Below are 72089 nucleotides of genomic sequence, written 5' to 3'. Positions count from 1 at the left end.
GAATTTTTAAGTAAACAAATATTTTGGGATAACAAAAAAAACAATAAAATTAGAACAGAGAGAGGGAATACGAATCATTTAATAAAATTGTCGTCCAACAATCAATCATCCTTATGACAAAGTTCTCTTAATATCATTACTAAATATGATTTATATATATATATATGTGTGTGTGTGTCTCGGAAAGACTTGGGAAAATGTGTTGAACTTGCTGAATCACATTTATTTATTTTTATTTATTTTTTATTTTTATGTATGTGCTGAATCACTTTGTGTGCGTGTATAATATTGGTCTTCTTTTTGGTACACTGATGAATTAGAGACGAGAATATTTGTGGATTCTGGTGGATCTCACGCCATGCTTATAGTCAATTTGAAATGTGTAAAGGTAAATAGTGTAAGCACAATGGTCAATCGGCCTTGTTTTCAAAATCATGGTAATTTGTCAACATCTTGTGAAGAACATGTGGGGTTATGATTCAAAATCTTTTTAACATTTTGCAATAATTTGAAATCCTAAATTCATAAGTATTGGTAATCAATGTTTATAGTTTATTAATATTTTTTCTACTGTCAAAGTGAAAGAGATGATTCCAATCACTCTAAAAGCAAAGTGGTATTCACAAGATCTCACTATCCACCCAACTTAATTGGATTCAATTATCCACCTTAAAGAAAGCAACCATCTTGAACGATAAAGTAACCTCTCAATAAAATTAAGGGTTATTTTGCGAGTCTGTTTGGCGTTGTTGTGATGGTAAAATTGTTTTTATTAGTAAAATTATCATAAAAGTATTATCCGTAAAAACACATGTTAGGCATCTAATATACATTATATAAAATATTTTGTATACTTATGCACTTTTAAATTTGTTTGGTAACAATATTAGTAATTTTATTATATTACCTATGTAGTAATAAATGTGTGCATTACCCAAACTTTATTTCATTCCCTTAAATAAATAACTCAAAAAATATTATTTATTAAACTATTAAATTTGCACTTTTATGGAGGATTTTTAACCAAATAATAATAATAATAATAATGCACAAAATATTTAGAATCTAAAATATTATAAGCTAATGGTAGAAAATGTAAAATTGGAATATAAATATTTACAGGGATTGGACAAGAAACCAAGCTAGCAATGTGAGACAAATGAGGGATTATATTATTAAAAAATTATTAGATACCAACATCTACCCAAACCATGGTTCGCTGAAGCCGACCGGTTACGCGTCAGTTCGGATCCGTTTTTGGAGGACTCGATTTTGCTACAGCCAGGTATACCGCTGGGTGCATTGATTCACAGGTGAATCGGCTTGTTCAGTACGAATCGGTCGGTTCTTTGACGAACCACCCGTCTTTTAGTATTGGAATGAACCCGAACCAATCCAATTCAAGAAGTGTGTTTTTAAATAAAACAAATAATGCCACTTGAAAATGGTTTTTGGAGGCTGTACTACCGGGAACAAAATCCTCTCCATTTACTCTCTCACTCGATTGGTCCATTAAGGGATAAAAAAATTGACTTAGCACTTGAGTAGAATTCGTATTTACCAGTGTGGAGGGAAAAATCCCCCACCCAATAAAAACCAACCACGTCAGCAAATGAATTACAACCCATTTCTTTTGGGCTACATGACTTTCAAAGCCCAATTTGATGAGCCCAAAAGAGTCATCATCAGCCTATCACAAGATCAGCCTAATTTGTTCTCGGTCAAACAAACAGCCTGGATAAATATAATTCATAATCCGAATCAATTAGTCACAAGATTAAAGGAGTCTCACATAAAAGGAGCTATATGAAGAAAGAGCCATGTATAGAAAAAAGCCTTATATAGAACAAAATGTGGAAGGATAATGGTGAACAAATCGTGGGCTCACGGGTGATCAAGTCCGAACACAGATCTGAGGGATACCAAATAATTAAGTATATAAACAAACATGAGTACAAAAGAAATAAAGAATAAATAATTAAGCTGATAAGAATCTAAATAATAATCCTTGAAAAACTAATTAAATAATCCAATAAATCCAAAACCTCCAATATTTATTACAACTCGGGAATCCATCTAGTGGACCCCTAATAATATCCCAACTGTAATTAAATAACTGAATTGAAAGAAAATCCAAAACTAAAACATGAAGAAAAGTCCTACGTAGTCGGAAGAGTGAGTGACTGTCTCTGCTCAACACGAACAAACTCTAAGCTTGGAACTGTCGAACACCTGAAAAATAATAGTGGGTCAAGCCCACGAACAAGTTCTACTCTACTACAATCCAAACAGAGACCCAATACGTAGATACATCCTAGACAACTCAACAATAGCTATCTAGTCCATAAATATATATATACACACTAAGGGACTCTCACTGGATTACAAGACGGTCTCAACCTAATTAATAGGCAATATACAAAACGCACCTGAAGTGAGCATGAGTACTTAGACCTAATAGGGTACACCACTAACCATCATAGCCAGCTATGCATCCCACTTCATATACGCTTCCTAACCATCGATCCTGAGACTCAAGCTCATATCGTGGTACCATAATCATATATATATATAAATCCATCGAAAACCAAGGTAATGTCATTAACTGTTCGTTGACCTGACATAAATATAAGTAAGACTTAACTTTTATAGTTAATCCATTCCTTTATTCCAGAATAGGTATGACTTAATATTTTGAACTAATCTATCCCTAATATGCCATCGTCCCATACCGGCGCATATAATCCACAAAACAGTCCAATAATTGATAAAACAGAAATAAGTAGTTCATCAATTATAATCCAGAGAATGATATAATGTAAAATCAGATAACTAATTGAGCACATTATATTAAATTATACAAGAGTATAATCATACTAATCTGTTTAACTTGCTAGAACATCAACAAGCAATTAAATATTCCACTTCCATTGACAGCACGCAAATAAGTATTTAAATTTCATGATATCCAATATTTTAGCATAAAAGTATAGACTAACAATCCTGGGATTTTAACATGTTTATTTAAATCATTTAAAACCCCTCATTAAAGTCTATAATTTTATTTTAGCCCTTAAAGTTCCAAAAATCTTAAAATTACACCCGTAGGTGCACTGCCAGCAGGGGAGCCACCTCTCCCAAAGAGGGAGCCGGTTCCTCCTTTTGTGGAGCCGGCTCTCCCCCATGGAGAGCAGGCTCTCGCTCTCTTAGAGCCGGCTCTCCCTCATGGAGAGCAATCTCTCTCTCTCCTAGAGCCGGTTCTCTCTATCCCAGGAGCCGTAACCTAAACCCTTTCATCTTCTTCGCCTCCAGCAAGGCTAACACGCCTCTGTAACTCTTTGTAAAGGTTCCTAGGAGTTCAATCTATGTCCCGAATTTATCCCTAAAATTCATAAAAACACAGTATGCATCATTAACAACAATTTAAAATACATAATATGAAACAATTGATACGATACATCAATTTTCAATTAACAACACATAATACAGTTAAAACTCTAAATTAATATGCATACAAGATCAGTTTTAATGTCCAATTAAATCCTGAAGATTATCTAGGCATACACAGAACACAAGTTTAGGGGAAGGAGTAAGAGAAAGAACTTATCTTTGAGATTTCGGACTAAAATCTCAATGTCGTATTCCTAGATTTTCGGCAATTCCTTCGAGACGTGGAAGGGATTCTAAAGCCCAATGTGAAACTTCCGTTCAGTTGAGAGCTATGAAAGAATCCCGCGATTTTTTGGAATGAAGAAGACTTCCCATCTTAAAGCAGCTCGACTGTTCTCAACTCCTCTACTGCTCCTGGTTCAACCCACAAGCAGTCTTCTTCTTTCCTCCTTGGTCCAACCTTTAATCTGTGGCCAAAACTCTAACTTGTTCTCTCAGTTTTCTCTCAAACCTCTCTGTATATCACTCAGCCTCTACGTGTACTTGAATAGGGTTTTCAACCCTTGGCAGACATATAATGACATATATATATAAACTTAAAAACCTAATTCTAATTATACTTAGAGAATGAAAAGAAAATAAAATAAAAATAACTAAGTCGACTAACCCACCATGTGATTTCATAAAAATATATAAAACCCTAAAACTATATTATACATATATAATGAATAATGATACTAATTTAATCATTAATAATAATTAATAATTAAACTAACCCTATATACATATATACCCATATATATATGTATAACCATCCATGGGTATTAACTGTATCCATTAACCTCCTATTCAAGTAATCCATGTAAATAAATATGTAATCACATAATTTAATTAACCAATTTATTCATTTATTCAAATCAAACAATTATTTCAATTTCCACATAAGCATACAATGTAAATAAAAATAAATAATTAAATTAAACAATTAAACAAGAAAACAATTAAATATATAATCAAATCATCAATTAATCAATTAAATAAATAAAAATGTAAATAAAAGAATTAAAAGAAATACAGAGATTATCCTTTTAAAATTAAAGGTATTACATTCTTCTCCCCTAACAAAAGGAATTCCGTCCTCGGAATTCGCTCTTACCTTCTTCCAATATATCAGGAAATTGCGAGCGAATGACATCCTCCCGTTCCCAAGTAGACTCAGCCTTATTATAGTGATTCTACTGAACACGCACTAAAGGTATAACCTTATTTTGAAGAATCTGATCCCGACGGTCTATAATACGACACGGTGGCTCCATATATGTTGCATCTAGTTGCAACTCAATCTTACCAACATCGATATGCTAATACCGATCTTTATCTCGCAGAAATTTCCGCAACATGGAAACATGAAACACATTATGCACACGATCCAAATGATCTGGAAGTGCTAACGATAAGCCACAGCTCTGACTCGATCCGTAATCATGAATGGACCCACAAACCGCGGTGACAACTTCTATTTCTTCCTAAAGCGCATTACTCCTTTCATAGGAGACACTTTGAGTAGAACCTGATCCCCAACCCGAAATTCCAATGCACGAGTAAGACGATCGGCATAACTCATCTGCGTACTCTGAGCAGTACGCATGCGATTCCTAATAAGAGCGATATTCTTAGAAGTATCCTTAACGAACTCAGGACCCAAAAATCTGCTCTCTCCAACCTCCATTCAACAAATAGGAGATTGGCATGGTCGGCCATACAATGCCTCAAATGGTGCCATACCAATAGTCTTCTGGAAGCTATTATTATACGCAAACTCCACGAGTGGCAAATAATTCTCCCAATGACCCTTAAAATCAAGAACACAAGAACGAAGCATATCCTCCATGATCTGATTAACCCTCTTGGTCTGCCCATTAGTCTGAGGATGATAAGTAGTGCTAAGATATAACTTTGTACCCAAAGCTTGCTAAAAACTCTTCCAAAATCCTGACACAAAGCTCAAATCCCTATCCGATATAATAGATAACGGAATGCCATGTAACTTAACAACCTCTGTAATGTAAAGTCTCGCTAACTGCTCCGAAGTGAAGTCAGTGTGAATAGGCAAAAAATGAGCTGATTTAGTCAACCTATCAACGATGACCCAAATGGAATTGTGATCCTTGAATGAATTAGGCAATCCCTCCATAAAATCCATAGAAATGCTCTCCCACTTCCACTCTAGTATAGGTAGTGGCTGTAGAGATCCTGGCAGCCTCTGATGATTGATCTTAACCATTTGACAAGTACTACACTGAAGGACAAAAATAGTAATATTTTTCTTCATACCTGCCCACCAAAACTGTCGCTTCATATCCTGATACATTTTGTCTCCTCCTGGATGAACAGAAAACTCATAATAATGAGTTTCAGTCATCACATTCTTCCTCAAATCATCAGTAGAAGGTACTACTAAACCCCCTTTTGTACCTCAAACCTCCATCAGTCCCAACATAGTAAAATGGAATGTCCCCAAAAGCTATCTCTATAACTTTGTCAATGCACTGCTAATCCGTGAGTTGTGCCTTTAAGACCTTGTGAATGATAGAAGGTGTAACTACCATGTAAGCCATAAAAGCATCGGACAACTCTTCAACAATCTTTAAATCATTCCACTCAGTGGTGAATAAAGCAGAAAGACTCGCATAGGGTCGGCGATTAAGTACATCTGCCACCACATTTGCTTTCCCTCGATGATACTGTATAGAAAAATGATAGTCTTTCACAAACTCTAACCATCGGCGCTGTCTCATATTCAACTCCCGCTGAGTGAACAAATACTGCAGACTTTTGTGATCACTAAATAATCTGAAGGACTCTCCCAACAGATAATGCCTCCAAATGCGTAAGGCTAAGACTACAGCTGCCAACTCCAAATCATATGTTGGATAATGAAGCTCATGAGGCTTAAGTTTCCGAGATCCATACGAAATTGGTCGTTCCTCCTACATTAAAACACATCCAAGACCTTATATAGAAGCATCTGTGTAAAAAAAATACTATATCCCGCTCTGTAGAGTAGATAGAACTGGTGCAGAAGTCAACTTGCTCTTTAGCTCATCAAAAGCTTTTTGACAGTGTTCATCCCAAATGAACCGGACACCCTTCTTAGTCAAATGAGTAAATGATCCTGCTATCTTTGAGAACCCCTGAATGAACCTACGATAATATCCTGCCAGTTTGAGGAAACTTCGAATCTCGGTAGGTGAAGCAGGCTGTCCCTACTCTACCACTGCTGAAACTTTGGCTGGATCTACTGCTATCCCCCTTTTTAACATTACGTGACCTAGAAACTTAACTTCCCGCTGCCAAAATTCACACTTCTTGAAGTTGGCATAAAAACTGGTATTCACGAAGCTTCCGCAACACTGTGCGAAGATGTCTAGCATGATCGTCCTCTAAGTTAGAATAAATCAAAATATTATCAACGAAGACGATGACAAATTGATCTAAGTAAGCCCTGAAGACTCTGTTCATTAAATCCATGAAGACTGCTGGTACGTTAGTCAACTCGAAAGGCATGACACGAAACTTATAAGAACCATATCTAGTGAGAAACGTTGTCCTAGGAACATCTTGCTCCCTAACCCGAAGTTAATGATATCCAGAACGCAAATCAATCTTAGAGAAAAATGTAGCTTTATTCAACTGGCCAAAAAGATCATCAATCCTAGGTAAATGATACTTGTTATGAATAGTAACCTTGTTTAACTACCTGTAATCTATACACAGGCGAAGTGAAACATCCTTCTTCTTCACAAACAAAACTGGTGCTCTCTAAGGTGAAGTACTTATACGAATAAAACTCTGACTGAGCAATTGCTGAATCTGATCCCTCAGCTCTCGCATCTCCATTGGTGCCATCCTGTATAGTGCTCTAGCAATAGGCGTAGTACCTGGAGCTAAGTCAATCACAAAGTCTATCTCTTGACTAGGTGGCAACCCTAGAATCTCTTGAAAAACATCCGTAAATTCTTGTACAATTGGTATGCTATCTAGTGACACAGTAATCTCCTCCTCCACATAGAACAAATAAGTGCTAGAAACTCCGTTAGAACGGGGCATAGTGACAACATACATATCCTGACCAGGCATAGTAAAAATAATAGACTTATCACAACAATTGACTTGGGCAAGGTAGTGAGATAACCAATCCATCTCAAGTATCACATCATAAGTGTGCATGTCCGGGACCAATAGATTGGCTAGAAATCTGAGTCTACCAATATCTAGTGTCACAGGCCCATCACTCTCATGTAGAATGGTAATATTGCCTAAAGGGGTAGAGATATCATGAGGTATATCACATACTCGTGTCGTCATCCCAGATAATGTAACAAAAGATTTAGATACAATTGAGTGTGTAGCACCCGTATCAAATAAAACATGACCCTGTGTACCATGAATAGGAAACATACCCTCAACAGCCTGAGGTGCCTAAACATCCTATGGCATGGGGTTGAACACCCTGCCATAATGCAACTACTATGGTTCCTGTCCCTGAGGCTGTGGCGGTGCTGGTAAAGCCGAATATGTCTATCCCTGAATCTGTGGAGTGGGTAAAGGTAATAGTGCCCTTTGTCCTTGCTGCACATATTATCCCTGTCCCTGTCCTGCTTTAGGACACTGTCTGGAAGTGTGACAAAACTCTCCACAAGTGTAGCAACTACCCTGGAAAATGTCAAACGGCTTCCTCTGTCGGTTAGCCTGTGGCTGACCTTGTCCTGCCTGTGAACAGGTGCCTCTGAACAGGTGCCTCATTCGTGTGAGCATCTGAACCACCCTTGTGCTTCTTCCAAGATTGTTGTCCCTGGAATTTGCCCTTATCATTGTGTCAGTGTCCATTACCATCTCTTTTCAGCTGATTGATTAGCAGAGTCTCTGTCATCTTGCGCTGATTAGCAGCGTCTACCACTTGAGCATAAGTAGTGTAGGCTAGAATACCTGTAATAGCTCGCTTAATAGACCACATAAGTCCCTTAACGAAACTATTATGTTTCTTCTCCTCTGTATCCACCTCCTCTGGAGTAAAAAGAGTTAAGCGTGTGAACTGTTGCTCATACTCTGCCACTGTCATGTTCCCCTGATCTAGATTAAGGAACTCTATCTTTATAGCTGTCCTGACTACATATGGAAAGTATTTCTCATTGAAGTGAGTAGTGAACTGATCATAAGTCAATGAAGTCCTCTCCTCTGCGATGGTAACTGACTCCCATCATTGTAGTGCATCTTTGACAAGCTTGAAAACAGCAAGTATCTGCTTCTAAACCTCCGTGCACTGAACCATTCAAAGATGTTGCTTGACGTCCTTCTTCAACTGGTGAGCTACTTTCGCATTGGTGGAGCCTGAAAACTCAGGTGGGCTCCCCTTTTGTGAAAAAAACTCCTAGCCTTTTCCCAAGGATCAGTCTGAACCACTGGTGCTGGTATAGGTGCCTGAACCTGTGGATGATCCCGAAGTGCAGCTGTTACACCTGCTTCTATAGCTCGGGCGATGAGGTTATTGAGATGAGGAGGATATTCTGGATCTTTTCCCTGATCCTGAGTCTGCTGAACTTCCTCCTATTCTACATGCAACTGACCACCATTTTCCTGAAACCCAGGCAATTGATGTTCTTCCTCCATTAGCTAACGCTGTAAGAGATCTTGCTGCCTATGTGCCGCTTCCCTTTGCTGCCTATTATTCCGTCTGGTTCTAGCATTAACCATTTTATTAACATAGAAAGACAGACATCAGCAAGATTTTAAACGAACCGTAAAGGAATACAACGAATCCTAACTTAATCTCTAAACAAGAGAATACGCAGCGCAGAAGTCTTGTTACGAAATAACCCTAGAGATACTTAAACCTGGAGTTCTCTGATACCAACTGTGATACCCCTCGATTCTAGAGTCACGGTTGATCAAGTCCGAGCATAGATCCGAGGGATACCAAACAATTAAGTATATAAACAAACATGAGTACAAAAGAAATAATAATAAATAATTAAGCTAATAAGAATCTAAATAATAATCCTTGAAAAACTAATTAAATAATCCAATAAATCCAAAACCTCCAATATTTATTTCAACTCGGGAATCCATCTAGTGGACCCCTAATAATATCCCAACTGCAATTAAATAACTGAACTGAAAGAAAATCCAAAACTAAAACATGAAGAAAAGTCCTACGTAATCGAAAGAGTGAGTGACTGTTTCAGCTCAGCACAAACAAACTCTAAGCCTGGAACTGTCGAACACTTGAAAAATAATAGTGAGTTAGGCCCACGAATAAGTTTTACTCTACTACAATCCAAATAGAGACCCGATACACAAATACATCCTAGACAACTCAACAATAGCTATCTAGTCCATAAATATATATATACACACTAAGGGACTCTAATTGGACTACAAGGCGGTCTCAACCTGATTAGTAGGCAACATACAAAATGCACCTGAAGTGGGCATGAGTACCTAAACCTAACAGGGTACACCACTAACCATCATAGCCAGCTATGCATCCCACTGCATATACGCTCCCTAACCATCGATCCTGAGACTCAAGCTCATATCCTGGTACCATAATCATATATATATATATAAATCCATCCAAAACCAAGGTAATGTCATTCAACTGTTCGTTGACTTGACATAAGTATAAGTAGGACTTAGCTTTTATAGTTAATCCATTCCCTTATTCCAGAATAGGTAGGACTTAGTGTTTTGAACTACTCTATCCCTAATATGCCATCGTCCCATACCGGTGCATATAATCCACAAAACAGTCCAATAATTGATAAAACAAAAATAAGTAGTTCTCAGTTATAATCCAGAGAATGATATAATGTAAATCAGATAACTAACTGAGCACATTATATTAAATTATACAAGAGTATAATCATACTAATCCATTTAACTTGCTAGAACATCAACAAGCAACTAAATCTTCCACTTCCATTGACAGCATGCAAATAAGTATTTAAATTTCAAGCATAGCCTAACAATCCTAGGATTTTAGCATGTTGATTTAATCATTTAAAACCCCCCATTAAAGTCCAGAATTTTATTTTAGCCCCTAAAGTTCCAAAAATCTCAAAATTACACCCGTAGGTGCACTGCTAGCAAGGGAGCTGCCTCTCCCAAAGAGGGAGCCGGCTCTACTCCTTGTGGAGCCGGCTCTCCCTCATGGAGAGTCGGCTCTCTCTCTCCTAGAGCTGACTCTCTCTATCCCAAAGAGCCGTAATCTGAACCCCTTTATCTTCTTTGCCTCCAGCGATGCTAACACACCTCTGTAACTCTTTGTTAAGGTTCCTAGGAGTTCAATCTATGTCCCGAATTTATCCCAGAAATTCATAAAAACATAGTATGTATCATTAACAACAATTTAAAATACATAATATGAAACAATTGATACAATACATTAATTTTCAATTAATAACACATAATACAGTTAAAACTCTAAATTTATATGCATAAAAGATCAGTTTTAATGTCCGATTAAATCCTAGAGATTATCTAGGCATGCACAGAACACAAGTCTAAGGGAAGGAGTAAGAGAAAGAACTTGCCTTTGAGATTTCGGACTAAAATCTCAACGTTGTATTCCTAAATTTTTGGCAATTCCTTGACTGTTCTTAACTCCTCTACTGCTCCTGGTTCAACCCACAAGCAGTCTTCTTCCTTCCTCCTTGGTCCAACCTTTAATCTATGACCGAAACCCTAACTTGTTCTCTCACTTTTCTCTCAAACCTCTCTGTATATCACTCAGCCTCTGTATGTACTTAAATAGGGTTTTTAACCCTTGGCAGACATATAATGACATATATATATAGGTTTAAAAACCTAATTCTAATTATACTTAGAGAAGGAAAATAAAATAAAATAAAAATAACTAAGTCGGCTAACCCACCACGTGATTTCATAAAAATATATAAAACCCTAAAACTATATTATACATATATAATGAATAATGATACTAATTTAATCATTAATAATAATTAATAATTAAACTAACCCTATATACATATATATTCATATATATGTATAACCATCAATGGGTATTAACTGTACCCATTAACCTCATATCCATGTAATCCATACTATCCTAGCCCAACTCCTTAAAATAAAATAAACATGTAATTACATAATTTAATTATCCAATTTATTCATTTATTCAAATTAAACAATTATTCAATTTCCACATAAGTATACAATGTAAATGAAAATAAATAATTAAATTAAACAATTAAATAATTAAATAAGTAAACAATTAAACATATAATCAAACCATCAATTAATCAATTAAATAAATAAAAATGTAAATAAAAGAATTAAAAGAAATACCAAGGCTATCCTTTTAATAGTAGGGGTATTACAGGGGCAAGTTAGGCAAGTCTTACCATAATTTTACCATCAAATCTTGTATAAATAGAGGCATGAGCCTGCAATGAAATACATCAAAAAATTCTTAATCCCTATTGTGCATTGTCTTTATTATTCTCATTGAGTGTGTTTTTTTATTCTTTGACTCATCAGAGTTAACGAATTTTTGCACTTACACTTTGGCGCCGTCTCTGGGAAACATATAAAAATATACCCCCATGAGTGATTACTTGTTTGTTTATGCGACTACGTTTCGGGATGTCAACTGGAGGTGCCGCAGCCAATCAACAGGCGAAACTAATACAGAAGATGCATGAAGAGTTCTTATAACAATTTGAGACACTCTGACAAGCAAATGAAGCAAGCACGGCTCAGATCGCATTGCTCCAGCAACGGAATAATGCTCTCCAGGTAGCCATGGAGCATATAACAGTACAATTACCGCCACACAACGCCACTCTGCCAAACGGAGCCCAAGGAGTCCCTCTCCACCACGCTGTACCTTCAGCGCCTGAAGCCAAAGAAAGTCGGCAAGCACAGAGGTTGAGACTCGAGGCTCTAGTCAATGAAAGTCGACAAGAGTAGAGGATGAGAACCGAAACCAGAGCTTAAGAGAACTACCCCCACCAGCGTGCATGGGACGAACAGATCGAGTCCAGTCACAGACCCACAGTATGGTCAAACAGAGTCCCAGAGGCCTTCGATGAAAAGAGGCTCCTGAGGATTCAGACGTTAGCAGAGATGGCTAAAGAACACAAGGCCTCTCTAATGAAGACTCCACTTACCAATGAAATAAACAATGTTGAGAGGCCGAAGAAGTTCACTATGCCAGTCTTCATACAGTTTAACGGTATAGAAGACCCTTCCCGACACCTCGACCACTACTCCAAAAAGATGGCTATAGATAACCACAATGATCTGTTCATATGCAAGGTATTCCCAACCAGTCTAACGGGAGTAGCACTCGAGTGGTTCAAAAACAGGCCGCACAAGTCAATCCCGAACTATGAAACTCTGTGCATTATGTTCTTGGCACAGTATTACGGCAATAAGAAATAAAAAAAGACTATCGTTAGTCTCTTCACTATTAGGCAGAAGAGGGGTGAACCTCTTTAGGATTTCCTATCCAGATATAATATGGAGGCTTCAGAAATACTGGATTGTCATTCTGCAACAACTGTGGAAGCATTTAAGATTGCGATGATTCAAGGGACTAAGTTCCATACCTCCTTACGTTCGACTCGAGGAGAATATGACCAATAAGGCTCAGCATACAACCCTCGTCACGGTGGAGAATAAGCCCTGGGAGCAAGCTTCGGGCTCTAAGAACCAAAAAAGTCGACATGCCTCAGTTCCAGCAGTCCAACCACCAGATTAGAAACAGAAGGTTGAGGAAAGGCTAACCCTTTTCCAAACAACCTTGGCCTGATTGTTCCAGGAAAACAAGGCAAGGTTTGTAGCCCCCCAACTGATCCTGCAGCCCCTAGAGCAAAGGGGTAAAAGTAAGCATTACGCCTACCATAGGGACTATAAGCACACCATTAATGATTATAGGGCCCTCCAAAGACAGGTGAAGACCATGATAGCCAGAGGAGACCTGGTAGACTATATTAGACCAAGGGAACAACCAGGCCAAAGGAGGTCAATCCTTAAAGGGTCAAAGGTAATCAAGTGAAAGTCATTCACACGATATATGGAAATTTTGAATAAGATCAAGAATCGAAAGAGGTATACCATTCCAAACTAAGAGCAGTCCACAAGCTGAAAAAATTATCCTCGGTTAATACTATCACCTCGGGCAGTATAAAGATCGGATTCGGAGATGAAGATTTATCTAGAGTGCAGCTCCCCCATGAGGACCCACTCATCATTAGCCTCAAGTGGCAAACTGCCTGATGAAAAGAGTCCTGGTAGACCTTGGCAGTAGTGCCAACATCATAACAAAGGCAGCTTTTGAACGACTGGAGATCTCACCATCATCCATTAGGACCACATCCAGCCTAGTATTGGGGTTTGATGGAACAAAAGTAGACCATATGGGGGTAATAGATTTGTCAGTTACTGCCGCAAAGAGAAAGCTAAAAAAAAACTTCGTTTTGACGAAAATTCACCCTTTTTACAATTTAATCATGGGAAAAAAGATGGATTCACTGAATGAATGGAGTACCATCTACCCTGCATCAGGTGATGTGATGCAATGCTTATCTCCAGAAGGTAAAGAAGTCATCAACCTTTGGGGGGATCAAGCCGTGGCCAAGGAATGTTATATGGTGATACTGAAGAAAGCATAGAAGAGCAATAAATTACATGAATCAGACGTAGTCTCTGAGGACACTGCTAAATAGCAATTACAGAACCATCTGCCTAAGTACTTAGTTATAGAGGCAGAGGCGCGCAAGTTCACCAAAAATTCGCTTATAGCCATTGAGGTTGTTCCAGGTGATCTGCAAAAAGTCACTTATATAGGATCCTCACACTTGCCAGAGGAAAGGGAGATGTTGATCGACGTCATTCAAAGGAATACAGGTGTATTCGCCTAGGGTCAGTTGAATATGCCAAGAATTAATCCTTCGATTTCGTTTCATAGCCTCGGAGCCAATCCTTCGTTTAAGCCAGTTAGATAGAGAAACAGAAGATTCGCCCCTGAAAGAAACCAAATAATTGCCGAAGAGATGGACAAGTTACTTCAGGCAGGCTTCATCAGAGAAGTGCGCTACCCCTAGTGACTCTCAAATGTGGTGGTAGTACAGAAGAAGAATGGAAAGTGGAGGGTATGTATAGACTTCACCAACCTCAACAAAGCTTGCCTCAAAGATAACTTCCCACTACTAAAGATAGACCAGATAGTAGATGCTACCATGGGCTATGATTGACTCACATTATTCGACGTATACTCCGAATACAATATGATCCCCATGAATCCAGATGATGAGGAAAAACATCTTTCATTACAGAGAAGCGAACTTATTGCTACAAAGTAATGCTCTTTGGGCTTAAGAATGTCAGGGCCACTTACCGACGACTCATCAATAAGATCTTCGGCGAGATGCTGGGAAAGACAGTGGAGGCATACATCGATGACATAATGGTCAAGAGCGAGAAGAAATAATATTACTCCGGACATCTCTAAGAGGTGTTTAACACTCTAAGAAGGTACAAAATGAGATGGAACCCCTCTAAATGCTCCTTTACGGTATCATTGGGACAGTTTCTTTGTCATATCATTAATAAAAGGGGAATCGAAGTAAGTCCAGCTCAGGCCCAAGCCTTAGTACAAAATCAGGAGCCAAAGACCCAAAGGGATGTGCAGGTCCTAACAGGTAGGATAGTGGCGCTTAGCCAATTCATATCCCGGTTGTCAGATAAGTGCAAACCATTCTTCAATGTGATACAGACGAAAGATAAGAATGTGTGGGGGCCACAGCAACAAGAGGCTCTCACAAAGCTAAAACTCTACATGTCTAATGTGATACCTCTCGATTCTAGAGCCACGGGTGATCAAGTCCGAGCATAGATCCGAAGAATATCAAACAATTAATATTTAATCGAACACAGAATACAAAATTAATTTAAAAAATAATAATAAGCTGAAGGAATACTAAATTAAAAATCCTCAAATATAAATATTTAAACTCTGACAATCCAAACTTTATAAGTTTACAACTCGGGAATCCATCTCCAGTGGACCCCTAATAAAAATCCAAACCGAATGAAAATAAATAACTAAAGATAAAAGCCCAAATTGAATATCTGGAAAGAAGTCCTACATCGTCGGTAGAATGAAAGATCGTCTCTGCTCAGCTCGAACAAGCTCTAAGACCTCAAACATCCAATACTTGAAAAATAATAAGTGGGTCAGGCCCACTAACAAGTTCTATACTACTACTACCCAAGCAGAGACCCGATACGCATGTACATCCTAACCAATCCAACAATAACTAAATAGTTTGCAAATACATATATATATAATCACACTACAGGACTCTCACTGGACTACAGGCTTGTCTCAACCTGACTAGTAGGCACCATGCAAAACGCACCTAAGGTGGGCATAACTACCTAGACCTAGCAGGGTACACATCCAACCATCATAGCCAGCTATGCATCCCAATGCATATATGCTCCCTAGCCAACGACTCTGAGACTCAGGCTCATATCGTGGCACCATAAAAATATATTTAAAATCCGTTCCAAACTAAAAGTGTCACTCAACTATTTAGTGATCTGACACAAAATACAGGTAAGACTTAACTTTTGTAGTTAATCCATCCCTTAATCTAGAGTAGGTAGGAGTTAGCGTTTTTGAGCTAATCCCCCTAGTATGTCACCGTCCCATACCGGTGCATACAAACCATCCATCCAATGTTGATAATACAAATAATAAAATAAAATCAATATCAACCAATCCATAACAAGTATAACACCATCCATCTAACTGTTAATAATACATATGATATTATAAATATCAATATCCACACATCTATAACAAGTACAACAAGAATATATAAATTGCAAGCTTGTCATATATGAACAACACATGATTCTCTAACAGTTTAAGAACGCAGATAATAAGTGTAATCCATTCTTTAATCCCCTATTAGCATACTAATATCAATATCAAAATTAACATGCTCGTTTAAACTATTCCATATCATCCGGTTAGTTGATTATACATAATGACTTGTAAACATCAACTAATTTCCTGTTAAGCATAACCGATATTATATTAATTGTGATGCTTAATCCTATACCACTGTCATATGATTTAAACTTAAAATTCCTAGTTCAAATGCTAATTTTAAAACAAGCAACTTGAATTATTCGCATCACAGTAATATTGATCTCTTTCCTAAGAGTTTCTGGTTGTTCCTTCTTTTAGCTTCTGTTGGAAGATTATGAATTACCAGGCCTTCTGAAAATTTAACACAAGTTTAGACCCTTCTGAATACCTTTCGAAACACTCTATTTTCATCCTAGAATGTCAAGAATTCAATCCCCGTAGCCCAGGTCTCGCAGAAACTTAAAACTGGAAGCAAAAATCAAAGGAGCCGACTCCGCAAAAGGTGGAGCCGCCTCCACAACAAGGTAGAGCCGGCTCCCCATGATGGAGCCGCCTCTAGACTCCCATAAAGCCAGCTCTACCTAAGGTAGAGCCTGCTCTACCTTTTTGTTGAGCCTGCTCTACTCTAATTAGAGCAGGCTCTTCCCCTGTGCATCTTCGTTTCCAATTCTGGCGATGTCCGGCAACTGTATTCCTCAACCTAAGTTTATTATTGATTAAAACTCAGTCCTAGAGTGTTCCAAAGTTAATTAAATTCATTGTTCATTAATCAAAACTAATCGGAACAAGAATTTCCAAATAGATTTAAAACAAGCCAAAAACCCAATCGGTAACACACACGATGTTGAACAATTTCTATGCAACCAAAAATTAATTTAACAATTTACTTTCACCTGGGATTGTATTAAGGATGCATAGAAACATCTTCCAGAACTATTTAAACTCATTAGACATTAATCAATTATCATTAGAATAAGAGTTATGCAAAACCGTTTAAAAACGAACAAGTTACAGATACAGAAAACACATACTGTTTTAAAAACCAAATAACCGTGCAAACCTAGTTAAAAAAAATTAAATTAAATTTATTTCATCCTGGAATTTAATTAGGGATGCAAAGAACACAGGCCAAAGAGGTAGAGTTAGTATTAGAACTTGCCTGTGAGATTCGGTTCCAAAAATCTCAACGTCTTCCTTCTAAACTTTTCCGGTAACCCCTTTTTGTTTTCCCCTCTCTGTTCTCTCCCAAATTCCTCTACACGTCTCTCTGTTTTCTGTATGCCGTGAATTGGGTTCTCAAACCCTAAACTGAAACCCTACATGTATTTATAGGCCACCTTAAATCTAAGTCCACCTAAATCCTAAATTGAAACTCGGGCCGTAAAACCCAACTAGTTTATAATATCAATGTCGGCTACTTATGTATATACCATACATGCAACCAACCCTACAGTCACGTTAAGTTTAGAAAACAATTATATTTAATAAAATAAATACATTTAAATAATTCATCAGTTAAACTTAAATCAATTAAAACAACCCTCTAATTAAGTTAATTAAAACAACCAAATAATTACTATAATTACACTAACTAAAATAGAACAATTTAAATAAGTAAATTCAATTAAACTCACAACAAAAACCCCAACAAAGAAAACAAGTAAATAATAAACCACAATTAAAGCAATAAAATTAACACATATGCACGTCAACAAGTAAAAATGCATTAGAAACAATAAAATAAATACCAGGACTATCCTTTTAAAATTAGGGGTATTACATTCTTCCCCCCTAACAAAAGGAATTCCGTCCTCGGAATTCGCTCTTACCTTCTTCCAATAGTTCAGGAAACTGCGAGCGAATGACCTCCTCCCGTTCATAAATGGACTCAGCCTCATTGTGATGACTCTACTGAACACGCACTAAAGGGATAACCTTGTTATGAAGGATTTGATCCCGACGAGCTACAATACAACACAGTGGCGCCAAATAAGTTGCATCCGGCTGCAACGCAATCTCCCCAACATCGATATGCTGATACCGATCCTCACCTCGCAGAAAATTTCCACAACATGGAAACATGGAACACATTATGGATGCGATCCAAATTTTCCGGAAATGCCAACCAATAAGCGACAGCTCCAACTCGACCCTTAATCATGAATGGACCGACAAACCATGGAAACAACTTCCCTTTTTTTCCCAAAGCGCGTAACACCCTTTATAGGATATACATTGAGAAAAACCTGATCCCCAACCTGAAACTCCAAAGCACGAGTGCGACGATCCGCATAACTCTTTCACTAACTCTGGGCAATACGCATGCGATCCCTAATAAGAGCTATCTTTTCAAAAGTATCCCTGATAAACTCAGGACCTAAGAATCTGCTTTCCTTCAACCTCCCTACAATAAACAGGCGATCGACACGGCCGGCCGTATAACGCCTCAAATGGTGCCATTCCAATAGTCTTCTGGTAACTCTTGTTATAAGTAACTCCACAAGCGGTAAGTAATCCTCCCAGTAGCCCTTGAAATCAAGAACACACGACCGAGGCATATCCTCCATGATCTGAATCACCCGCCCAGTCTATCCATCAGTCTGAGGATGATAAGCAGTACTATGGTATAATTCTGTTCCCAAAGCCTACTGAAAACTCTTCCAGAACCCTAACACAAAGCTCGAATCCTTGTCCGATATAATAGACAAAGGAATGCCACGCAACTCACTAACTGCTCCGAAGTGTAATCAGTGCGAATAGGCAAGAAATAAGCTGATTTCGTTAATCTGTTCACGATAACCAAAATGGAATTGTGATCCTTGAAGAAATTTGGCAATCCTTCCACAAAATCCATAGAAAGGCTCTCATGTTTCCACTCCGGTATCGGTAGTGGCTGTAAAGCTCCTGGCGGCCTCTGACGATCACTGAATAATCTGAATAACTCACCCAACAAATAATGCCTCTATATGCGCAAGACAAAGACCACAACTGCCAATTCCAAATCATGTGTTGGATAATTAAGCTCATGAGGCTTAAGCTTCCGAGATCTATATAAAATCGGTCGCTCATCCTACATCAAAACACATCCAAGACCCTGCAAAGAAGCATCTGTATAGACTAGATACTCTATCCCGCTCTGTGTAGTAGCCAGAACCGGTGCAGAAGTCAACTTAGTCTTCAGCTCATCAAAAGCTCACTAACAGTGTTCATCCTACACGAACGGTACACCCTTTTTAGTTAGGTACGTGAGTGGTCCAGCTATCTTAGAGAAACCCCTGGATGAACCTCCGATAATATCCCACCAAACCGAGGAAACTCTGAATCTCGGTAGGTGAAATAGGCTATCCCCACTCAACCACGGCCGAAACCTTGGCTGGATCTACTGCTATCCCCTTTTCTGACACCGCGTAACCAAGAAACTTCAATTCTCGCTGCCAAAATTCACACTTCTTAAATTTGGCATACAGTTGGTGCTCACGAAGTGTCTGCAACACTAACCGCAGATGCCTAGCATGATCGTCCTCTGACCGAGAATAGATCAAGATATCATCAATAAATATAATAACAAACTAATCCAAATAAACCTGGAAGACTCTGTTCATTAAGTCCATGAACACTGTGGGTGCATTAATCGTCCCAAATGGCATGACACGAAGCTCATAATAACCATATCTTATGAGAAACGCGGTCTTAGGGACATCCTGCTCCCTAACTCGCAGCTAATGATAACCAGAACGCAGATCAATCTTGTAGAAATACGTGGCTCCCCTTAACTGATCAAAAAAAAATCATCAATCCTAGGTAAAGGATACTTGTTACGAATTGTAACCTTGTTCAACTCCCTGTAGTCTATACATAGGCAGAGCGAACCATCATTCTTCTTCATAAATAAAACCGATACTTCCCAGGGTGAAGTACTCCTACGAATGAAACCTTAGCTGAGTAATTGCTGAATGGGATCCCTCAGCTCTCTCATCTCCACTGGGGCCATCCTGTATGGTGCCCTCGCAAGTGGTGTAATGCCTGGAGCTAAGTTTATCACAAAGTCTATTTCGCGGCTAGGCGGTAACCCTAGAATCTCCTAAAATACATCTGGGAAATCCTGTACAATCGGTATGCTAGCCAATGATACAGTAATCCCTTCTTCCGTTTCTTACTCTATTTAGAACAAATAAGTGCTAGTGTCCCCATTTAAACATGGCCTAACAACGACGTAAATATCTTGACTAGGTATGGTAACCATAATAGACCCATCCAAAATAAAGAACTTGAGCATGGCAGTGGTAACCGATCCATCATAAGTATCTCGTCCTAAGTGTACATGTCTAGGGTAAAAGATTGGCTAGAAATCCGAATTTACCAATATCTAGTGTCACAGGCACATCACTCTCATGAAAAATGACAGTTTTACCCAACCATGTAGAAATATCCTGAGGTCTACTGCATACGCGTGTCACCAACCAATCCATGAAAACCTCATGTTTCTAAATACTTCATAGAGCAAAACACATAAGGTAAAACGAAATGCTCCATAATCATCCCAATTTAGATTATTATTCTATCCTGGGAATTCCTCCTTCTAAACCAAACCTACCATATTGATTTACACAAGTTCTCTTATAAACTTCTTGGTACTCAACCTATCTCCACACCGTGTATTTACAAGCAACTATTTGCTTACCTGTTCCACAAACCCCAATCACTCCACTGGGATAATCATCTATTAATATAACATAATCATCCCACTATAGTTTAATAAAAACCATATATACCACAAAACATACTATCACACATCACAATTCAAAAATAGCTAAAACCGCTAATTTACTTTATTAAGAACTTTTCCAAATCATAAACTGTCAAACGGATAATCGTAAATAATCTTTAACATACAACTAGTGTGTGTTTAAATCCATACAACACTTTTATTAAAAACTCCTCCACTATCAATAACCAAAAATCACTCTTAAAAAAGCCATCCTCCTTGCGATTTAGTACCTTCCTACTGGGATGGCCCGATACCTCCTCGTCTAGGACACTGCCTAACAGTGTGACCGTACTCTCCACAAGTATAGCAAGTACCCCTAAAAGTACCAAACGGCCTCCTCTGCTGGTTAGACCGTAGTTGATCTCGTTCTGCCTGTGGTATCCCATTCTGCTGTCTCTGGGCTAACTTAGGACATTGGTTGGATGTATGCCCATCTTCTCCGCAGCCAAAATAATGAACTTTAACCACATTCTGCACCACTGGTACTGCTTCAAGTGTTTGTTGCACATGTAGCTGACTCTGAAGTGCCGCTACAACGCCTGCAGCTACAGCCTGAGCAATGATGTAAACTAACTAAGGAGAATCCTCTGGATCCCTGCCCTGATTGTAAGCCTGTTGCTGAGACTCCTGAGTATGCTGAATTTCCTCATGCTCTATCTGCAACTAACCATCTTCCTCCTGAAACCTAGGCATTTGCTGCTCTTCCCCCATTTGCCGACGTCGCTGGCGTTCTTGCTGCCTACGTGCCAGTCTCCTCTGTCGACTGTTCATGTTCTGTCTTCTTCTAGCGTTAACCATACTGTTAATATAGAAAGACAAACATCAATACGATTATAAACGGACCGTAAAGGAATTCAACGAATCCTAATCTTAAAGCTCTAAACAAGAGAGAACGTTACGCGGAAGACTTATTCAATAGAATCCTAGAGACACTTGAACCTGTAGTGCTCTGATACCAACTGTGATACCCCTCGATTCTAGAGCCACGGGTGATCAAGTCCGAGCACAGATCCAAAGAATATCAAACAATTAATATTTAATCGAACACAGAATACAAAATGAATTTAAGAAATAATAATAAGCTGAAGGAATACTAAATTAAAAATTCTCAAATATAAATATTTAAACTCTGACAATCCAAACTTCATAAGTTTACAACTCGGGAATCCATCTCCAGTGGACCCCTAATAAAAATCCAAACCGAACGAAAATAAATAACTGAAGATAAAAGCCAAAATCTAATATCTGGAAAGAAGTCCTACATCGTCGGTAGAATGAAAGATCGTCTCTGCTCAGCTCGAACAAGCTCTAAGACCTCAAACATCCAATACCTGAAAAATAATAAGTGGGTCAGGCCCACTAGCAAGTTCTATACTACTACTATCCAAGCAGAGACCCGATACGCATGTATAGCCTAACCAATCCAACAATAACTAAATAGTATGCAGATACATATATATATAATCACACTACAGGACTCTCATTGGACTACAGGCCTATCTCAACCTGACTAGTAGGCACCATGCAAAACGCACATGAGGTGGGCATGACTACCTAGACCTAGCAGGGTACACATCCAACCATCATAGCCAGCTATGCATCCCAATGCATATATGCTCCCTAGCCAACGACTCTGAGACTCAGGCTCATATCGTGGCACCATAAAAATATATTTAAAATCCGTTCCAAACTAAAAGTGTCACTCAACTATTTAGTGATCTGACACAAAATACAGGTAGGACTTAACTTTTGTAGTTAATCCATCCCTTAATCCAGAGTAGGTAGGAGTTAGCGTTTTTGAGCTAATCCCCCTAGTATGTCACCGTCCTATACCGGTGCATACAAACCATCCATCCAATGTTGATAATACAAATAATGAAATAAAATCAATATCAACCAATCCATAACAAGTATAACACCATCCATCCAACTGTTAATAATACAGATGATATTATAAATATCAATATCCACACATCTATAACAAGTACAACAAGAATATATAAATTGCAAGCTTGTCATATATGAACAACACATGATTCTCTAACAGTTTAAGAACGCAGATAATAAGTGTAATCCATTCTTTAATCCCCTATTAGCATACTAATATCAATATCAAAATTAACATGCTCATTTAAACTACTCCATATCATCCGGTTAGTTGATTATACATAATGACTTGTAAACATCAACTAATTTCCTGTTAAGCATAACCGACATTATATTAATTGTGATGCTTAATCCTATACCACTGTCATATGATTTAAACTTAAAATTCCTAGTTCAAATGCTAATTTTAAAACAAGCAACTTGAATTATCCGCATCACAGTAATATTGATCTCTTTCCTAAGAGTTTCTGGTTGTTCCTTCTTTTAGCTTCTTATGGAAGATTATGAATTATCAAGCCTTCTGAAAATTTAACACAAGTTTAGACCCTTTTGAATACCTTTTAAAACACTCTATTTTCATCCTAGAATGTCAAGAATTCAATCCCTGTAGCCCAGTTCTCGCAGAAACTTAAAACTGGAAGCAAAAATCAAAGGAGCCGGCTCCGCAAAAGGTGGAGCCGCCTCCACAACAAGGTAGAGCTGGCTCCCCCATGATGGAGCCACCTCTAGACTCCCTTAGAGCCGGCTCTACCTAAGGTAGAGCCTGCTCTACCCTTTTGTTGAGCCTGCTCTACTCTAATTAGAGCAGGCTCTTCCCCTGTGCGTCTTCGTTTCCAATTCTAACGATGTCCGGCAACTGTATTCCTCAACCCAAGTTTATTATTGATTAAAACTCAGTCCTAGAGTGTTCCAAAGTTAATTAAATTCATTGTTCATTAATCAAAACTAATCAGAACAAGAATTTCCAAACAGATTTAAAACAAGCCAAAAACCCAATCGGTAACACACACGATGTTGAACAATTTCTATGCAACCAAAAATTAACTTAACGGTTTACTTTCACCTGGGATTGTGTTAACGATGCACAAAAACATCTTCCAGAACTATTTAAACTCATTAGACATTAATCAATTATCATTAGAATAAGAGTTATGCAAAACCGTTTAAAAACGAACAAGTTACAGATACAGAAAACACATACTGTTTTAAAAACCAAATAACCGTGCAAACCAAGTTAAAACAAATTAAATTAAATTTATTTCATCTTGGAATTTAATTAGGGATGCAAAGAACACAGGCCAAAGAGGTAGAGTTAGTATTAGAACTTGCCTGTGAGATTCGGTTCCAAAAATCTCAACGTCTTCCTTCTAAACTTTTCAGGTAACCCCTTTTTGTTTTCCCCTCTCTGTTCTCTCCCAGATTCCTCTACACGTCTCTCTGTTTTCTGTATGCCGTGAATTGGGTTCTCAAACCCTAAACTGAAACTCTACATGTATTTATAGGCCACCTCAAATCTAAGTCCACCTAAACCCTAAACTGAAACTCGACCCGTAAAACCCAACTAGTTTATAATATCAATGTCGGCTACTTATGTATATACCATGCATGCAACCAACCCTACAGTCACGTTAAGTTTAGAAAACAATTATATTTAATAAAATAAATACATTTAAACAATTCATCGGTTAAACTTAAATCAATTAAAACAACCCTCTAATTAAGTTAATTAAAACAACCAAATAATTACTATAATTACACTAACTAAAATAGAACAATTTAAATAAGTAAATTCAATTAAACTCACAACAAAAACCCCAACAAAGAAAACAAGTAAATAATAAACCACAATTAAAGCAATAAAATTAACACATATGCACGTTAACAAGTAAAAATGCATTAAAAACAATAAAATAAATACCAGGACTATCCTTTTAAAATTAGGGGTATTACATCTAACCCCCCGATTAATATCTGTGCAACCTAATGAGGTTTTCATTGTGTACCTAGCAATCTCCAACATAGCTACAAGCGCGGCATTGATTCGGGAGGAAGAAGAAAAGCAGTAACCAGTCTTCTACACAAGTAAGACGATGACAGATGCTGAGACAAGGTACAACAAAACAGAGAATGATATATGCCAAGAGGAAGCTTCGGCATTATTTCGAATCTCACTGCATCGTAGTTCTTACAAGATACCCAGTATGGGTCATTCTGTCTAAACCAGATCTGTCCAGAAGAATCACGAAATGGGCCATCGAGCTCAGCTCCTTTGACATCGCCTATAAGCCGAAGATGTCACATAAAGGATCAGCCGTGGCTGATTTCCTTCTCGAGTACGAGGATAAGCCAGAAGAGTCGGGGCTCCCAGAACCACACTGAAACTTTCATGTTGATGGCTTTTCGAACCTAACTGGCGCAGGGGCAGGGGTCGTCATCAAAACTCCCGAAGGAACTATACAGCAGCAATCAATCCGTCTGGATTTCCCTGCTACCAACAACGAAGCCGAATACGAATCCTTGTTAGCCGGACTTTGGTTGGCAAAACAACTTTAAGTAAAGTGTCTGAAAGTATTCAGCTACTCACAGCTTGTCGTAAATCAGGTGACAGGGAAATACCAGCCAAAAGAGGAAAGAATGAAGACTTACAAAGAAGCCGTTGAGGATACTTGTCGTGGGTTTGATCAAATCGAGTTCCACCAAGTACTGAGAGAAGAAAACTTCAAAGCAGACAAATTAGATTTAGTAGCCTCATCCATAACTAAGGACTTGATCTGGATAGTACCAATAGATACTCTAGAAGTGTCCAGTTTGAAACCTCGATTAGAAGTAATGGTGATCCCTGAAGCCCCAAGAGAGCCTTGCTGGATGAACCCATTGGAGAATTCCCTCAGAAACGGAATCCTCCCAAACCAGAAACAAGAAGCCGCGAGAGTAAGGTCTACAGTAGCCGAATACTCCCTAATTAACAACCATCTGCACTGAAGATTGTTTTCGGGCATATACTTGAAGTGTTTGGCTCCCGCAGAGGCCCTTAAAGTAATGGAGGGGACTGCAGCAACCACTCGGGCAGAAGATCCCTCACTCATAAGATCTTGACTCAGGGTTATTTTTGGCTATACCTGGCCCGAAATACCGAAGAGTACACCAGAAGATGCGATAAATGTCAACGCTAAGGCCCGATGAAGCACCAACTGGCCGAAGACTTACATGTGATGGCTAATCTATAGCCATTCGCTTAATAGGAGATTGATATGGTGGGCCCATTACCCAAAACTCTTGAACAGAAGGAGTACGTATTGCTGGCCACTGATTACTTCACAAAATGGGTAGAGCACAAGGCTTACTCAAGTGTGACTCACGACCAAGTGAAGAGTTTCTTGTGGAACAACATAATATGTCGATTTGGGGTGCCAAAAGTTGGTTTGACGGACAACGGCAAGAACTTGGATAACAAGCATACAAGGAAGTTCTTTGATGAACATGGGATCAACCAGAAATTGGCCGCAATGAGTCATCCACAAGGGAATGGACAGGCCGAGATAACTAACCGAACCATCTTCTACTACCTAAAGAAGAAGCTAGAAAAGCTCAAAACTAAGTGGTACGAAAATCTCCCAGTAGTGCTATGGGCCTATCGAACCACTCCACAAAGGTCAACTGGGTAGAGTCCCTTCGCGATGGTTTACGACTCAGAGGCCGTAATTCCAACAGAGTCAAAAGTACTAACCTTACGAACTCATATGTTGATAGATGGGGGGAAATGACCAATAATTAGAACACAGCCTTGACCTCTTAGAAGAGAGAAGAGATGCCGTGGCGATAAGACTCACTTCGTATCAGCAGCAGCTACGAAATAATTACAATAAGAGGGTCAAACCCAGGAGTCTTGTAGTGGGAGATTGGGTGCTGAAGCAAGAAATAACATATGTTAAGAAGTTTCAACCCAACTGGACCGGACCCTATAGGGTTACCGAGGTAATCGGAAAAGGGGTCTACAGGCTAGCTGAAAGTAGTGGCCAAGCACTTACATGAACATTGAATGCAATATATCTCAAAATGTACTACCACTAAGTAAAAGTTAGTAGGTTAATTCCCTTTTTGCTTTCCTTTAAGATAATAAGGTCATTTATGATCATTATAATAAAATCTGCTACAAAGATTTAGCATAATTTCTCGCACCCCCATATCCCTATGTATGCAAGTATAAAATTACATAGGGTGATCCACAAACATTAGTCTAACAAAAATGAAGAGCGTCTAATACACGTTAGGATTAGGGATCCCGTGTATCAGACGGTCCCCATTACGTTAGAAAGAGCAGTTACCTTACATTAATAAACCAACATGCACATGACCTTGTTATCGATGTAGGATAAAAGTTTATTTTTCTAAAAATAAGTTATAGCAAGTTATCCTTTCAAATAAGGAAGTAACATTTTTTCATAATCGGGGGAATGACTAGTACCCTAAAGAGATGAGTTTGAATACTATGAAATTATAAATATAAAATGTTTCCCCTTCTTGTTAATATATATATATAATAAAAATAAAGTAGTGCCTTTTTATCCCACGTCGGATAAAAATAGCACTTAAACCTCCTTTATTTTATGGGCTTGCCAAAGTAAGCAATCATATTGCAAAAAGAGCCCATTGGCATCAAAGGCAGCCAGCTAAAGCTATGCCTAAACCCTAATGCCAATGGACACTCTTTGCAATAATCCCCTCTTTTTAGGCCCAAAACATTGGTCTAATAAATTAACCCCTTGTGCTTTGTCCCACATCGAATGAAAATAAGAAAAGAGAGTGGTTAATATAACCACATCTCGTTACAGGTAGGCGCCAAGGAAAGAGTTTCCGTGAAATATAAGCTCCCAACCAAACGATTGGGGCACTATCTAGTCACGGTCACTCTTTTTCTTGGCACCCCCCCTCTATTTTTAAATCTTCGGATCTCAAGAGTCCGAAGGAATCAAAAGATTCCTCTAAGGCATAGAGAAGTGCTGAGGAATGTAAATTCTCGTACCTCAAGAGTCCGAAGGTATCAAAGGATTCCTATAAGGCACAGAAGAGTGCCGAGGAATATAAATCCTTGGACCTCAAGAGTTTGAAGGTATCAAAGGATTCCTCTAAGGCACAAAAGAGTGCCAAGGAATATTAATCCTCGGACCTCAAGAGTTCAAAGGTATCAAAAGATTCCTCTAAGGCATAGAAGAATACCGAGGAATATTGACCTTAAACCTCAAAAGTCCGAAGGAAGGCGGGCTTACAGAAGCTGGGCCTAAACCCAAATGGGATCAAATACTCCTTACGAATATCCTGCTCTTTTGAATATCAGGCCCAAGACATTGGCTCAACAGAGCTAGGCCCATCAAATACCTTATCCCACATCGAAAACAAATAAGAAAAGGGAGAGAGTTATATAATCGCACCCCATAATTGATGAATGCCAAGAAAGGTGCCCCCTGATAAATAGATCTTCAAGTGGCGTAACAACTATCCAATCAGTGACCTACATATCAGGGGAAACTATTTCTTGAGCCCTATTTTTTAAAAATCTTCGGACCACAAAGAGTCTGAAGGCATCAAAGAGGCAAAATTTCATCTAAGGCATAAAAGAATGCCGAGGAACAACAAACATCTTCAGACCACAAAGAGTCCGAAGGCCTCAAATAGGCAAAATTTCCTCTAAGGCACAAAATAGTGCTAAGGAATAACAAATATCTTCAGACCACAAAGAGTCCGAAGGCCTCGAAAAGGCAAAATTTCCTTCAAGGCATAGAAAAATACCGAAACTCAAAGAGTACGAATGCTTCAAAAGCATAAAAATTGTCCAAATAAGGCATCATATAATGCAAAGAATGCATCAGATAAAGATATCATATTATATTGATTCAAAATAAATATTGTTCAAAACAATAACCCATTTGTTCAAAAAATATTACAACAACCAAAAACAAATTTATTTCCTCTTGGGATCAAAAGAGGTAGGAGCAAGTACATCCACCACATTATGGCCTGGGGCTTGAACCAGGGCGGCTGATAAGCTAGCAACTTGAGGGTCCATCTGGACACCCTTCACTATCTCTACAAATAGCACCTCGGCTGTAATACCCCTAATTTCAAAAGGATAGTCCTGGTATTTTATAAATTGTTTAAATTGCATTTATATATATTTAATTGTTTATTTGTATCTAATAAATTGTTTAAATTGCATTTATATTTGTTAATTGTTTATTTGTTAATTTAATGGAGTTATGTGATTTATTTGTTTTTTTTTAATTTTATTTAACTGACATTTGTTTAGTTAGTACTGATTTAATTATGTGCTTATGTGGCTATTTAAATATATAGTATTAGGGTTTAGTTTTCTTTTAGGTTTCACGTTGAGCCGACTTGTAGTTGGTTTAAGATTTAATTTTGGGTTTCAAATAAAACCTATAAATACATAAGTATATGTTTGCCAAGGGTTTTGTTAATCCTTTTCACGTAGCAGAGAGATACAGAGAGTTGTGAGATTTTGAGAAAACAGATAGTGAAAACTTGAGAGCTTACAGAGAAGTTCAAGGAGGAAGGAACGGGGTTGCTTCTAGGTTAGCCAAGAGTAACAGAGGCGTGGAACAAAGTTGGAAATTCAGAGACGACAGTTAGAAATTTAAAACCAAAGTCTCGAAGGCAACTTTCTATTCTTCTCTTTCCCTTTAATCTGTGTTCTGTGCATGCCTAGCTAGACTCCAGGAGTTTAATTAATGCTAAAACAACTTAATTATGCATACTTAATCAAAATAAAACAGAGGGTTGCAGAGTTATACATACCTGTTCGTGTTTTCTTTAGTTTTGTGATCTTTATGCATGAACTGTTGTTTAAATTGATTATTTGCATGCTAAAACACTTAAAATAATTTAGTATGAACGTATGGGACGTAGGTTGAAGCTTAGAAGCCTTAGCAATGGAGTTTTAGGGTTTGCAGAGGCTGAACGGACGAAGAAGACGGCATCAGCACTAACTTAGCCGACTCAGTTGGAGACTGAGCCGACTAAGTTAGCAACTTAGCCGACTCAGTTGGAGACTGAGCCGACTCAATTGGAGACTGAGCCGACTAAGTTGGCAACTTAGCCGACTAAGTTAGGAACTTAGCCTGCTCAGTTGGCAATTGAGCCGACTAAGTTGGGCCGCGACCTGGAACTTAGTTTTAATTGCCCAGAATTATTTTGGAACCTATTTTAAGTAATCTAAATGGGTTAAATGGACTTTGGGTGGTTCTAAAATGCATAATACACTTCTTATGCTTAGGAAATTTGACAATATGGATATGTAAATAAATTTTTTATAAATTATTTAAAAGATGAATCAGTATAAAAGTATACAACTTAGCATACTGATGATGGATGGAAAGAACCAAATTGCTTAGTTTAATTTTGGGCAACATAATGGATTATAATAAGATTATGAATCTTATATTGGATGCATGATAGATCATTTTATGTTTAAGGTTTGAACTATGCATGCTCTGGATGTTAATTGTTGGAATATCAAATTCTCTAGTGCAATTACATAACTTAATGCTGGGATTTATATTGCTAAAATTTTAAATACTTTTCTGCAATGATATGGATAATGGTTTGGATTGTAAATTACTAGCTTATTATTATGTTTTGTAATTTACATGGATATGGAGGATTGCATGCACCGGTATGGAACGGTGACATACTAGGGATGGTTTAGCTCAAAAAGCTTAAACCTACCCTAATGGATTAAAGGATTGATTGAAAAATATTGAATCCAAATTTTGATTGAGTCAGATCAACTGCGACTAAGTTGAATGGCTTCCTGGATTAATGGATGGTAGTTAAGTCATATCAACTGAATAAGTTGAGTGACTAACTAGTTTGTATATTACATGTCAACTCAATAAGTATTTGAATGACATACCTTGATTTTCGATGGACTTTATATATATGTTTATGGTACCACGAGATGAGCTTGAGTCTCGGACTCATTGGTTAGGGTACGTATATGCAGTGGATGCGTAGCTGGTTAAACTAGGTTGAGGTGTACCCTGTTAGGTCTAGGTACTCATGGCCACCTTTGGGTGCGTTTTCGCATGTTGCCTTCTATTCAGGTTGAGACCCCTACTGTAGTCCAGTGAATGTCCCTTAGTGTGGATATATTTATGTATGGACTGGATAGATATTGTTGAGCTATCTAGGATGTATCTGCGTATCAGATTACTGCTTGGATCGTAGTAGAATAGGACTTACATGTGGGCCTGACCCACTCTTTATTTTTCAGGTGTCCGTTAGTTCCAGGGTTAGAGCTTGGATGTGCAAAGCAGATACAGATATTCATTCCTTCAACTACATAGGAATCTTTTCTATGTTTAGCTTTAGATTCTATTTCAGATATTTTAGTTTCTATTAGGTTTTAATAAGGGGTCCACTGGATGGATTCCCGAGTTGTACACTTTTGGAGTTTTGGATTAACGGATTTAAATAATTATATTTTGAGGATTTTTATTCTAGTTTCTTTCAGCTTATTATTTTTATTTCTTTAATTCAATTTGTATTCCTTGTTCGTTAAAATATTAATTGTTTGATATTCCCTCGGGTTTGGGCTTGGGCCTGATCAACCCGTGTCTCGGATCCGAGGGGTATCACATCGGCCTCTTGAGCTTTTGGACCTTCGATGTAAGGAAAAGAGACACCCATCTCTTTATCAAAGGACTTAGGCGTCCTCTGCTTATCACCCGAACCTTGGAGAAAGTTGGATCTGAAAGCCTTAGCACTGGACAAGCGCACAAGCGAGGAATAATAATCTTGCATTTGTTTCCCAGCCGTTATACAGGTGAAGATCACATCTCTCTAACGCTGGTTTTCAGCTTCCAACTCCTCCACCCTGGCTTCAGAAGCTGTAAGTTTACTCTTATAGATGTCCCTAGCATCAAAGCATATCTTAAGGTCCAGCCTTGGAAAGCTTCTTCTTTGCAGCATCAAGATCTTTCTTCATTTTTTGAATGGAAAAAGACTAAGCCTCAACAATTGCACACAAAGCCATTGTGTTGTATAAGCTCTGCGAAACAATCAAGGTATAAATAAAAAGACACTGTGATGAAAAAAATAAAAAAGGCAGGACAAACCTCTATAGCTCACACAGAGGCAGAAGGCAGAAGCTATTCCAATCCCATCTTCCCTATTAACTCCTCATCTTTGGGAAGCCAGATCCCTCAAGTAATTGCCAATGCAGCAGAAGGATCCGTCACCACAGAATCACCAGAGTGAAAAACCAATTTATCGGCCGTTGAAAAAGTTAGCCTCCAAGAATCTCCTGTGTCAGCCAAGACATAAGCCCGAACTTCTTCTTCGGCCTCAACCTCTCCAATCTTCTTTTTCCCCTTACTAAGATCAATGCCTTTATCCTTAGCAGTTAAAGAAAAATTATTTTTCATTTTCTTCCTTAAAGGAGTATCTTCAGCCTCTTTCTCATGCTCAGTGGAGCGAATAACCACCAAAGGTTCCTCTACAGCTTTCTTCTTGAATGCTTCTGCTCTCTTTTTCTCTTCATTGGTTAAAGGAAAATCGTCAAAGGAATGAAGAGACAAGTCCATAGGATCAGTTACCGAAACACTAGAAACAAGTTCCTTGAGATTAGATGAAGATAGGAGATCCTTTGCAGAAGGAGGGTTCTTCCAAACTTTCTCTTCGAGAAAAACAAGCCTCTTTCTAGCCACCGAAGATGGAAACGACGCTAAAAAAATATCAAAAAAATCATAAATATAACGAAAAAGTAAGACTTGACATGGAAAACAACTAGAACATTTCGGATGGAAAGATGAAAGTCCCTCTATACCTAAAATCCCAAATTTATGAGGGATATGGAGTTTCTCATATTAGGGCACGAACAATTTCCCCTGAACAATAATCATCCTTTCTTTCCATTTTTTTTTAAGAAGTAGGAAGGTCCATACACAGCCTCTGTTGAAGAGACGAGGTGAAAAAATAGCGGCCAATCTCAATTTGATGCCTACTAATGGTATAACTGAATAAAAAATCAGTAAGGTTTAGATCGATTCCTTCTAGCCTTCAGCAGACAAGAAAAACAGAAATTATTCTAAGAAAATTATGGTTTACTTGAAGCAGAACAACCCCCAACTTATTGAATATAAAGGGATAAAAGGGATGAAGGGGAAAACGAAGGGCATGGAGATGACCAACGGATAGGAGCAACTCGTTTTCACCAACGCCCTCACCGGAACTGAAATCGATATCAGATGGGTATTTGGCTATCTCTACTTCCTCAATTCCTCCATCATGGAATCAATAGAGAACTTGAGGCGACGGACTGAAAAAATTATTTTTCTCTCTTCTTAGGTAAATATTTTCTCAGATTCGGAAGTGGATTCCTCCGCTTGATGCGAATAATCATCTCCCCTCACGGCGGAGTCATTAGAAACACCAAGAGGGTTGGAAACTTTTGGGGGAGGAGATCTAATAAGAACATGAGATGCCGAAAGGGTGGTTTCAAAAACTATATTCTCTACTTGGTCATGAGTAGGTGATGCATCCATGATATGGAATCAACAAGGGAAGTGTAAACTAACCTGAGAAGAAGACGAAGTTGCGAATCACAATGATAACATGAACGAGCTTTGAAGAAGTTTTTCGCCAGAATATCAATAGCCACTTCCAAACTGCCTCTTACTCTTTTAGCAACCGTGTAAATTCAATTCTCTTCTAATTAGGGACCGTTGTTCAATTTATGAGGGAATTAAGGGCAAAGTGTGGAGGGAAAATCCCCCTACCAATAAAAACCAACCACGTCAGCAAATGAATTACAACCCATTTCTTTTACGCCACATGACTTTTAAAGCCCAATTTGATAAGCCCAAAAGAGTCATCATCAACCCATCACAAGATCAGCCTAATCTGTTCTTGGTCAAATAATTCATGATCCGAATCAATTAGTCACAAGATTAAGGGAGTATCACATAGAAGGAGCTATATGAAGAAAGAGCCATGTAAAGAAAAAAGCTTCATATGGAAAGAAATGTGGAAGGATAATGGTGAACAAATCATAGGGGACAAGTAAGGCGAGTCTTACCATAATTTTACCACCAAATCTTGTATAAATAGAGGCATGAGCCTGTAATGAAATACATCGAAAAATTCTCAATCCCTATTGTGCATTGTTTTTATTATTTTCATTGAGTATGTTGTTTTTATTCTTTGACTCATCAGGGTTAACGAATTTTTGCACCCAAACCAAGCTATCAATTTATACATACAACTTCCGTATAAAACATATATGTTATGAAATAAGGATCGAATAGGAGTTTATGAGAACAAGAGAAAAATAATGACAAGAAAAAAAAAAATAGGCATACACAAACGAGACGAAGATTTATACGTGGTTCACCTTCAAAAATAGGGTTACGTCTACGGGCGATAATGATTCGTATCACTATAAAAAAGAAGATTACAAACTGAAGAACGTTTTAGTTCTTCCTCACAATAATCTCTCTTCTCACACCACTCACTCACCAACAAAGAAGACTCACTCAACACTCAAGAAATACCCCAAATAGTATATGGTTTACACAAAGAGAAAAACCCACCCAAATACAAACTTTAACTCTCTCTTGAAAATTGTACACATAAAATGATTTTCTCACACACACAAAACCAATATACTTTCTAGATCTGAATATTATCTTACTCTTGGATGCCTCTCGGATACCTTTCATCAAATGTGTGTAAGACTATATATAGCCCAAAAATACTTGGTGTCCAAGTATATTTCACAGCTTCCTTTAGAAGCCAAATGACACTTGTTGCCCAAGAATTATTCTTGTTGCCCAAGAATTTCAAAGCTTCCTTTGGAAGCTAATTTGGAAGCTTCACCATCACACTTTTGTAGCTAAAAGATTTTTGTCATGTCATAAATAAATTTTAGACAAATTTCTAACAAATCTCCACCTTGACAAAAATTTCGAATGAGTCACAATTTCAACAAAACTCTATATTTGGCAAAATTTCTCCATCTTAGCACAAATGATAAGATAACATCATAAAGAGTCTTTCTTCAACACAATATGAGTAATAAAAATTACACCATCATCATCTCCAACACAAAACAAATTAATAAAGAATTTTAGTTAAGTTTGAGTCATCCTCAAACTTAACCATCGGGCTCTCATTCTTCAACCCATGCATGTCTTGCGCAGCCATAAGCATACCTCCTGTATTTGTGTCAAACTATAAATGCTTACCAAAAGCAACCTCAGAAAATCCAAGTTTGAGATCTCCTTCAGTAACCTTCTCCAACCGCCCACAAACCACCGGCTGGTAATGAAAAGTCATCTTCTCACCCTTGTGGAGAATATGACGTCCTTGACTTTTCCTCACATCTCTATTGTGATCAATTACTTGCCTCCCACACATCTTAATGGCACTCAATGGACTATCTCATTGCCACTAAGATTATTGGAAGTCAATATCACACTTGTCCTTATGGGTCTGTCTCCCTGTAAGGACTGCTACAATTTCGATTGCCATCTGGAAACGGATTTCATTCTCCCACTACGATGTGTAATCCCCTCATAACCCTTTTGAGAGTTAGGTTCGTAACTCCTCTTTCGAACTCTTCCTTTGCCAAAACCTTGCTGAGTGAGCAGGGCCTGCATCTTAATGCGCCAAAGACTGAAACTAATCTTGCCATCAAATTTCTCAATCTCGTATTTTGTCGACATCTCAAAAAACTCCCCCAAAAGATTTCTCGGTGAAAAGTACCGTACGACACGAACCCAAGCTCTGATACCAGTTTATTATGAAATAAGGATCGAATAGGAGTTTATGAGAACAAGAGAAAAATAATGACAAGAAAAAAAAAATTGGCACACACAAACGAGACAAGGATTTATACGTGGTTCGCCCTCACAAATAGGGTTACGTCCACGGGCGATGACGATTCGTATCACTATAAAGAAGAAGATTACAAACTGAAGAACGTTTTAGTTCTTCCTCACAATAATCTCTCTTCTCACACCACTCACTCACTAACAAAGAAAACTCACTTAACACTCAAGAAATACCCCAAATAGTATATGGTTTACACAAAGAAAAAAACCCACCCAAATACAAACTTCAACTCTCTCTCGAAGATTGTACACACAAAAGGATTTTCTCACACACAAAACCAATATACTCTCTAGATCCGAATATTGTCTTACTCTTGGATGCCTCTCGGATGCCTTTCATCAAATGTGTGCAAGACTATATATAGCCCAAAAATACTTGGTGTCCAAGTATATTTCACAGCTTCCTTTGGAAGCCAATAGACACTTGCTGCCCAAGAATTATTCTTGTTGCCCAAGAATTTCAAAGCTTCCTTTGGAAGTTAATTTGGAAGCTTCACCATCACACTTTTGTTGCCAAAAGATTTTTGTCATGTCATAGATAAATTTTAGACAAATTTCTAACAATATATATATTCCAATATTTAATTAATTTAATTTTTACTTTATGGGTCCCACAATTTATACATACAACTTTTGTAGAAAACATATATATTGTAATATTTAATTAATTTAATTTTCACTTTATGGATCCCACTTGACAAAATAAGTGGCAAAAAAAGAAAAAATGAAACTTCCCCCTAAAGGAAAAATGAAACATTCCCCGCAAAAAGTCAGCTTTGCATTCAAATAAAATGAAAACTTCCCCTCATCAAAATTAAGTCTGAAATAAGCAAAACAAGACCAAACGTAAAGCAAATCCAGAACACATTGCATAAAGCGATGTTTTGTGATTAATGCGCTCTTTGTTCAAAAAAACAAAATCATACCTATTTCGGAAAGAAGATTCTGGCCATTTGGCAATTGTAAGCGAGATGTTGTGATTTTTATTTTTTTGTAATTTTTTAAAAATGAGAAAACAACTATTATCTTATTTAGAGGCAACCCATGGGTGACTTTGGTTATCCAAAGAATTTGAAGTCTAGGTTATTAGGTCTGATGAACATAAAAAATATTTTGAAACGTATATTACACTATTTAAAGGCAACCCGAAATTAAGTTTGTTTGTTCTTGTACATTTACATTATTTGGAGGCAACCCCATACATTATTTGTAAATCTTTTTCTTCCACATAACAGATGATGCCAGTGAGAGGGAATAACAACAAAGAAGAAGAACCTAGGAAAAACAGAAGAAAAGCACAGAAGATTTGGGGGAAGAAGAATAAACGATATACAAATAGAACAACAAAGAAGAGGGCGAACCAGATCTGAACGATTTCTCAAAAGAGAAGAAGTAAGAATGTATTTTAATTTAAGTAAAAAGGTAAAGTTGAATGATGTATTTTTTTTAATAGTATAATATATCGTATAAAATATAACCGTATAAAATGTAACCGTATAAAATAATATTTATATATATAACAAAATAAATATAGATTGATAAATTTTTTATTTAGGTTTGACGATGACAAAACTATTATATAAAAGTAACTGATCATTACCGATAGATGCTTACCGTATGTAATATAGTGAGAGAGTAACTGGCCGGAGAGGATTTTTATCAATTTCGCTACAACCGATATACCGCCGGGTTTACGGATTCACGGGAAAGCTGACCGATTCTTGGACTAACTGCCCATTTTTTTTAACTATCGAGCTGGGCCCAAACCGGTCCACTACCAGCAACTTTTGATATTATAATAATGCTCTAAGAAATTTGCTTAATCCATCAATGACTTGGTTCAATTTTCAATACTTTTCAAAGATTGAGCCAAACATCAGTCATCAATTTTGGAGGCTGAAGAATTAAACGTTATTTAACGTATCATAGCTTGCTGCTAAAAAAAGGAAAAATTGAGCTACAAATTTTTTTTTTTAATGGGCTACAAAAATAAATAAATAAATAAAAATAATTAACAAAAAAATTGGACAAAATTCAACACGTCATTCATTTTTGTGGTCAACTAAGTACTATTCTCAAAAATTTTGACATTAATTTTAGAACTAATTAGGTATTCTATGATATGAATATTCATTTATTTTAAATTTAAGTTTATTTAATTCATAATTTTCATAAAAAGTATAATACAAAGCATTTTAAATAATATTAGCAACTTAAAATTTATTAGTAAGTCATTGCTTTTGCTAAATGATCTTTAAAAATTCACCAAAATTGATTATGTGGGAATTCAAAAAAAAATCACAATTATGATAATCGATATTGCTACGTAACATCGATACTCATAGGCCACAAACGTGATCCAACTGTTATTTTAAAAACTCCGATTTCCAACATCATTAAAACAAAGTTTTTTTATTTATTTATTAAATCTCTACTCCATAAAAAACATATTTTTCATTTACTCAACGTGTTTAAAAAAAAAAAAATTACCTAACACCACTTAAAAGGTGAGTATTTTATTTACCAAACACCATTAAACTTTATTTTTTAAATTAAAATCGTCTTTGAAGATTACAATTGAAATTCCAAACGAGGCGGGGCGGGGCGTGTATTACTACTTAAAACTACTTCTAAATTTTTTTAAAAAAAAAACACAGAGAAAAAAATTGCAAAAAGTAAAATAGAACGCTCCTCATATTGGGTTTTTTGTCTTTTAAAATTATTATTATTAAGATTGACAAGTATTATTAATTAGCAATAAAATAGTAAAAAATAAAATAATGCACCAATGAGTAGTAGTTGAAGATAAGAACCATAAAGAAACGAAAGCCGACAATGCCTCAAAAAATTTGATATGACAAGAGATCGGGCTTTTGTTATAAAACATAATAAAAAAATTCAAATGATCTATTCGACTCAAATTCAACCACGAAATTGATACAAAGATCAGAAGTAATTGTCGGTTCCTTAATTTTCTAAGGAGTGTCTTTATTTTGATCTTATAGGATGTGTTCGGTAGGGTTGATTCGGAGGAACAGGAATAGAAAAAAAAGAGATAATTGTGTTAGAGTGTGTTTAGATAGGTTAAGTGGAGAGAAAAGAGAAGATAAAGGGAGACAGTGAGAGATAATTATCTCTCCCTATCCCTTATATGTTTTCTCTCCCAATTTGAGAAAATAGGGAGAAAAAGGATAATGAAGTAAGTTATAGATTATTAATATCAAAAATGTCATCTACAAATTAACATAAACAAAATTAATTCTATTTATGTCCCAATTATATAATTAGGTGTTTGAAGATACAGAGGAGCTTTTCTTCTTTTTTTCATTTTTGCTTCACTGTAAATCACCTGTAATGTGCTCTTGATGATTTTTTTTCCATGTGAGATATCTATTAGTGTTTGTGTAGAGCAACTCAATCCAGCACCCGTAACTTGATTAGATCTAACCAGAGTGAGTGCCTAATGCATCTCAAAAGTTCAGTTTTCTTTAATGAATGCACTTTGTATAATACATCCTTTTTTCTTTTAATGAAATACCCCTTTTTTAAATAATAAAAAAAAAAAAGAAAAAAAGAAAAGAAAATACACTTTTGTTTTTCAGAATTGCCATGGAGACGTGTATGTGTCATGTCTTATTTGTGTTTGGTGTCTGTATTCTTACATACTGTTATTACTCGGAACATATGATTCATATCCACAGTGAAATGCAGGATGTATGACAATATAAGACATGTATGGATAATGTATGAAGTGGTTATGAAAGGGTAGGATAATAATTTGGTCATTATTTTTTCTTTTCTTTTCTCTCCTCTATCTTATTCAAACAAAAATAACTATAATTTTTTTTCTTTTTTTTCTTATCTATCCAAACATGAATAGAAATTATCTCAATGCTTTCTTTTCTCTCGTAACTAATATTATCCTTTCTTTTATTAGGGTGTATTTGGATAGATAAGGGAGAAAAGAAAAGAAATAATAATATTAATTAGAAGAGAAAAGAAAAGAAATGATAGTAATAATTTCTAATTTTGTATACGTGTTTGGATAGATAGGGGAGAAAAGAAAAAAAATGATAGTTATTCTTGTTTGAAAAAAAAAAAAAAAAAAAAAAAAAGAATAATGACCAAATTATTGTCCTACCAGTTCATACATCATCCATTTCTATCACGTAGGATATTTTGGAATGTTTCTTTGTGATAGTTCAATGTAATGGGTAAAAATAAAAGTAAAAAATAAAAATAAATGTAAAAGGACAATTAATTTGATTTTCTTTTCGTCACTTATAAAGAGTAATTAGGAAGGATGAAAAACTTTCTAATATTTTTGACCATCTCTTTGAAGACCAGTGAGTGTGAAGAATGAAACTGGAATGTAACTAGTGAGTGTGATTAAAGTTCAAAAAAAAAAAAAAAAAAAAAAAAAAAAAAATCAGACAAACACTTTCAGCCTTTCTGTAACAGTAACAAAATTTATGAAAATAAAAAATAAAAAAGGTCTAATTTATTGATAATAGCAAATAGGCTACATTGCAATTTATTTTATAACATTTATAAACCAAACAGCCGACAACTTGGCTGGCACAATTATATGCCATACTGGGAAGTTTCCTCCACTAGTTACGCATCAGGAATCTCTCGAGTCTAAAGTCAATGAGACAAAGAACAAATGATCCCTAATTAATTAAGAACAAAAACTGCCTTAAGCAAGAACAAGATAAGGCTTAAGCAAGAACAAAATTGGGAGACATGTATAACTGGGACATAAATGGAATAATTTTTTTGTATATTAATTTGTGGGGGGTATTTTTGGTATTACAAATTAATCACTTACTCCATTATCCTTTCTCTCCCTATCTTCTCAAATTGGGTGTTCTCAAATTGGGAGAGAAACCAAATGAGAGATAAAAAGGGATCTCTCTATCTCTCCCTATCTTCTCTTTTCTCTCTAATTAACCCACACAAACACACTCTCATTTCATCTTATCTTATCTTATCTTTTGTTCCTCCAAATCAACCCTACCAAACACACCAATCCTTACGAGTTAAAAGAATGGAAAAAAACCAAAGTGTCCCGGCAAATTCTGGGCTAGCGAAAAAGGTGAGTGAATGAATTCCAAGACACAATCATCTTAAAGTCTTGCGTAATCTGTGAAAAGAAGTCCTCATTCAAATTCATACAATATCACACACTATATGTATCCAGGCCAGAGGCAAGGCCATCTAAGGCCTCCCAATTTAGATCATGGTGTAAATATAATAATATATATTTGACATTTATGCCATAATTTTTATAATTAAAAGACAATACATACTTATATATTATATAAATTTATGACAATAAATAACTTAAAAAAAAAAAAAAAATCATAGCAATAAACATACTTTCTTATAATATCAATTTATATATATGTTATATGCCCTTCCTTCAAAGGAAAAAATATATATATATTTAAACTCAGAAACTAAATTTTTTTATTATTATATTATTTTTGGGCTCACGTACATGCAAGGGAGGCTCAGTTAAGCCAAGTCCAAGTAACCAAAATTTTAACTTATGGTGCAATCAACTGTCACATTTTAAAAAGTAACCTTGTAAGATCTCCTAAAATATGACATGATTTTTGATATTGATGTGACATAATTATTTTCAAAATTACAAGTCTTAAACAGAAATTTTATCGAGAGTAAACAAAAAGGCAATTGAATTATTTGAAAATGTTAATTTATTATTTTTCAAATGCTTGGATTGCATATAAAATATTATTAACTATCTAATGAGAGAAATTTTTCAATGTTGAAATTGATCAAATCTTACCTACAAGTCAACGTTGTCGTAAGAAATATTGAATGGATTATCTATAATATCATTTGAAAAAGATATGTTGGACAAACTTGATTGAAGTATTTTAATTGATAATTTTGCAACTCAAAATGCAAGACGATCATAATTACTTTGATATGGAGTTGAATTTTAATTTTTGTGTCTAAGTTGTATTGAATATTTTTTTTAATTTTTTGATATGAACTAGATCGTGCTCTTAATAACGCACCAAAATCGGGTTTTGTTTTGCGTGTTTTCAATATTAATATATTTTATGTGTTTCTCGTCTCATTTTAATGAAAATTCTGCACTTTTATAAATTTTTTAAGCATGTGAAACCTTATAAAGGGTCTCGCATTTAAAAGTTCGCCTAGAGCCTTTCAAAATTTTGAGAATCTTAGGGCTCGCCGTGTATGTACCTAGGATTATGACTATGTATTAGAAGGATTTTTTCAATCAATATAAGATTTGAGTACAAAAATTTACTACTTTCTTTTCTAATGGGTTAAAAATTTGAACTTGGATCCTTTAAGTTAAATATTATCTAAGTTATTCTAAGTTGAATTCGCTACCGATGTCTAAGTTGAATTCGCTATAGATTGACACGTGACATTTAAAATCTATTTAGTGCTAATGTTAAACCACGTCAACTAATTTAAAGACACCGTTTTGAATTAAGAAAAATTCACTATACTTTAACGACGATATTTAACGTCGTTATCTCTCCATCATTTCAAAACGGTGCATTTTTTTAAACTTTGGTAAATTTCTCTTATCTCAAAACAATATAGTTTTCAAACTTTCTTTAAATTAGTTAACATGGTTTAACACCATCTGTAGATAAATTTAACGTGTTAATTTATTGTGAATTCAATTTAGGATAACTTAGAGAATATTTAACTTAGAGGATTTAAGTCTAAAAAATTTACTACTCAATGCCAAACATGGTTCTTCCTATCGGCTGATACGTGAGTGTTGCAAACCATTTTGTAGAAGTATGCCATCTTCTTGTTAATTAGGAATAGTTCAGTGACACTTCCTTGTTTTTCAAAGAAAAATGAAAAGATAGGGTTCAAGTCATTATAGGAGTACATGATGTGTGAGTTTTTTGCCATGAAAAAAATAATAAGACTAAAAAAGTTAGTCTTTAATAAACCAAAAACGTTAAATATTGAATACTTGTAATGCTTTTTTTTTTTTCTTAAAATATTTAAAATTTGAAAATATTATTCAGGGAAAAAAATTGAAAATATTTTTTTTCTATTTCTAATATGTATATACTTCTAAGATATTCCAGCCAAATATTGACTACTTTTCAACTATTTCTTTTTTTTATTTTTTATTTTATCTTAAAAAACTAGGGGAGGAAGGACTCCCACACCACCTCAATAGTTGGACACTTTACCATTTAGGGCACTGAGTAATGCTCACACTTTACAATTATTTCTAAACACATCTTAATAAGTCTTGATTATTATTGTAAAATTTATATTAAAATATAATACCATAAATAATTGTTAAGAAAAGTTTAGAATTTCTCAACTTGGTTGTCATAATTTTTTTTTATACAAAAGGAAAATGTTAGTGACAATAAATATAACATTGACAAACAATTATTTTTAAAAATTTATACATAGAAATATATATTTTATTTTTTTAAAATAAAAATCTACTTTACTGCAATATATTTATATATATTGATTTTAAGAGTTTACATAGAAATATCTATATATATATTTTTAAGAATCTATTCTATCGCAGTATCTCGTGTTCCTGTCCTTGCTTCATAAGCAAAAGTTTTTCATGAAATGCCAAAAAAAAAATATACACCACTTCAGGATAGCAATTATTTTATACCCGACTAATCAAAACACTTCATTTACCTTGATAATAGAAAGTGAGATGTTGTGATCGGGAGGTGAAATTTAATAATGGCTATCCAAACTCCAGAGATACCCAATAATTTCTCAAGGCCCACGGACCACTGGGTACTATGATCCAATTCTGGATGTCCAAGAAACTAAAAGGCTTGCGTTTGTTGTAGTGTAAATAAAGGAGAAAAAGAGCCGATGAGTTGGGTACATTTGTTTGATATGAGGCCCATATTAAGTAGGCCAGCCCAAAGGCCCATTCTCCGGAGATCCGATCTCATACTGAACGATAATTTGCACGCAAGCAGAATGCGCGTTGACGCATTTTGGAGAGAGAAAGAGGAGCGAGAGGGTGCAGGGGAGGAAAAAAGAAGAGGAAGAAGGGAACGAACTCTAGAGAGACAAAGAGGAGAGAGAGAAAGAAGGAGAAGAAGGAATTTGAAACTGATTCCTTTCGCATTGGGTGGATGATTTCAATTTCCACTCCCTCTTCTTCTTCTTCTTCATATTGAAAATCCGAGCCAAATTTGTAAAGAAATCAACTTTTGTATAAAGCCCCTTCTTACGGTGGCGGTGTCGGTGATTGGCGGTGGCGGTAACGACGGTTTCGGTGGTGGTGGGGTTTTGATTGGTTATTATGGCGTATAGAAGAAGGCAGGGAATGCCCAAAGGTTCGACCTCCAAAGAAGAAATTGGGAGCCCTTCCAATTCTCCCACTGATGAAAGCTCCTCCTCGCCGCCGTCGTCGTCGTCTTCTCTGGCCGCGAAAGCGATCAGAGCGTCCTCCGCCTATCGCGATTCTTCTATCTCCTCTGCTTACGGCCATTCTGCTATCTCCTCCTCTGGGGACTCCAACTCCAACTCCAACTCCAACTCCAACGTTCCAAGATCTTCTCCTCCATCTGTAGAAAAGGTTCAGTTTTTATCTTCATCCTTCATTTTGCTTGATTTTTTCATATATTTGCTAAACGTATTGTATGAATATATTAATTCAGAACTTTGGATATGATTAACTATGCGAAGTTGTGCCTGGAATTACCTTCCAAATTTTATTATACATCCGATAGTTTTATGCACTTCTTCATTCATAGTTCCCACTTCCTAGTGGTTTTGTTCTGATTTTTCTTTTGACAACCATTTTTTTTTACACACCCACTGTTACCCGTATGAATGAGGACTAGAGATCTCTACCCCTCTTGTGGGAAGAGGAAGAGGAGGAGAAACCACTTGAGATTAATAAGCTGGATACATGTACAATATCTGCTAGGTGATGGATGACCCGCAGCCATTGTTCCTTCCCTTTACAGGGATGGAGTGCAGTGGATGTTTTAAACTGAATGTTCCTATGCATTTGTAGTTGAAATGAAATTAAAGAAATATTTTATATTGGTAAATCAATTATTTGTTTGCTTGTGAAGATAGGGTTTTTAAATTTTTTTATCTATGGAAAATAAGGTGCTAATGAAAGGAGGCAATGCAATGTTAGCAGGGAAGGGGCAAGAACAATTTCAATTGCTTTAAATCCATATTGTTCTTCGCAATACAGCCATATGTTCTCGTAGGGGATTTTGAATACTTTAAACCTCTCAAACCTTGATTTGACATTCTTTTTTTTTGAGAAAATGGAATCTTCGTGAACGTTAAGTCTATTGTGTACATCAACAAATTTCGTTGAGACCAAGCATTGAGAGTTTAGAATAGTTTAGATGTTTATTATTCTCAATACAAAATACCTTCACTTTGTTGTGGCATGAGTTCCATATGAATGAGTCTGACATCTGCTCTTGTTCTTTTGTTAAAAATAAAGCTTCCACTTGCTGGGCTCGTCCTAGGATAGTATTCGAAATATGTGACTCCATGCATTAAATATGTGCATTGATGTAGTTTACTCTCTTAGTTGATTTGTGAAAAAAGTTCGACTCGATTATGTATTTTCAAAATTGTTTGAATTGTGTATTAATTTATTAGTGAAATACATTGACCTCCCATGAGATTTGACATATTTGTGCATGCATGTTGAAAATGAGTGAATTTTTTTGACCGCCCCCTAAATTACACACATCCTCCATTTAACCCTTCATGCATTTATTCTATGATTAACATCATCTCCAATTTATTCTTCATTATGCATAATTGAGCCTAAATAACGGAAATGTTCATTTTTTTGTGCCTCTTGTTTCTCAACCTTCACTGCATCCCTATTTGTATTTCTGGATTTACTAAAGTTTCACTGCAATACTTCATACATTTTCGTCTATTTCTACCCATCTTGAACCCTTTTAATTTTAGAGCTTCTCTTTAACCCTTTAATTTAGCTCTGATTCCTCCAGTCTTATCAATTAAAACAATATCATTCTGAATGTGTCTTGTTAGCTCGTCCATAATTAAGGCAAAAAGGTAAGGGCTTAATGTTGACCTTTGATATAAGATTATAAGCCTACAATATTGTAAATCCACTTGTTTCCTCCACAATCGTACTAACGATAGGCACACATCATATCCTTTATTTTTTCAATAAATCCCTTTGTGATTTATTTCTTTGTTAAACCCCACCATATTAGATCCTTAGGTACCTTATCATGGACTTTCTCTAGATAAAAAATAAATAAATAAATAAATAAAAAACCATATGAAGAACTTTCTTCTTCTCTCTATATCTTTTTACATGTCTCCTCAGTAAGTAAGAGCCTATGTGGATGACTTCTTCAGCATGAATCCATACTGGTCTAAGTTTAAGCTGGCAGTTTGTGACATTTTCAACGATTAATTTTGCTTTATGCATGATTTAGTTTATTGGAACTGGAAACATGTGTTCCCTTGCTGATAAATGTGGTGTTTTTGTAGGATTCAACAACTTATGGGTATACATCGATGAAAAATTTGAGTGAACCTAAGCATGGATTTTGGGGAGTTCTGGCTAGGAAAGCGAAATCCATTCTTGACGATGATAATGATAATGCAGCCCAACAATTTGAAACACCCAGAAGAACAAGAATGAATATGTCTGATACATCAACAAAGGGTCAGGTGAGAATGAGTTTTGTGATCGCTCTTAATGGTAAAAACCGTAAAATTGTATTATACTGTTCTAAATAGCAAAAGTAATTCTTTTTTTACTGGTAAGAGTGATCTTTTTATTTTGAAGTCCTTTATAGGTGTTCAATTTTGTTAAAAATCAAGTCAGAAATTGCCCTCGTCAAATTTTGGTGATTGACATTTTCTAGCACCTTGGTTCTGGTCAATGTTGCCATCATGTTTTGTACAAATACTCTAAGTTACTGGGCTTTATGTTTCTGATTTGTCTTGTCTTTGTGTTTCTAATTTGCAGTCCAGTAATCCATATTATTCAACTGAGAACCAGCGAAAGACAGATGGTCCTGCTTTACAGAAAGGACTAGGTGCAATTGCATCTTCTCTAAATTATATTGGCGGCACCATTGGTAATGCCTTTGAGGTAAGTTTCTTTAGAAAATTTATACTGAAAAATTAACTAAGGGTGCTTGGTTCATGTACTTCAGTCTGGTGATTGAATTTGGGGCTTTTATATTCAATTTCCTGTTTGGCTTTTACTCTATTTAATGGAATTGGAACCTTTCTAATTTAGTGTTGAATACTAATCATAGGAGGAAGGGAAAGAAATCTAAAGGGATTTGGTATTATTTGCAAATCCCACACTAGCATTGAAGCAAATGGAAGAGCATAAGACAAATAAGATAACCACTACAACCATCATCACCTTACTGCTGCTAGTCTTCCCACCATTAATGTCGTGCCACCATTATATCAGTGACCGCCTCAGTGACCTCACTGTGATTTGTACCATTGCCTTTACTCTCGTTATTCGTTCGTGCTATCACCATCATACTACTGTCGCCACCACAGCAACGCCAATCCTGGACAGCACTGCTTTGGTACTGTGTAACGGTCTTTTAACACAGTCACAACAGCTATGCAGTTCTTTGATTGTTTTTCCTTCCTCGAAACAATCTCTCTCTTCTCACACACACTCGTGCCTGTGAGTGTGAAGACATATTTAACTACTTATTTATTTATCCTACCATCCAAATGGATATATACTATGATTTCATATTCATTGATACGCCATTGACCGATGCCTCTGCATAAGAGGTCTCACCTTTGCCTGACTTTCACTCACCTGACTCTTGGGAGTAGAGGATCTGCAGCTCAAATTAAAGCCATCATCTTGCAGGTAGGACTGCAATTCATGCTGGTTGAGGGATAAACTTTAGCTTGAAGTCAAATGAATAAAACCTTTGCCCGAGCCCAACCCAACAAGTCATCAGGGTTGGACATGGGTTAGGCTATAATAAGTATAGAATCATATATCGATTCAGGTTGCGGTCAGGTTGCCCAACCCAAACTAAGGTTGGATTGAAATTTTTTAACGCAAGTCCAAACTGTAGTAATTTGATGAATTAATTTTTTTTTCCTTCATAATTTGATGAATTATTAATAGTTATAGTAATTTGTTGTTTGCAAACTTTGCACCAATGTTGTCTTTTACTCTTGCAGGAGGGTCTAACAGCCGTGGAGAACCGGACTGCTGACATCATTCAAGAAACTCGCAAGCTGCAAATAAGAAAAAAGGGTTCAGAAGTTCATAATCAGGCTTCAAATGTTCGTAGTACAGGGCAACAACCCCTAGTGCAGACTCATGTGCAACCTCAGATGCAGACTGATCTAGAAATCCAACTGAAAGCATCTCGCGACGTAAGGAGGCAATTGTGTATCACTGGTTCAAATAGTGAAAGTATCTTGCATATGTGGGTTGCCCTTCTATTTTGTAATTATTTTCAATGCTAGAAGTGACCCATCACTTTTTCTTTTTCTTTTTTTTTTTTATTTTTTTTTTAAAAAAAATATAATTATTTTAGGCATAGAACCTTTTTACCACTATTTTTCTAATTTGCATGTGACAAGTTTATAACTTCATTTTGCATAGAATTCCCTTTATATGCTATACTACTCTTTAAAAGTAAGCAGCGCAACCGGAAATACCCTAAAATCCAGTTAGCTGTTTTTCTGAGTTATTCTTTTTTTGTCTATAAAGCAGTCTTCATAGTCTCTGAATTATTTATCATCTATTTCCTATTCAATGTTATCTAGGTACAGAATACGATTGTATGAGTGTGGTTGTCTGAGATTGTTGTCCGTATTCACTTCTTTTTGAATTATTCACCCAAACACTAATGTGGTATGATTTGGTTTAATTTAGTCCTTTCACGAGATGTAGAACGGTTCCAAAGGTTCTTGCTCTCATGTCTTTGTTGTTGTTACTATTAAAGTAATTTTGTTGCAATTCTTACTGCAAAAACATAATTATAATTAAGATTGGCATCTGGTTAGAATACTCCGAGAAAAAAAATTTCTACTAGTTATTTTCTGGAAGCCCTTGCCTCCCAAACACGAGAGCAGGAACTTGGAACGGGAGAGGGGAAATGGATTAGTTGCTGGTTTGAGAATTTAGTTTAAGCTATTAGATGCAGCCCTAATATTTGGTTTTTTGATTTCCTCTATATTGGTCAGATACATGACATTCCTTTTGGTATGCATCTCAGGTTGCAATGGCAATGGCAGCAAAAGCAAAGCTGCTTCTTCGGGAGTTGAAGACGGTCAAAGCAGACCTAGCTTTTGCAAAGGAGCGTTGCACTCAGCTGGAAGAGGAGAACAGAATCCTTAGGGAAAGTCATGAAAAGGGAGACAACCCGGAAGACGATGATTTGGTATGCATTCTCTTTTTTTGCTAGACTTTTTTTTTTCTTTCCCTTTACACAGTTTTATTTATTGACAAACAGGGAGGCAAATGAACACTGTTCGTGTGTATGTGTGTGTGTGTGTTTGTCAATGATGGTGGTGTCACACCTCTTACAGCACCATATTATCAGGAAAATTTCCTTGGTGTGGTGGTCCCAAGGGGATTCAAACTCTCAACCTCCAACATGTGAGGTGAGAGTCTTGCAATAGGCTATCCCCTTGGGATTAATATGAACACTTACAACCAATTCTCCGACTTTCCAAATTTTGTTATTGTAATGGATACAAGATAACAGGAAGGGCTAAAACTGAAATGAAACAATTATATTTTCTTGTTTAGAATTTCAATGTTGTCTTGTTAGCAGAGAACAAATTATTAAATTAAGACCCCCTACCTATTTAGACACTTACCTAGCAAATGAATGGCCAAGATTAAACTTAATCACTGGCCTAGATCAATTCTCTAATGATCCTACAAAATAACTACTAAGATACTTACATATTTCTTCAGAACTCCATAATAAGCTAGAATATTCTAACGCCTGTATTTACAAATCAGATACGTCTTCAACTTGAGACACTTCTAGCAGAGAAAGCTCGATTGGCACAGGAAAACTCAGTCTTTGCACGGGAGAACCGCTTCCTAAGGGAGATTGTTGAATACCACCAGCTCACCATGCAGGATGTTGTATACTTGGATGAGAAAAGTGAAGAGGTCAGTGAAGTTTACCCCATCAAGGTAAAACCAACTTCATCTGTGTCCTCCTCCCCATCACCTGAGAATTCTTTTACCAGAGGTCCGTAAGTAAGCGAGGATGTATCTCCTCTCTCCATAGCTTCATCGGAGCTAGTGGTCTTTCAGAGTGCTACACCATTACACCATTAAGATACCTTCTTATACCCATCTTATCGGAAGAAGATTTAGAAAGACCCTCAATTCCTTATATGCTTGAATGGCAGTGTTTCTCACTTCTCTCTCTCCACAAGGGTTTGAATTGTATTGATATCATTTTTTACAAATATTTTTTGGGGGTTATTTATTGCTACCTTCTTCCCTTGGTTGGCCCACATATAACTAATTTGTATGTGCAATTGTTGAAATTTAAAAGCCTTTTGGTTTGCTATCATGTTAAGGAAAGATCGCATCGGAAGCTTACTTTGTGCTATGCTACAACAATTTTCAAAGGTTCTTACCAAAAGAAATGTCATTGAAATGAGGTTTTTTAACAGTTGAACTTCCGGGATGCATGAATTTAGATTTGGGGTTAATCTTTTGGTTATAAATGTCTTTTGGTAAGATTTTCTGGGAGAGAGAGACTCAGAAAACTAGTCAAAGAATGAACCTCTATAGACAATTTTGTATAATGTTACTATTTGTGGTTTCAAAAAATAGTGAATGACCAAGAGATACAATGACATTGTGGTTAGACAACATATAGATGTATGGCAGTCTTCCTCTGGCACGTTTTATGGCTGCAGTTTTGCCCAGCAAACAGCAATGCGACCAATTCGAATTCAAAATATCAATGAGATCAGATTATACGAACAGCATTCTTCAAACAAATTGACATCGGTTTCACAGCCAAACTGATCTTGGTCATCGTACCAATGGTCAGATCTTAGAATAACTGGAAAGACAGACTAGTTGATCCATCACCGTATGATTTGATATCTGCTGGTTTAACCAATTCCCTACACAATGGGCATGTCCTTTCTCGCTCAAACCTGCAGATATGAAACATTAAATTCTACATTGCAAATAAATAAATAAATAAAAATAGCGCAAAAATAACATCATCTAAAGAGCTCCATCATTGACTCAAAAACATGTTTTACTTTCAATGCATTTCGTATTGAAAGTAGATGACTGAATGCAATTCAATAACTCGGTCGAACTATGAACTTAAAGGGATGCCTACAAATCAGGTCATGAATGTTAAATTAACACCTTGCCACGGGAAAAAAAATAATGATCCTTGTGGAACTACAGATGCATAAGGTGAATTAAACTGACCATTCTGACACACAATCTTCGCAGAATATGTGTTTGCAGGGAAGCAAAATTGGAGCATGCAATTTCTCTTGGCAAATGGCACAAAGATCTCCAGTGGCATTGACCTGCATGAAGTTCCCAATAACTTAGAATCCGTGAATTTCGTATGCAAGCAAGAAATATCACCCATTATGTAGAGAATCTAAGAATATATCATATAATCCAAAATCAATGAAGCATCTGAAATTAAACCTACTAAGTGTAGAGGATGCTAATGGAGCATCACAGATCATGCTCTCCTGGCCATCCTATACGAGTGTCGTTTTTAATTATGCAAGTCCAAGGGGAGTTCATTTTCAAGTTCTCCTTCAATTGGTTTATTTTTAGGAATTTACACATACTTAGCATAGTGAATTGCAGCAGAATTGATTTTATTGTTTGGATTCTGGTAAATATGCCATTTGGTTTTATCTAAATGAAGAAGAGAGAGGAGAAGAACTTTCATCTGCTTTAACTCGTGGGGATGGAAAAAATTACTCTAAGAAGCACGGCTAGACCTCATATCAGACACCTAATTGGCAGTGGATCAGACACCCGGATATGATTTGACTTTTGGCACCCTAATGCCCCAGATAGAATTAGGGATGATGCTGGTCTAGACCTGTATGCAACTCATTTGATTACCTTTATTTTTAGTGCCCCTTCTCCCTCATCATTTGGCAATTTTACCAACATGTATGACGATCATATATCAACCCCTTGCTAGAAGTCTCTACTCGATTGGGTAGCTTATGAGTGGGGAGCAGGGAAATGTCAGGATTATAGTTAATAAAATGGTATTGGCATGCTCAATTTACAGCATATGGAGTGAAAGAAACTCTAGAGCTTTCGGTGGTGCAAGTAACCCAGCCCAAAGGTTGTTATTTAAATCAGAGAGATATTCAGAAGATTACGCTTGCTTAAGTTCAAGAATTCTCTTGTAACAAAGAGCATTGCTGCAGAGTGGTACTAGATGGGTTTTGACCCTTATGGGATGTTGCAGTCTATTACTGATAAGTGGAATTTACTATTGAGTTCACTGTTGTGACAATATAAAGCAGTTTAACTTTTGTGCCCTGTTTGTATATAGGTTGTAGTTATGTATAGGGTCTTTCAACCCCTAGCTGTTTTTTGTAAGCCCGAGGGGCTTCTATTATTTTGCAGGGATCCCCCTGATTGTACAGTTACTTCACATATATACAAAATTACAAATCATCACTTTACTTGAAAAAAAATTAAAATTAAAATAAAAAAAGATTCCATCTACTTTTATCAGGAGAGGAAGTGGAAAGAAAGGAATGGAATATATCACACTCACGTCTTTCCATAATATACTTGTACCTCTTGATGAAACATTGTATATAATGCTCTACATCTCCCAAGTTCTCTACTCACCTCCCTAACAGAGCTGTGGTCTTTGTGAGACCAAGGAGATCCATTTTCACCTCTAATCATTCCACTCTTCTTTTTTTTCCTGAATTTCCGCTCCTGTTCTTTCCTCTACCCTTAAATGAACTCATCTGTAAAATTTATCCTCACTAGTCCTTGTGCCCCTTGACAAACATCCATAATTTCCCCAATTAAATTAAGTAGGAGGTTAGAGGCTGTCCGTTTACATAATACACATACTATATAGGCCATTAGTCATTGGAATTTTAATTGAACAAAAAAATTCTTCAGAAAAAAGGCTTTTATATTGGACGCATATCCAGGATTACCACGGAAGTATATGAATATGATAAAAATAGAGCTTTATCTTAGAAGTATCTATGCTACCTGGCTCACACAAAAATAAGTAGTGGATCTTCAATTCATGGTGAGGAGGGTAGGGGAGTAGGACTGACATTTGGGGGTACATCATTCCAATCCAAAGAATCCCTAGAACCCCCATCCCCCCTAAAGAAAAGCATCAGATAAGATGAAAAAAGAAAAAATCGCTTCAAAGGAAAATTCCACCAACCTGTTCAGAAGTGGCATACGACCCATAATTTAACTCCTTACGTGATAAGACCTTCAATGCATCAAAGAAGAATTGAACCTGGACATCCAGAATACATTATATTAACAACAAAATGCAATCACTCTGTTCAACAATAAGCCCATCATGGTCTGAGGTGATTTTAGGGATCAAGAAGAGAAGCACGAATGTCACTGAAGATAGAAATGTTTAAAGGTATACCTTCCCAATAACTGATGCGAGCTTGAAAGTTAAATACAACCCTGTAGTCAACAATGAAAAGAGGTTTCCGTATTGTTTGTTTAAAAAGAAACGACACCAAACAGGTGTTGGCAACAATGCACGGTACAGCAGCAACATGTACTCAACAAGTGTTAGCATTTGACCCTGAAAAACCAAAGGCCTTCAGCACTAGGTAAGTTGAAAACAGATAAAAGGAGAAAATTGCAGACAAAAGAACCTTAAACTTGGTAATTCATTATTCAAATTACCTGCTTCCGGCCTCTGGTATTCTTGTAATACAGTAAAAGGTTGCATTTGAAGACCATTGCAACCTGTTTAACCATTGTATCTAGAAGAAAGATGAAAAAAAAAAACTAAGTAAACTGTATGAACAATTCAAGAAAGCGCTGAAGCATCAATATGGAAATAATAGGAGACCTATCATCTTATAATCCAGATAGAAAGAGGGCGTGTGGGAGAGGAGTGGAAATTGAAACATTTGGCATTCAGTCAAGACAACACCAATTTGTCTAAGAGACCTTTTATCTTAAAATCCAGATACAAAGAGGGTGTGTGGGAGAGGAGTGGAAATTGAAACATTTGGCATTCAGTCAAGATAACACCAATTTGTCTAATGATCCATGAACAGTCTCCAGGTATAGTTGTCCCATTTTTGGGGAATATATTGATCCATAATAGGAGAGTGACATGTCAAGAAAGTTGCCTATCATACCCAGATTGTTCATTTTATGATTTTAACAACCATATATAAAAGTGTCAACATGAGCTGGGCATAGGTCATGTTACATGAACTCTTCAAAAGTAGTTGAAGTACCTGTCAGACACATAATACCCGGAGACTAGGTATGGGACATGTGTTCGACAACTTTGGTTGCACATGCACCTAAAAATATATCTAATAATTCATTTTATTAAATTATTGCTTCAAAAACAAGTGAAATATCTATATTAGACACTATGTAACATAGAGAAACTATTATACTCTATAAAATAAAATAGAAATATTAGATGACATAAGTATTTGGCAATGTTCTCGGATCCTATTTGAAATTTTGATATGTTTGACACTTGGATAATTACCCACACCAGATGCACATCCGAGTCCAGGTAACATAGGGCATGGGATATGCGTCAACCATTTAAAATCCATGTCACACTAGAAATTTTTTACTAAATAGAGTATGTAGTTGATCTCCATAAACAACTTTAATTCTTGTCAAAAAACATCAAGAGGTCATTAAAAATGGTGAAAGGTGAAAACAAGTATTCTCCTACATATACCTATATTTATATCCTAAAAATATCATCATGACAAAATAGTTGGGATTGAGAGTGTACTTTAAATTTACAATTAGGCTACCAGTTTCCCTAACTCTAGAAAACCCCTAATTACCTCGACACATGTATCATACCAAACTCTCCGTTAAAGTCTTTAGACACATGATTTGCTCGTCACCAGACTTCACTCCAGATGAATCTATTTCTCTAATCAGTGATCTGATTTTCAGCCAACTAATCATCCAGAGCAATCTCCGAATGATTGAATAATTTTACTGGTGCTGAACTTCTCATATTAGCACCAGAGCAATAATGTCAACATACTCACCAATTTCTAATGCAATTGATGAATGTAAAGAAAAATATGAATGCACTCTTCTTTTCAAAAATTATATGTTCTCTCTCTAAGTATCTGGTGCCTCTGTAATATGCCCCTGAAGTAGTATATATGTAGGAAAACTAGAAGCATAAAGAGAGCAAGGTCTTCAGTGTTTTATTTTAAAAAGGAAACTGAATCAAATAGATCGATCAATCGATCGACCACAACTCCAGAGAGTTTCGATCGATTGTTCTATCAATCAAAGTACCCTCTAAATTTATATTTAGAAAAATTTCAAATTAGGAAGTCTCCAAAACGGCATATTAAAAAGGATTTTCTGAATCAAATCATGAAATATTAGAAACCCTAACGAATGAATGCATGAACCCTAATATTGGTCAGTGCATTGGAATGTCAAATTGCCTTTATTCCCTTGGCGTAAAAGACTACGGTTTTCCCCTTGAATGTAGCTTGAATTCCATCTTCCACCATGAGCAAGAGGTAACTACCATGATACTAAGTAACTTCTGAATTTTCAAGTAAACTTGAAATCAGAACAAAAGTACATAGTCTAGTTTTGATCCACGAAATTTGCTAACATGAGTCGTGTTGACCTAACAATATAGAAGACTCATGTCTTTTGATAAATTTAATCCTCGTAAAAATTTGTCTTGAGAGAGTTACCAAAAATAAACTTCCAGCAAGCTCATTCGATTGAGAATCATGATTGATCTCTAATTATTAAAACGCGAAAAAGAAAAAAAAAAAATGATAGCAAAGTGAATAGTCACCAAACAAATCAATCTTGACAAGAAAACTGATGTCCTTAGAGAATCTTATTGCCGCTTACAACCATATTGCTACAAAAGCAGAATACACACCTTTGTTTGACACATAGCAAACTAAGACTGAATTCAAGTTTTTGCCATTCAACATACTTAAGAAAAACATGAACTTACCATTGACCATGATGACAAATATAGCATGCCGAAATGAAGGGACTTCTTTTGGAGGAAGCAAGACCAATGAGTATAGAAGGTCATCCTTGCGATACCACCAATAGACATAAACCACATGGAGAATGAATATTACAGTGATACCAATGAGAACAGAGATTTTCCTCTCTCCCTGCACAAGCCACCACTTGTTATGCTTAATTACAAATCAATAATACAAATAATAAATTTGCTTCTATATAAAGGAATAGTAATCAACAGATAAAACAAGTGTCGCAGTACCTTCAGAGCTGTTTGCTTTAGTAAAATATCATTTGATTTGAACAAGACTGAAGCAATCCAAATTGCAACAAATAAGCCTGAAGTGTTTCCAACGAAACCCATGTTAATAGCTTGGGCAAAAAAAAATTAGAATTTTAATAGTACATTTTTTTCTTCGAAGGTGGAAACTTAGGTTGTAAATGACTGCCTCATCATTGTCTTGACCAAGAAGGCACTTGTAATCATATCAATCCATGTATATTTTCAAAACTACTCAGAAACATCATAACAAAGTCTTGACAAAACATTTGAAGTACAAGATCAAGAGACAATTTCAAGCAAATGATAGAAAAGAAAAGAAAAAGAAATACCTAATAAATGTTGTCGGATGAAGACAACCAAGAGCAGCAAAGAAAAAGGCGGAATTTGCTCTATCCATGGGGCAAAGTACTGCTGAACACCATATCTCCAAGAAGAATTGTCCCTGTTAATGTCACTATTATTTACACCATCCCAACTCCCAAACTCTCCTTGTGTGCTTACACTCCCTGAATCACAAGCCTTCATAGAAACACCCTCAATTGCCCCACCACCAAACCCCATTTCGGCCTCCGCAGACACCCCACCAGCATCAACGATTGTAATTGTAAACTCCTGATTACCACAGGTGGTTGTCGCGGCGGCGGTGGTGTCAGGACCACCGCAATGATCGAACTCCTCCGGCAAAGCAGCTGACATTGAAGGAGGGTTCCGAAGAAGAAACGTGGAATACTCCAACAGGGTCTTCAATGGCGTCTGTATGAAATTCGAATAGGCAACGGCTTATAGGACTGTTACTAAAGTAATTGGAATCGGATTTATCCATTTATAGCTTCCAATCTTGACCTGTGTTAATTTATTGAGATTGGAATGCAATTTGAGCGAACCAGTCAAAGAACCCTAATTTGAAAGAAGAAAGTCAAGAGTAAGAGACTCCAAACTCGTCCATATTCGTGTATTAGAAATGAATGATAGAGCCCTCTGAGTATACATCACAACTCTCTCTCCTCCTCTTTCTCTCTCTATATGCAATAATTATATAAATAAACGTGTGTTCTTAGCGTGCCGTGTAAACACGTACCGTGCTTGACGCTATTCCATCAGAAGATGCTTCTAACGATTTTCACCGAATTAAAAATAATAAAACAAAGAAAAAGATACCGTTAACAGTCGTTGCCCGCGTGATTTCAATAGTTGATTAGCGGTTGTTACAATTCTTAGTGAGAAGATGGCCCATGGAAAAACAAAAAAATCCATTAAAAAGTCATGGTATCACCGAGAAAGTCTATAACATCCAAAGGTAGAAAGTCTATGGTACAAGAAATCTTACGTGGACCTGACTAGATTTAGGCCAGGTTTGGATAGGTGGATTTGGGAGATAAAAAAATATTGTGTTTGGATGGCAGGATTTGAGGAGAAAAGAAAAGTTTAAAGACAAAATAAAGGATTGGGAGGGATTGAATAGATATATCCTCAAAAATGAAAAGATTTAGAAAGAAAATGGAATGGGTCAGTCATACTTTCATAATATCATTTTTTTTTTTTCTTAGGGGGTTAAAAAAAAGTATGGTATGTTTTTATCTCTGTTTACCCAATTAAAAAAGCACCAAATGTCAATTCCAGATAAAATTATGCTAAATCAAAGTCTTTTAATGGGTCTATAATTTCAACTACAGTTTCGTAACTTTGTGTAATTAGGTATTAAAATTTTATGGTCTGTTTGGTCGGAGGGATGAAAAATTGAATAGAAAGGAAAAAAAAAAAGGATAGATGAAACATTTTATGGGAAGAGAAAGTTTCTCCAACCAAACATGAAAAACATTCTTTCATCCCTCATCTCACTCGTCCTTCTTTAATCCTTCCCTCCAACCAAATATGGCAAAAAAATTTACCTTATTACATGATTTGATAACATAAAATTATCATCATTTAAATAAAAGGGAACTGTTATCACATTTGATCTCAACTACTTCACCTTTTAAGTTTAATAATAAAAATGACAATTCCGCCCGTCATCTCCTGCAAAAAATTATAGCATTTGTTTATCGACCCAAAAAATAAATAAATAAACATGACATGAAGATTTGGTAACAATTTTTTTTTCCTCTCTTATTTCATTTTTAAGCTCAACCTTTCAGGCACCAAACTATGGATCAAAAGCTCCTCAAATCTTCATGAAAATGTGACCCGTTTGGTTTCTTGTAATTTTTCTTGAAAACAAACTTTATGAAGAAATTGTTATGAAAGATGCAGAATTCCTGAAAAAAAAAAAATGATGAGTTTTGGAGAATGATAACATCTCTTTTTGCAACTGAGCAAGAATCAACTTTAAATTTGTAAATTAATGTGCATCTGAGTTCAATTTCAATGATAACTATTACAAAATGACATATCAACCTTCTTGATTTCTATTTTTTCAACAATTTTTAGTAACAACAAATTGAATAGTTAAGGAGAATTTTGTATAATAATAATAATAATAAATAAATAAACAGAATAAATGAAATAAGAAAAAAATCTTAAAGGAAGCAATCTCCCAAAATTTTTTGATAGTCAATGGGGATTTAGTGCAATTTGCCTTTTTATAATTTCTAAAACATGGCATGTTATTTTATTACATAAATAGTTATGGTAACATTTAACAACTTAAAATTTTGAATCGATTTACAAATTACCTAATTCGTTATAATTGATATTAAAATTAGATTCAATCCTTTATCCCCGGTATCTAGCTAAGTGCTCAACCAAAGAGTATTCATGATTTGCATAATATAATTGGTTAAAATTCTCGTGCTTGGTAGGAAAGTAGATTACTCAAATCACAAATTATGCTTATGAAAGTTTTCTATTTATTTTTAATAAAAATAAATAAGAAATTATTTTCTGATCTGTATTTAACCCTGTCTTAAAACAAAAATTAAAAAAGAAATGCTTCTAACATTCATTAGATGAGATTCCATAATGAAATTTTTTAGAGTCACTGTCAAAACTAAATGCGACAACTTGGCTTGATGTGTCTATTCCATTCCAACAGCTAAATGAGTTACTAGTTTGAACAGCCAAAAAGCATTAATTGAAGGTCAAATTAAAATTTTAAAAGATGAAAATAATAAATTGGCACCGAACGTTGGGTCGGGAGGATTCAAAGTTTTTCTTTTTTATTTCCCCTTTCTTATTTGTCTAAGAGTTCCCTGCCAATCAGTCGGGATAGACAACCCTAGGTTTTTTCAAAATTCTTATTTATAGTCCATTAAAATAGAAAATTATTATATTTCACAAATTTAGATTTGTGATTTTCTCTTTAATTAAGTGGTCGTTTATTTCTCAACTTATTTAAATGCTTTGTGTATTTTAAAAGCATTTTTTTTTTTTTTTTTTTGAATATGAGAAAGATCTTAATATAGAAAATAGAGAAAAAATTGCAAACTTATTATTATAAAATTCAAATCCTAATATAATTTAATAAATTGAATTAAATTTTGTCAGTATATATCTTCGTCTGGAAGACTCTTTCTATTCAATCTTCAAATATTTAAAACTAAAAAATACAATTTTTTACAATTAATGAATGACCTCTTTTCTCATGAATAAGAACCCTAATTTACATAAGTTTTTTTATAATTGTATTTTCATTTGGTATTTTAGAAGTTGCTACTAGAAATAAAAGAGAAAGAGGGAGTGATGAAACGTATATTGTATTAAATTGAGTAAGTAAACACTGTACATAAAGCACCTATATATATATGTGTGTGGGGGGGGGAAATGGGGGTAGGGGAGTGTTGTGCAAGTTAGGGTAACTGAGAGTGCAAGCTAAGGTAACGGAGTGATGGACAAGATATCTATGTATGGTAAGTGGGTAGGTGAAGGCGGCTACGGTAAACCGTAAGATTATATACAATATAATCTAGCATCTTCGGCCCCTCAAAATCAAGGTGAATTAAATGAAACCATCTTGAGTTTGGAAATAAGATCTCGAAAGCGGCCTGGCGGAAGCGATTTGGTGAACACATCTGATATTTGATCATGAGAAGTAATGGACCGCAACTGTAAGGTCTTCTGAAGAAAATGATGACGAACAAATTGACAATCGATCTCAATGTGTTTGGTGCGCTCGTGAAAGACATCATTGTGTGTAATTTGGATTGCACTCCTATTATCACAATAGATCAGAGTGATAGTGGATGAATAAAATCCCATGTCCTGAAAGAGCCAACGCAACCATAGAAGCTCTAAAGTAGTATCAGCAAGTGCCATGTACTCAGTTTCCGCACTAGAACGAGCAACCACATTCTATTTCTTGCTGCACCAAGAGATAAGTGAATCACCAAGAAAAAAACAAAAGCTTATAGTGGAATGACGATCTGTGGGGTCTCTTGCCCAGTCTGCATTTGAATAGGCACGGAGAACAAGTTATGACTGAAAAGAAAAATGAAGCCCATGTAACGTAGTGCCTTTAAGATAGCGAAGGATGCAAAAAATTGCAACAAAATGAGTAGATTTAGGGGCAGCCATGAATTGACTGATAATAGGAACAACATAAGAGATATTTGGGTGGGTAACAGTCAGATAAACCAGACTGCCAACCAATTGTCGATACAATGTACCATCCCGAAGAGATTCGTCATCATGTAGATTGAGTCTCATGTTGTGCTCGAGAAGTGTATCAACAATCTTGCTATTAGTTAAGCTTACTTTTGAAAGAAGGTCTGATATGTATTTTGCTTGAGTGAGGTAGTAACCATCTATAGCTGTAGTGATCTTAAGACCAAGAAAATAACTGAGGGATCCAAGATTCTTCATCTCGAACTGACGACTGAGAAAGTGTTTGAGCTCTTGAATTCCCTTCAAATCATCTCCAATGATGATCATATCATCAATATAAAGTAAAAGAAGAATAATACCCCAGTTAGTGCGTCAGATGAATAGAGCTGTGTCATAATATCTAGCAGAGAATCCAAGACGAGAGATAGTCTGGCTGAATTTGGCAACCTAAGCTCGAGGTGCTTGTTTGAGGCCATACAGAGCTCTTCGGAGTTGACACACCTTGTTAGGAGGATGATGATAACCTGGAGGAGGCTGGATGTAAACTTCCTCAAGTAAATCTCCATTGAGAAAGGCATTCTTAACATCCATTTGAAAAAGTCCCTAATGACGGGAATCAACCATAACAATAAGAGTGCGAACAATGGAAGGCGTGCAACATGAGCAAATGTTTCTTCAAAATCAATGTCATATTCTTGTGTGAATCCTCTGGTTACAAGTCGGGCCTTGTAGCGCTCAACAGACCCATCTGAACGAGTCTTGGTCTTGTACACCCACTTACATCCTACTACAGACTTTCCAAAAGGCAAATCAACCAGATCGCATGTCTGATTTTTGGTTAGTGCATCTAACTCTTCTTTCATTGCTTGTTACCAAAAAGGGTTAAAAGATGCCTCACGAAAAGTGTGAGGTTCATGTAAAGTTGTAAGAGCATGATAGCAATGGAAATCATTAAGATGTGCAGGTGGAGCTCTTACCCAAGTGGAATGGGGGCGAAGATATGAAGTAGTTATGATGACAGGGGACTCAGATTAGTCAGATGGCTGGGACTCGGTTGAAGAAGGATTGATTGCCTCTAATGATTCTAAAGGTTGAGAATTAAGAAAAAGATCTGTAGTTTAATGGAAGAACATGAAATGCATTTTCAGAGACATTAAATTTGAACAATGCGTGGAACATCTTGTGCTCCCAGAAGACTACACGACGAAAGACTCTGAGTCATTTAGCGACAGGATTATAAAACCTATACCCCTTCTGTCCTATTTCATACCCAAGAAAATAACAAAGTTTAGAACGTGGTTGTAATTTTGTGCGTTCATGGGGTTGGAGTAGAATAAAGCAGACACACCCAAAAACTCTAAGATGATGGTAGACAGGTGGGTTATCATAGAGACGTTTATATGGTGTTTAATGGTGTATACAGTAGTGAAGGATGTTTTCCCCCAAAAAGAGGCAGGAATAGAAGTAGAGAGGGTGAGTGAATGAATGAATTGTTACTAAAATGTGTTGAAGTTTGTGTTCAGATTGACCATTCTGCTGTGATGTGCTTGGACAAGATGAGTGAGAGACAGTGCCATAGTGTTTTAGTATTTGAAAAAATGCATTTTATTGCTATTCCACAACATTGTCAGAAAGAAAAAACTTTGATGTTTTTTGAAATTTAAGTTGAAATCATTTTGGCAAAATCACTATATATGTTAAGTAATTCAGAACGATTTTTCACCAAAAAAATCCATGTGAAGCGTGAAAAATCATCAACAAATAACACAAAATACCTTGAGCCCCTCATGGTAAACACATGAGAAGGTCCCCAAACATCAGAATGAATAAGGTCAAAAGGAGCAGAAGCACATGACTCACTTATACTAAAAGGTAATGTAGGATGTTTGCCTAGCTGACACAAAATGCAATCAAAATTCTCAGTTTTAACTTGTCCTAACAAGCCCTTGGATACTAAAGTTTGACACGAGGCAAGGAAGCATGACCTAAGCGGGAGTTCTGTAATTTAAAAGAAAGAGAATTGACCTGTGCAGATGCAATAGAGATGGTGGGAGTAGGCAGATGAAGAGATAAGAGTTCGAACAATCGACCAACTTTACGCGTGGTCCCAATAATCTGTCTAGTCTGAGGATCCTGTATAACACAACCATTAGAAGAAAATGTTATATTTAATCCTAACTTAGTTAATTGAACAACTGATAAAAGATTAAGAGAGTTTTGGTACAAGAAACACATCAGAAACGAATAATTGTGAGTGAGAAACAGTTCCTGTATGACTAATTGTCATGGTGGATCCATCGGTTGTATGAATGACAAGTAAGTGAGGTGCAGTAGTTTGAGTCATAAGAATAGTGGAATCGGATGTTATGTGATTACAGCAAGCGGAATCAAAATACCAACAAAAATTCTTACCTGGTGTTGTAGAAAGAGAAGATGAAGATGCACCGTGTATTCTAGTCAAACCCTGATTGATAATTGCCTCAAGGTTAGTTGCAGATCGAGAATGTATATAAGGAAGATGGAGACTTACCATAAATGCTAGACACTGGTGCTGGAGTTAGTAACTGTAGTGTCATAGGATCAGTGGAAGTCATAGTTGAAGTAGACTGAGTGAGTCTAACATGTAATACCCCTAATTTTAAAAAGGATATATTTTATTAATTATTTTAATTGTGTTTTTAGTTCTTTATTTGATTTCTTGGCTATTTGTTTAATTTTTTATATGAATTAATTGATTATGTATTTAATGGAAATACTTGTTTAGTTGATTATATGTTTATTTGAAATACTTGTTTAGTTGAATTATGTGTTTGATGATATGTATTTGTTTACTTAAATGTTAGGTGTTTTCTTGTAATTAATCGTTATGAATAAAATGTTTTAAATGGTTGTTTTATTTTATTTTATTTTATTTCATTTCAGTTTATTTTAATGGTTATGGATAGTAGTCATGGACCAACCAATTGGGTTTCATGGACTACTTGGATAAGGGATCTAACGGCCATGGATAGTGTATGTGTGTGTGTATATATATATATATATATATATATATATATATAAGGAAAGTCTTTTAGTGACAATCTGATATATTTATTTTATTTATATAAAAAGAGTATACATAGATTATACGTAATATATATTTTAGATACCTTTTTAGTGTTTTATTTTTGTTGTTTTCTTTATTAATTGAGGTAGATTGGGAAAAGGAGTATGGTTATTTATTTAGCCTATAAATATATAACTATATGGTTGGAAAAAGGGGACTAGAATTATATCACGTATTATTTTAGAGAGAGAGAAAAAAAAAAAAAGAAGGAAGAAGGAAGAGGAAGAAGAAGAAGAAGAAGAAGGAGGTTAGGATTTTTTATCAAATCCCTAAAGGCAAGTTCTTGTTCTACACTTCTCATTTGATCTGTGAAATAAATATCTCTAGTATAATCTTAGGGATATGTAAAGAACAATTAAAATTGAAATTTATAATTTAATTGATCTAGAACATAGGTGTGATACCCCTCGAATCCGAGACAAGGGTTGATCAGGCCCAAGCCTGAACCCGAGGGAATATCAAACAATTAATATTTAAAAATGAACACGGAATACAAAATTGAATTATGAAATAAATATTAAAGCTAAAAAGAATTCAAATTATAAAATCCTCAAAAGTTAATAATGTTAAAATCCAATAATCCAGAATAAAACAACTCGGAATTCACCCAGTGGACCCCTATTAATATCCCAAACTGAAACTGAAACAACTGAAATAAAATCTAAAGCTAAACATAGAAAGTAGTCTTACGTAGTCAGAGGAATGAGTGTCTGTATCTGTTTTGCACAACCAAGCTCTAACCCTGGAATTGACGAGCACCTGAAAAATAAGAGAGTGAGTCAGGCCCACATGCAAGTTCTATTCTACTACGATCCATACAGAAACCCGATACGCAGATACATCCTAGATAGCTCAACAATATCTAGAGTAGTCCATATATGTATAAGTACAAACTATAGGACGCTCACTAGTCCAATAGGTCTGTCTCAGCCTGAGTAGAGATACCATGCAAATCGCACAAAATGTGGTCATGAGTACCTAGACCTACCAGGGAATAACACCTCTGTCTAGATATCCATCCTAGGTGATATACGCACCCTAACCATGGTCTTAAGACTCAAGCTCATATCATGGTACCATAATAATATATATAAAGTCCGTTCAAGGTATGTCATTCAAAAGGTTTATTGACCTGACACATAGTTATAAGTATGACTTAACTTTTGTAATTAATCCATTTATATTTCAGAATAGGTAGGACTTAGTGTTTTGAACTAATCCGTCCCTAGTATAGGTAGGTCTTAGTGTTTTGAACTAAGCCATCCCTAATATGCCACTGTCCTATACCGGTGCATATACATATATATAAGTAGGACTTAACTTTTATCGTTAATTCAACTTATTTCGGAATACGTAGGACTTAACTTCTTTACTTAATCCGTCCCTAGAATGCAACCGTCCCATACCGGTGCATTAAATCAAACAAAGATGCATACAATTATAAATACATCCATTGATATCATATAGCCATGATATAAAACATGGGTACAATCTTTGCATATTATTAGCCATAATAATAAATCTAAATAGCATGCATATAATATATTTTATACAAATTATCAGGCATCTCAAATAGACTATCTAACATCCACAATATGATTAAACTATTTCAATTCTGTTGATTGATTTAAAATAGTTTAAAACAATACCCATAAATTAACCATTGTGATAATTTTATTCCAAACCTAGCATTTCATTGTATGTTATGCATTCTAATTAATTTTCAGGTCCAAGAAATTTATTAAAATTATTTAACCAGGCCCAACCATCCCTAGATACAAACCCATGTGCCAAAACCCTACACTGGACAACCTATATGACGATTACAGGAACCAGTTGATGTAAAATCCCAAGTGTTGACTGGTTCACCTAAACTGGTTGATGTAAAATCCCAAGTGTTGACTGGTTCGCCTAAACCGGTTGATGTAAAACTCCTAGATGTCAACTGGTTTGCAAAAGTCCACTGAATCTAAAAGATGTCAACTGATTCATCATAGATGTTGACTGGTTTAATAACCATTTGATGTTTTTCCACAAGGAGTCAACCGGTTTCAACCAACCGGTCGATCGAATCACCAAGGTGTCGACCAGTTCATGCAAACCGGTCGACGTGTTCACCAAACCGGTTGACCGAACTATGACAGTTCGTCTTCCACGGCTCCGACGACTACGTTTTCCTCCGTTAAGGTCCTAAGGCTACCATTTTAAGTCCAGCACAACCCTAAACATTATGTAAACCTCTTATGCATAATTTAAACAAGTTAAAATCACAACTCATGCGATATACTTTAAACAAAATTCAAACATATACACATACAATTAACATACTATAATTCAAGTTTTAGCATGCATATATGGTTGATTTTAATAACTTAAAGTTCCTGGAGTTTTCCTAGGCATGCACAGAACACAGGTTTAAGGGAAAGAGATAGAAATAGAACTTGCCTGTGCAGTTTTGGAAATTAAAACCTTGTCACCGTTTTCCTAAGTTTCCCAATGACGTTCGTTCACCATCGACCTCCTACTGCTCAACCTTCCCTCTTCCTAGGTCTGACCTTTAAGCCACGGCCACAACCCTCACCAAAGTTGTTCTGTTTCTCTCACAACCTCTCTCTGTTTCTCTCTGTCTCTCAATACGTGAATAGGGTTTGTTTATAACCCTATGCAGACGTATCATGATATATTTATAGGCTTATTTAAAACCCTAGTCCACTTCTAACTGGCGACAGAAACCCTAATTAAATTTTAGTCGGCCTCCACGTGAATCTTAAAAGAAACTAAAACCTAAACTAAATATTAACTAACCCGTAATGTAAACCAATTCATGTAATTAAATTACTAACCAATTACTCCAATTAAGGAAAACAAGAATACAATTATAATTAATTCATGTAAATACCATTTAATAAAACAATACATTTAAATAAAACACCTTATCAATTACGTCACATAAGCAGTCAAATAAATAATTAATTTCACAATTAAACAAACAAGTAGACAATTAAATTAATTAAAAATGTAATTAAACAATTAATTTTTTTTTAAAAAATACCAGGACTATTCTTTTAAAATTAGGGGTATTACATTCTTCCCCCCTAACAAAAGGAATTCAATCCTCGGAATTCGCTCTTACCTTATTCTGATATTTCAGGAAACTGCGAGCGAATGACATCCTCCCGTTCCTAAGTAGACTCAGCCTCATTGTGATGACTCCACTAAACACGCACTAAAGTGATAACTTTATTACTTAGGATTTGATCTCGATGGTCAACAATATGACACGGTGGCTCCAAATATGTTGCATTTGGCTGCAACTCAATCTCCCCAACATCGATATGTTGATACCGATCCTCATCTCGCAGAAATTTCTACAACATGGAAACATGGAACACATTGTGCATGCGATCCAAATTATTCGGAAGTGCCAACCGATAAGCTATAGTGCCAACGCGATCTGTAATCATTAATGGACCGACAAACCACGGTGATAACTTTCTTTTCTTCCTAAAGCGTATCACTCATTTCATAGGAGACACTTTGAGTAGAACTTGATCCCTAACCTGAAACTCCAAAGCACGAGTACGATGATCCATATAACTCTTCTGTCAACTCTGAGCAGTACGCATGCGATCCCGAATGAGAGCGATCTTCTCAGAAGTATCCTTAATGAACTCAGGACCTAAAAATCTACTCTCGTCAACCTCTATCCAACAAACAGGCGATCGACACGGTCGGCCATACGATGTATTAAATGGTGCCATACTAATAGTCTTTTGAAAACTATTATTATATGCAAACTCCAAAAGTGGCAAATAATTTTTCCAGTGGCCTTTGAAATCAAGAACACACGACCGAAGCATATCCTCCATGATCTGATTAACCCTTTCAGTCTGTTCATCAGTCTGAGGATGATAAGCAGTGCTAAGATGTAACTCTATACCCAAAGCCTACTGAAAACTCTTCCAAAATCCTGACACAAAGCTCGAATCCCTGTCCGATATAATAGACAATAGGATGCCATACAACTTCAAAATCTCTGTAATGTAAAGTCTCGCCAACTGCTCCGACGTGAAGTCAGTGCGACTAGGCAAGAAATGAGCTGATTTAGTTAACCTATCCATGATGACCCAAATGGAATTGCGATCCTTATAAGAATTAGGCAATCCCTCCATGAAATCTATAGAAATGCTCTCCCATTTCCACTCTAGTATCGGTAGTGGCTGTAGAGCTCCTAGCGGCCTCTGATGATCAATCTTAACTATCTGACAGGCACTACACTGTGAAACAAAAAGAGCAATGCCTTTCTTTATACCTGCCCACCAAAACTACCGCTTTATATCCTGATACATCTTGTCTCCTCCCAGATGAACATAAAACTCAGAATGGTGAGTCTCTGTCATCACATCTTTCCTCAACTCATCAGCAGAAGGTACCACTAACCATCTCTTGTACCTCAAACCTCCATCAGCCCCAACATAGTAAAATGGGACCTCACCGGAAGCTATCTCTGCAACTTTGTCAATGCACTGCTGATCCGTGAGTTGTGCCTTCAAAACCTTGTGAATGATAGAAGGTGTAACTACCATGTAAGCCATGAAAGCATCCGACAACTCATCCACCGTCTTCAAAGCATTCTACTCAGTAGTGAATAAAACAGAAAGACTACCAACAGGTCGACGGTTGAGTGTATCTGCCACCACATTCGCTTTCCCTGGATGGTACTGTATAGAGAAGTGATAATCTTTCACAAACTCCAACCATCTGCTTTGTCTCATATTCAGCTCCCGCTGAGTGAACAAATATTACAGACTCTTGTGATAGTTAAATAATCTGAAGGACTCACCTAACAGATAATGCCTCCAAATACGCAAGGCAAAGACCACACAGCTGCTAACTCCAAATCATGTGTTGGATAATTAAGCTCATGTGGCTTAAGCTTCCGAGATCCATATGAAATTGGTCACTCCTCCTGCATCAAAACACATCAAAGACCTTGCAAAGAAGCATCTGTGTAGAGAAGATACTCTATCCCGCTTTGTGGGGTAGACAAAACCGGTGCAAAAGTCAACTTAGTCTTTAGCTCTTCAAAAGCTTTCTGACAATGTTAATTCCACACAAACCGTACACCTTCTTTAGTCAAATGAGTAAGTGGTCCCACTATCTTTGAGAACCCCTGGATGAACCTCCTGTAATATCCTGCCAATCCGAGGAAACTCCGAATTTGGGTAGGTGAAGTAGGCTGTCCCCACTCCACCACTGCTGAAACCTTGGCTAGATCCACCGCTATTCCCCTTTCTGACACCACGTGACCTAGAAACTTCACTTCCCGCTGCCAAAATTCACACTTCTCAAACTTGGCATACAACTGGTGCTCACAAAGCGTCTGCAAAACTATCCGAAGATGTCGAGCATGATCGTCCTCAGACCAAGAATAAATGAAGATATCATCAATGAAAACAATGACAAACTGATCCAAATAAGCCCTGAAGACTCTATTCATTAAATCTATGAAAACTGCTGGTGCATTAGTCAACCCGAACGGCATCACACGAAACTCATAAAATCCATATCTAATGAGAAACGCTGTCCTCAGAACATCCTGCTCCCGAACCCGAAGTTGATGATATCCAGACCGCAGATCAATCTTAGAGAAATAGTAGCTCCCTTCAACTGATCAAAAAAGTCATCAATCTTGGGCAAATGGTACTTGTTACGAATAGTAACCTTGTTCAACTCCCTGTAATCTATACACAGGCGAAGCGAACCATCCTTCTTCTTCACAAATAAAACCGGTGCTCCCCAGGGTGAAGTACTCCTGCGAATAAAACCCTGGCTGAGTAGCTGCTGAATCTGATCTCTCAGCTCTCGCATCTCCACTGGTGCTATCTTATACGGTGCCCTAGCAATAGGTGTAGTGCCTGGAGCTAAGTCTATCACAAAGTCGATCTAGCGACTAGACGGCAACCCTGGAATCTCCTGAAATACATCCAGAAAGTCCTGTACAATTGGTATGTTATCCAAAGATACAGTAATCCTCTCATCCGTTTCCTCCTCCACATAGAACAAATAAGTGCTACTACCCCCATTAGAACGTGGCATAGCGACGACGTACATATCCTGACCAGGTATGGTGAAAATAACAGACCTATCATAACAATCAACTTGGGCATGGTAATGCGATAACCAATCCATCCCAAGTATCACATCATTAGTGTGCATGTCCAGGACCAAAAGATTGGCTAAAAATATGAGTCTACCAATATCTAGTGTCACAGGCCCATTATTCTCATGAAGAATGGTTGTATTGCCTAACAGTGTAAAAATACCCTATGGTCTATTGCATACTCGAGTCGTCATCCCAGACAAAGCAACAAAAGATCTAGCTACAAATGAGTGTGTAGCACCCGTGTCAAATAATACACGTCCATGTAAACCATGAATAGGAAACTAACCCTCAATAGCTTGAGGTGCCTGCATATCCTGTGGCATGGGGTTGTACACCCTGCTATAATGTAGCTGCTGCAGTGTCTGTCCCTAAGGCTGCGGCGGCGCTGGTAAAGCCGGATATGTCTGTCCCTGAATCCGTGGAACCTGTGGAGCTGGTAAAGGCACTGGCGCCCTCTGCCCCTGTTGCACATGCTGTCCCTATCCCTGTCCCTGTCTTGCTTTAGGACACTGCCTGGAAGTATGACCATACTCTCCACAAGTATAGCAACTACCCTGGAAAGTACCAAATGGCCTCCTCTGTCGGTTAGCCTGTGGCTGACCCGGTCCTGCCTGTGGTCCCCTATTCTGTTGTCGCTGAATAGGTGCCACATTCCTGGGAGCATCTGAACCACCCTTGTACTTCTTCCAAGGCTGCTGTCCCTGGAATTTGCCCTTGTCATTCTGTCGGTGTCCGTTGCCATTCCCTTTCTCAGCTGACTGATTAGCAAAGTCTCTGTCACCCCGCTTCTCATCCTTGGCTTGTCTAAAGTCCACCATTAACTGATACTGCTATAGAGCGGTGTCTACCACCTGAATGTAGGTAGTATAGACTGGACTACCTGTAATAGCTCTCTTGATGGACCACATCTGTCCCTTAACAAAACTATTACGCTTCTTCTCCTCTGTATCCACCTCCTCCAGAGCAAAAAGAGATAAGCGCGATAACTGCTGCTCATACTGCGCCACTGTCATCTTCCCCTACAGCAGATTAAGAAACTCGGTCTTCATGGCTGCCCTGACTGCATAAAGGAAGTACTTCTCATCAAAACGTGCACTGAACTGATCGTAAGTCAATGCCATCTTCTCCTCTGCATTGGTGACTGACTCCCACCACTGTAATACATCTCTGACAACCTTAAAGGTAGCAAGCATCTGCTTCTAAACCTCAGTGCAATGAACCAAGCGAAGACGTCGCTCGATGTCCTGTTTCCACTGGTGAGCTACTTTCGCATCAGTGGAGCTTGTGAACTTAAGTGGGCTCCTCTTTGTGAAAGAACTCCTAACTTTCTCCTAAGTATCAGTCTGAACAACCGGTGCTGGTAATGGTGCTGGCTGTATCTGAGGCTGATTCCGAAGTGCAGCTGTTACCCCTGCTTCTATAGCCCGAGCAATGAGGTCGTTGATGTGAGGAGGATACTCTGAACATAAAAAGTAGTCCTATATAGTTGGAGGAATGAGTGTTTGTATCTGCTCTGCATAACCAAGCTCTAACTCTGGAACTGACGAGCACTTGAAAAATAAGAGAGTGGGTCAAGCCCTCATGCAAGTCCTATTCTACTACGATCCATACAGAAACCTGATACGCAGATACATCCTACATAGCTCAACAATATCTAGAATAGTCCATATATGTATAAGTACACACTATAGGACGCTCACTAGTCTAACAGGTCTGTCTCAGCCTGAGTAGAGATACCATGCAAATCGCACATAATGTGGTCAGGAGTACCTAGACCTACCAGGAAACAACACCTCT

General features: G+C 36.6%; 2 protein-coding genes across 2 annotated transcripts; one reads left to right on the top strand and one right to left on the bottom strand.

The window, feature by feature from the left end:
- Window positions 1–43942: 43942 nt before the first annotated feature.
- Window positions 43943–50520, top strand: LOC132306518 (uncharacterized). The gene is made up of 6 exons (XM_059803929.1): window positions 43943–44531; window positions 46463–46645; window positions 46947–47072; window positions 48152–48349; window positions 49198–49362; window positions 49953–50520. Exons 1-6 carry the CDS (start codon window positions 44256–44258, stop codon window positions 50196–50198), a joined length of 1194 nt encoding a protein of 397 aa, XP_059659912.1. The 5' UTR covers window positions 43943–44255; the 3' UTR covers window positions 50199–50520.
- A 200-nt stretch (window positions 50521–50720) lies between these two features.
- Window positions 50721–57563, bottom strand: LOC132306519 (uncharacterized). The gene is made up of 8 exons (XM_059803930.1): window positions 56811–57563; window positions 56461–56537; window positions 56182–56350; window positions 53874–53953; window positions 53605–53769; window positions 53386–53463; window positions 51408–51511; window positions 50721–51118 (listed from the first exon to the last, which is right to left on the bottom strand). Exons 1-8 carry the CDS (start codon window positions 57175–57177, stop codon window positions 51013–51015), a joined length of 1146 nt encoding a protein of 381 aa, XP_059659913.1. The 5' UTR covers window positions 57178–57563; the 3' UTR covers window positions 50721–51012.
- Window positions 57564–72089: the final 14526 nt, after the last annotated feature.

This window comes from Cornus florida, unplaced genomic scaffold (genome assembly GCF_030987335.1).
Source record: "Cornus florida cultivar Cherokee Brave unplaced genomic scaffold, ASM3098733v1 CherokeeBrave_3.0.0_Hap2_Chr05, whole genome shotgun sequence".
In the NCBI taxonomy this organism is placed as follows: domain Eukaryota; kingdom Viridiplantae; phylum Streptophyta; class Magnoliopsida; order Cornales; family Cornaceae; genus Cornus; species Cornus florida.
The sequence above is the reverse complement of the archived record's forward strand: the minus strand, read 5'-3'. Positions and strand labels throughout refer to the sequence as shown.

Excerpts from the sequence above, each read along its gene's own strand:
- LOC132306518 (XM_059803929.1), top strand. The coding sequence starts at position 44,256 with ATGGCGTATAGAAGAAGGCAGGGAATGCCCAAAGGTTCGACCTCCAAA. Across the intron at positions 44,532-46,462 it reads CTCCTCCATCTGTAGAAAAG|GATTCAACAACTTATGGGTA; the intron begins GTTCAGTTTTTA and ends GTGTTTTTGTAG. Across the intron at positions 46,646-46,946 it reads ATACATCAACAAAGGGTCAG|TCCAGTAATCCATATTATTC; the intron begins GTGAGAATGAGT and ends TCTAATTTGCAG.
- LOC132306519 (XM_059803930.1), bottom strand. The coding sequence starts at position 57,177 with ATGTCAGCTGCTTTGCCGGAGGAGTTCGATCATTGCGGTGGTCCTGAC. Across the intron at positions 56,351-56,460 it reads TAAAGCAAACAGCTCTGAAG|GGAGAGAGGAAAATCTCTGT; the intron begins GTACTGCGACAC and ends TGGCTTGTGCAG. Across the intron at positions 53,464-53,604 it reads TCGCATCAGTTATTGGGAAG|GTTCAATTCTTCTTTGATGC; the intron begins GTATACCTTTAA and ends CTGGATGTCCAG.